The following is a 72,089-nucleotide window of genomic DNA, read 5'->3' on the forward strand; positions in this document are numbered from 1 at the left end:
TGTTCTCAAGGAGGCTTTCTTCCACACACACACATAGACAAGTGATGCTACAAAAGCACACTAAAAACACACTAAATGCAAATGCTAATTGACGATAAAAAACTTCGCAAGAAATCAATGCTAAATGTAATCTCCTCCTCTTCTAATCACCAAACGGTAGTGGAGTATGCTCGTGCCTTATTGTCCACCAATTCCTTTATGCCGGTTGATTCCCTATGCTAGGGTGAGAGGTGATGTGAGCAGCTTGAAGGAAGCTTTCTCAAAAGAAGGATATATGTAGGAAAAAGGAGCATTTATTGATTCAATTTGGACTTGCAAGAAAGAAAGACTGTTGTCACAGGTAACCAACAACTTTTAGTATTCTTCTTTTATCTCATGGATGTTGCATTAATATGTTTACAATCTGTTATATTTTCTTTACTATGCATGTGCAGAGGATGTTATTAGTTCATGGGACCCAATTTGGGTTTATATTTATAATGAGTTTGAGGTAGATCTTGCAAAGAGGCCTGCTCTTCAAATCCTCTCCAATAAAAGTTTTGTGTGGGAAGGTAATCACCGAGCAGTGGCTTGGTTGGCTACCATCAAAGAAATATTTTCCACTAATAGAGACAAGCATTGTAGTGTGCTTTGCACTATGATTGATCCTACATGAGTATCAAGGATAGCATTGCTTTAGTAGTCTATAAAGAATGAACTTGTGAGACTCTACTTTCTTTATATTTTTTAGGGATGGGAATGGAGAGAGATTTTGGAGGGAGCTTTTTCTAAGCCTTTCACTGGTATAGTGTTTGCAGGGAAAAAGCTGCCCCGGTCTAGATGGAGAGAGCTTTTTGGAGGAAGCTTTTTTTGTTATTTCACAATCCAACAGAACATTCAACGTAACATGTGCATTGGAAAAAATTATGCTTCAAACATAGGAGAAGGACAAGAAGACACAAGCCACCATCTCATATCATGACTTCAAAAAAAAAAGTCACAGTACTAAATCAGCTGTTGCATTTTATGCCATACAATTACATATGGGCACTAGGGGATGTGAGCGAACTAATTTAATTACATTGCTTTTTATGTTGTACGATGACAGTTTAACACACGAAGTAGATCCTCATTTATTAGCTTGCTTTGATGGATCAAGATATTGCCGTTTAGGTCCAAGCCAAAGTAGCGAAGGAAGAATAAGTAAATATGCTTGTAGGCCATGTACGGTTTGCTTTGTGCCACTCGTTCTGCAAAGTCACCACATGTACACATGGGGCCACTTGCAATATTTATTTCATACCTCTCGCTTCACACTTGTGAAGAAGATGTGTCCAACATGAATGTTTCATGCATTCATGCCCTCACGACAGTGTGCATCTTTCACCTGATTCTGAATGTCGCCATCCGTAGCGGAAATGATGGCAAGTATCTCAATGTTACTACAACCTCCATAATCTACAGGATTGACCATGGAAAATCTTACAGAGCAATCAAGTAACAAAGATTCACTGCTAATAGTACTCAAGACCAAACTCACCTTGCATGACGAAGAGGAAGCCATCGTTGGTAGAGCTTTCTAGAGCTTAGTGGCTATCCAAATATAAATGAATCCAAAACAAAGGTTATGCTTGTGAAAACCAACCATAAGGAGAAGCCATGCATTGTGTACAACAACGAGACACTTGAAGTTGTTGAGAGCTTTAAGTACCTTGGCCTTGAGGTTCCATCCAATCACAAGTGGCATGAATGTGCTATGCGTCGTTTGGAAGCGGGAAAGAGAGAATATTATGCATTTGAGAACATGTGTAATGCAGGAAACATCAAGTGTTGGGTTCTCAAGAAGTATCTTTTTGATGCATTGGTGACACCGGTTCTTCTTTATGGAGTTGAAGTGTGGGGCGGGAGCATCTCAAAGTCTACTTGGAAAGAGTTTGAGAATGTCCAAAAGCGTTTTCTTACAAACTTTCTCCAAGTTAAGACACAAACACCATATATGCTCCTACTTCTTGAGTCGGGATCTCTTCCAATTGAGGTTATGGGCATGGAAAGGGTTGTGGAGTACATGATAAAGATGCGTCAAAACCCCTTCAGGACTGAATTGATTGCATCAAAGAAATGAGTGCACTTAGATTAAAAGAAGGTTCTTTTGCGAATGATTTTGTACAGGTAAAGGCAAAAGAGCAACCTGCATGGAAGTGGTGGATGATGAATTGTGGAGAGCATTACTCAACTTTACATCCCCTTGCAATGAAAGTACTGGCACAGTGTCATGATAGAAAGCCTTCTATTGAGCACTTGTGTGTTTTTGGCTGTTTGGCATATGCCTTGGTGCCACAAACGCAGCACGAAAAATTGGATGATAAGGCAATCAAATGTATTTTTGTTGGTCATAGTGTTGAAAGCAAACATTACAGGTTGTATCATCCACAAATTAATTGTATCTTGGTCTGAAGGGATGTTGTGTTTGTGGAAGATTATGTTCAGCCTTTGCTATCATGTACTAGAGATAGTAATGTAAGCTCACTGGACATTTATGACACTTTGTTGCCTATTTTCAGTGATGGAAGTTCGAATATAAATTCCAATGAGGTAAATGTACAGCCTATTAGGGTTCTTGAAAATGTTATAGATCATCCTATTATTGATGCAGATGTACGTGATGTACTTGATGAGGAAAGGGCTGAGAATGAGTAGGCTAGAGGTATGCCAAAATGGATGGTGCATACTTTGCGTGACAGTAAATTGGATGCACCTTTGTCTAGTCGTGCTCGTATAGATTCTTGCTATGCATCTTATGCATCATATTGTTATGCTTTGGTTGTGTCTAGCTTACATGATGTTGAGGAACCTCTATCTTTTGATGAAGCACAGAAGTCGAAAAATTGGATGGCTGCCATGCAATCAGAATATGATGCACTTCTAGAAAATGACACATGGACTTTATGTGATTTTCCTCCTGGCAAAAATTTCACTGGTACGAAGTGGGTTTACAAGTTGAAATGCAAGCCGAATGGTGAGATTGAACGCTATAAGGCTCGACTTGTTGCAAAGGGTTATGCACAACAAAAAGGCATAGATTATGAAGAGACTTTTGCTCCCACTTGTCGTATGACCACTATGCATTTTCTATGTGCATTGGCAGCTCATTTTGGTTGGAATATACATCAGTCAGACATTGTTACTGCTTTCTTGAATGGTGACATATTTGAGGAAGTCTATGTAACGTAGCCTCGCGGTTTTTCATTAAAGGGCAGGAAGATGGAGTGTGAAAATGTAAGAAAGCTTTGTATGGGTTGAAGCAATATCCTTGTGCTTGGTATTTAAAGGCTAACACTCATTTGGTCAAATGGAACTTTCGTAACAGTCCAACAAAAAGCACATTGTATGTAAAGCGTGAGGGTGATGTACTTCTCATTGTGATTCTCTATGTGGATGATTTGTTGATCATTAACCAAATGAGAGACATATTGTTGAATTTAAGACTGATTTGAATGCTACTTTCAAGATGAAAGATTTGGGGCTATTGCATCATTACTTGGGTATACAATTTAAGCAGTGTGATGGTTTTATTTCCTTGTGTCCACAAAGTTACATAGAGGCATTGCTATCTACATTTGCACTTGAGGATTGAAAACCTATAGCCACTCCCATGGAAATAGGTTTGAAATTGAGTCTTCATGATGTTGGTGATCCTTTTGATGTCACTAAATGGCTGCCTCATTTATGTATGCAACACGAGGTCGGATATTCACTTTGCAGTCTCACAGATCAACAGATTCATGCATAGCCCAGGGTCTAAGCATTGGCATGCTATCAAGAGGATTTTTGGCTACATTAGTGGCACTTTACATCTTGGCTTGTTTTATCCCAAGGGGGGATCATTGTCGCCAGATTTACATGCTTTTTCGGACTCAGATTGGGTTGGTTGTTTTGACACACAAGTGTCCACAAGTAGTTTTTGTTTCATGATTGGCATCTCATGCATATCATGGTTGAGCAAGAAGCAACCTATTGTGGCCACTTCCAATTGTGTGGCTAGTACAAGGTAGTCTTCACAGCTACGGTTGAGTGTGTATGGCTTAGACACCTTATGGCTGATTTGGGTGTTGGACAAGACACTGCCACCACTATCTACACTGACAGTTAGAGTGCATTGGCAGTTGCGAGGAACCCAGTTTTTCATGCTCCTACAAAGCACATTGAGATGCATTACCACTATGTCAGGGAGAGGCTCTCAGTAGAGAGATCAACTTGGCTTATGTGCCAACACAAGACAACCTTGCAAATCTTTTCACAAAGGCATTCTCATGAGAAGTTTGAAGCTTTCTGCAAAGCTTTGGGCTTACTCCCTTTTGTGGACTGATCATGTCCGGAGGGCATGGCACTTTCCTATACTCGATGTGCCAGTTCTCCTTCACCACATCACTCCTAGGGGGGATTTGTTACCATATACATGTGGTAGTGATGTGTGTGAACACACTTAGGACCTCTGAGGCATTTTTTCCCTCACTAGGAGGTTTTTTCCCTGTGTATTGTATATACACCCATCACTCTAGGGCTTACTTATATTTCCATTGCACATTAAATAAAACACTCTCTATTGTGTGCCTTGAGCTTCCTTCGTCTTCTCCAACATTGTACATATTGCATTCAACCCCTACATCCACAAAACATGAAAAAATCATTTTCACTTAGTTCTCCACATCAAAAAATGCACTTATACTTGCAATTTTTAAAGTTTAGCTTAAGGGGACACTTTAAAATCCATTTTTTTTCAAAAGCACATTCAAGGCCTTGATGCATCATGGTATTAGATAATAAGTGTGGTTATTATCTCTGATGCCAAATTAAGCCCATTTTTGTCACCATCAACTTTAACATGTCATCACAAGCCTACACCTCAATTTTGAAAAAAAAAATGGACATATGAAAATTTTGTATCAATAGTTAGTTGTTTTGAATCCTTCCGGGGAAAAAATGATCCTAATCTAGCATTTATCTATCCAAATTTCCCAAAAAGCCAAATCTTGCTTATTTTCAATGCATATAACCCCTGTGCACTGCCAAATTTTAACTTATCTATTGTTCAACCCATTGTTTATGGCTAGTATATTTGACAATCAAGATATGCTGTATAAAATAATCACCTCATTACTGAAAGAGATTAAGAGGTATATTTAGGAGACGCTTATACATAAATGTATATAACAGCGGTTATATTTCCAATTTGTCACACATATTAACTGAACATAATTATAAATTGTCTTGCCTCTATAACATCAACGACCATTTATCTTCACGACGTAGGCGGGGAAAAAAATGGTCCTAATCTATCATTTATCTATCCAAATTTCCCAAAAAGCCAAATCTTGCTTATTTTCAATGCCTATAACCCTTGTGAACTGCCAAATTTTAACTTATCTATTGTTTCAACCCATTGTTTATGGCTAGTATTTGACAATCAAGATATGTTGTATAAAATAATCACGTCATTGCTGAAATTGATCAAAGGGAGATTAAGAGGTATATTTAGGAGACGCTTATACATAAATGTATATAATATCAGTTATATTCCAATTTGTCACACATATTAACTGAACAAAATTATAAATTGTCTTGCCTCTATAACATCGATGACCTTTTATTTTTCATGACGTCCAAGATCGATCAGGATTCAAAAGATTAAAATTTTTTTATGGCCAAGAGTTCACATTTCATGCCAAAATCATGCCATAGATATAAACATGCTTATTATTCCATATGTTAATTTTTTGTCAGAATTGATTTTTGGTCCTTTTTTAATCGCTTTTAGTAGTAACTTTTTGGCTTCAAACTTGAATTTGGCTTATCCCAACTCAAATGGGGCATCACAAGGATTTTTCACTCTAAGATGTACCTAATGTTCCAAATCATATGTGTTGGTTCCAAAATCAGTGCAAATTTTGCTAGCTATGACAAAGAAAATGACTATGAAGCAGAAACCACAAGAGTGTTCCCCTACCAATTGGAGGAAGAGTGTAATGGAATTGGCCTATTTAACTTGAGAGTAGCGGAAATTAATGAGAGTACTTTTGAGAAATAACTTTGCGAGCATAATGGGTGAACATAATTGAAGATAGCATCATAATAATAGCAATTAGTTAACTTGGCATGAACAATACTTTTGCAAGAGAGAGAATCTAGAGAACATGACAACATTTGAGGACCGGATTTATGTGGAGCCAGTCCCCCCTCCAATAGGCATTTGTATTATGATTTCTCCCATGAAGAGAGACTTGTTACAATACATTCTTTGGGTTCCTTGTGACCTAAGTGATGCAATGAAGATGGAAAGCTTCATGCATCACAATCATAACATAACATAAACGTGAAGAAAGCTTTAACTATACCAAGCCTCAGTCCCAAGACCTCAAACACCTTCGAAGGTGGAGAGAGCTAGCAGGGAATGAGGGTAGGGAAGAGGAAGAAGAAACATTTCGTAGGAGAAAGAATTAGTTCCTCACTTATCATACTCTTGTTGCTAGCATACATAATAGCATAGTAATGAAGAAGAAGGAGATGGCAAGCTTAAGCATTGAAGCATGGCTCTTGGTTGGATTTGCACTCCATAGCCAAGAGTGTTGGTGTAGGCTCTCAACCTCTACTTGCTTGGAGAAGGAGAGGGAGCTCTTGCACTTTGCATAGTACACAATGAGAGTGCTTGTGAGTGTGTGTGGGTGAGTATACCCCTCAAGCAAGCCCCCTCCTTGCTAGGTCGACCCCCCCTTCTAGCTCATAATTGAAGCTCATTGGCTCTTGCCAAGCCTAGCCAATCATAAGCTTGGGCCATTTCTAGCATTAGGTGTAGGCTTGGGACAAGTGTCCCCCTTTCCCCTTTGAGAGAGAGAGAGGACTTGATAAATGCAAAAACAATTAGATAATTCAAGTAATTTATCATTGGACCCCTTTGAAGCCTAGCCAATAGGCTTCAAGCAACACATGAAGGTACATGGGTAGGGACCTGACATGTGTCCTTGCTGCCTCTTCAAGCTGGGGCTTCCCTTGTGAGTGTGAGTGTGTGTTCTCTCTCTAATCCCTAGGAAAAGGGCTCGCCCCCCCTCTTGTAGGGATGCTTTTGACTTTAGGAGCTCAAGCACCTTAGTCATCAAGCATGACAAAGCACTTGGACTAGGGGGTATTCCCATAAGCATCTCAGGCAAGCATGTCAAGGCACCTCAAGCACCTTAATCAAGCGGCAAGTCAAGCACCTCAAGCGTGGAGCAAGTCAAGCACCTCAAGAACCTTAATCAAGCACCTTAATCAAGCACCTCAAGCATGACAAGCACCTCAAGCACGACAAGCACCTCGAGCTTGGGCCGGGTTCCCACCTCAAGCTCAGACCTAGCTTACCTAAGGTCAAAGGACTTTTACACACATTATTGGAGGTCTTCAATGAAGCTAACCCTAAGGTCTTATGCTCCATTGGTTAGCATTGCTCTTTGATAGACCATCTCTCATTTGGACCCCTTTATCATTGGCCCTGTGTTGAGATAGATCTATAAGCACATATCTATATCTTAACACTTGTTCCCGTTTATTATCCCACATTAAGTGATCAATATAATATGAGAAAATCATTTGGGTTGGTTAGATATTAGATTTTATGACAAAGAGTCCATAAGAGTGGTAAATAAGACATATGCAAGAGAAGCTCAATTGGAGAAGCACAATGTGGCCATTTTTCATCGCAGGTTTAGAAGTGCACACAACCAAGTAGTAGAGCTGCAACTACTTCCCAAGGAAATATATGGCGTAGCTCAAGCTCCGAAGGTCATAGATTCACAGAAAAGACTGGGCTTTCTATCATTCCACCAAACAAAACCATGTAGAGTGAACTTACAAAGGGCATTTGATCTCCTCATCTCAATCCAAGATGGCACAACAAGGATTATATACTCCATTGGCCAAGCTACCAAGGTCAATATAACAAAGAACATAGTAGCAGAAGCTTTAAAGCTACCAACAGAGGGGGGATCAATGCAGTCCAAGGGAAAGAAAACAACATGCATTTTCAACAGGAATACGGCCACAACAACTTTCACTGACATGATTCATAAGCTGGAACTTCCACCAGCACTTCCACTTTTCAGCAAAAAGACCACCAAGATATACAGGCCCCAATTATGTAGTGGCATCAGCTTTCACCACACCACCTTCTAGACCAAGTTATTGATGCACATAGACCATGCTTCATATGTGCTCAACACATCAAAGAGAACCAAAAAGAGTAGCGGCATTACATATTTGGGAGCTCCAAAAGTACTCACTAGGATTGCCTACGATGCAGTGGGAATAGCCGATAACCTATTACCTGCACCTGACCAAAATTCTTGGTTGATAGCAGGTGTGAAGAATGAAGAACAAGAGGAAGAAGACTAGGAAGTTGCAACTCAGCCTCCTAGAAGATGCACCAATCTCAATATGAGGATGATGAGAGTAATGAAGGTCTATGGAAAACAAGATGTCAAAGGTTAGCCGCCATCAGTGGAAAGTGCTCCAGAACCATCAGACATTGAAGAAGAAAGAAGAATGGTTTCTAAAGGTAAATAGGAGATGGGGGAAAGAAGCTCCAAACTACTTAAAGTATGATTCCTTGTGATCACAGAAGAACTTGCACAAAGAGTTGCAAGGCTAGAAAGAGAGAAAGAAAATTTTCAAAAGGGAAATAGGCTTGTAAGGTGATTTCAAAGAGTTCTGGTAGCCAAACCCAAGGAAGCTTCAAACAAATAATCCCATGTACCATCAAGGCAAGGATCCTCTCACGGATCTAGAGGTCATCTAGGATCAAGAGGAAAGAGAGAGACCAAAAGGTGAAGTGGAAATAGAAGAAACCATAGACAAAATTAAAGCTGAGGGCACTTCTAAAGCTGTGCCAATTCAATAATCTATAGTAAAGTCATTATCTCCTATCCAATAAGAGTCCCAAGAGAATATGCAAGAAGAAGCTACTCAAGAGGTTCCCATCATGGAGATGGAAATTGAGAAGAGTGCATGCACGGATGCGTGCATGCTCGACGTGTTGTGCAAAGAAGGAGAACATAGAGAGTGGAGCTCTCCGTGAATATGGGAATGACTCACTACTCCTTATTGATCTATATTACCAATGAATAGAGATAAGGTTAGTATGGTTAATAAGATGGGTGTCCAGCTAGCTGGCATGAACCCTAACAATCTCCACTTGAAGGTCAATGTTGCCCAAGTGGCTATATGTGTAAATATGTACATTTGTACAGCCATGAATCATTCAAGTGCCTTCACCCTACACCCATCATCTCCACGTAATGTGCAAACCGCTATGATACTAGGCTCTTCATGAGAGCATCTACAGGGTCATCATCCGTATGGACCTTGACTAGCTCAATGCACTTGCTAGCCAATATGTCACGAATCACATGATAACAGACTTCTATGTGTTTTGACTTGGAGTGAAACACGAAGTTCTTTGGTAATGGGATCTCACTCTGACTACCAAAATGCAACAATAGATTCTGAGTGATGCCAAGATCTCCCACTAGATGATCGAACCACGTAGATTTCTTACTAGCATCAAAAACTACCATATATTATGCCTTTGTGTAGGAAGATGTCATATTGTTTTGGAGACATTATCTCCATGACATGGTTATGAAGGAGTACGAGCGGAAGTGCGACGCGAGAGAGAGAATGCGAGAAGAAGAGCACGACGATATGGTGAACTCTCTCTACTGTAATGTGTAGAGCATAGTGAGTTCTTATTAGGTTTTTACAAAAGAATATGTGTACATACCTGGCGGCCCGCCCACTTACCTGGGCAACCACATTGGGCTTTATACCCCAACAACCTCCCACTTAAAGTCCAATGTGGTACTTTAAGTGTGAGAGAAGCTACTATACAAGCTAATATACAAGAGATGTAGAGAAGTGATGTACTACCCTACACCTAACTGCTTGCGAAAATGCGCAAAGCTCTCTGAGGGAAGTCCTTTTGTAAGTAGATCAGCAGGATTTTCTGTGGTGTGAACTTTGACAAGCTGAAGTTGCTTATCCTCGAGCATTTCCCTGATGAAATGATACTTCACATCCACATGCTTTGTCTTTGAGTGATAAACTGGATTGCGAGCCAATTGTATAGCACTTTGACTATCACAATATAACACTGGAATCTCTTCTTTGATTCCCAAATCTGTTACTAGTCGATTAAGCCAAATTGATTCTTTGCATGCCTTTGATGCTGCAACATATTCAGCCTCTGTAGTAGACAGAGTAACACAATCTTGTAATCTAGAACGCCATGATACTGCTCCACCAGCCAATGTAAAGACATACCCTGACCTAGACCTTCGGTTGTCTAAGTCACCTACATAATCTGAGTCTGTAAAACCCTTTACACTTAGCTCCTTACTCCCATAGCATATACGCATACTCTTTGTAGCTTTCAGGTATCTCAATATTCCTTTCACTGCCTCCCAATGTTTCTTGCCTGGGTTTGACATGTATCGACTTACTACTCCCACTACAAATGCAATGTCTGGGCGAGTAGCAATCATTGCATACATCAAACTACCCACTGCAGACGCATATGGAAGCTTATCCATTTCAGCCTGTTCTTCCTCAGACATAGGACAATCTTGTTTGCTAAGTTTCACATATGGTGGCAATGGAACACTCAATGCCTTTCCCTTCTCCATATTGAAACGTTGCAAAACCTTGTCAATATAATCTGTTTGAGATAACCAAATCAACTTCCTTGATCTGTCTCTCTCAATGCGCATACCAAGTATATGACTTGCCTCACCCATGTCTTTCATGTCAAACGATTTTTCCATCTTTGACTTCAAAGCTGAAATCTCTTCCAAGTGCTTGCCAGCAATCAACATGTCATCCACATACAAAATAAGGATCAGCCAACTGCCATCCTTAGCCTTCTTTGTATATAGACAGTGATCGAACTCACTACGTTTGTAGCCTTGAGAAAGCATAAACTTGTGGAATTTATGGTACCATGCCCTCGGTGATTGTTTTAAGCCATAAAGACTCTTTAACAACTGGCATACCCAATCTTCCTTGCCTTTCTCAACAAACCCTTCTAGCTGCTGCATGTAAATTTCCACATCTAAATCACCATGAAAGAACGATGTCTTGACATCCATTTGGTGCAACACCAAATCTAATATGGCAACCAATGCAAGAAAGCATCTCAATGTAGTCATCTTGACCACCGGAGAGAAGACTTCATCAAAGTCAATGCCTTGTTCTTGCTTAAAGCCCTTGGCAACAAGCCTTGCTTTGTACTTTGGCTGACTATCATGAGCGGTGATCTTATACCTGTAAACCCATTTACAGGGTAGAGCCTTTTTGCCTTGTGGTAATTTAACTAGCTTCCATGTCTGGTTTTTATGCAGAGCTGTCATCTCTAACTGCATGGCCAATTGCCAATTCCCAGAGTCCTTCATTTGCACTGCTTCCTTGTAACATGAAGTCTCATTGCAATCAGTCAACATGACATAGTTCATAGATGGAACAAACCTATCAGGAGGTCGCGTGACACGTCCAGATCTACGCACAATAGGTGGCTCAGGCTCAGCCACAACCTGTGGTTCCACTCTATCCTGTCCTTGCTCCTCTTGAGCCCTGACATTTTGTCTTGCATGTGCAGGTCCATCTTCTTGGAAGACAACTCTTCTAATCTCCTCAACTCTCTCTGGTTTAGAATGATATTTGGATTCATTAAAGTGAACATCATTGTTGCGGACAACCTTTCTGGATTCGGGATCCCAAAGTCTGTACCCCATCTCACCAGAATTACCATAGCCTAGAAAGATGCACTTTCTACTCTTTGGCTCAAGTTTGTTCCTAAATTCCTTTGGAACATGAGTATATGCCTCACAGCCAAAGACTCTGAGATGCTTGTATGAGGGCATTTTGCCTGACCATACCATCTCTGGCACTGAATCCTTCTGCAAAACCTTGCTAGGAGATCTATTTACAAGATGAACAGCTGTTGATACAGCTTCAGCCCAAAACCCATTTGGCAGTTGTGCATTAGACAACATACTTCTGACCTTCTCTTGTATGGTCCTATTCATCCTCTCAGCAACACCATTTTGAGGAGGATTGTAAGGAGCAGTAAGTTCACGTTTTATACCTTTTGACTCACAAAAGTCCTGAAAGGCCTTTGAAACATACTCTCCACCATTGTCAGTGCGTAAGCATTTAAGCTTCTTGCCACTCTGATTCTCCACAAGTGTCACAAACGTTTTGAAAACACTAAACGCTTCATCCTTATGCTTGAGAAAGTAAACCCATACTTTCCTCGAGTAATCATCTATAAATGTCATAAAGTAAGAAGCTCCCCCTAGAGATAGGTTAGGCATAGGTCCACACAAATCACTATGAACAAGTGCCAACTGTGTATCTCTTCTACTGCTTCTATGCTTATGTGGCTGCTGTGTTTGCTTACCATACAGACAATGTTCACAGAATTCAAAATCATTAAATGAAAAGCCAGGCAAATAACCAGAATGAGACAAGATTTCCATTCCCTTCTTGGACATATGTCCTAACCAGTTATGCCACAAAGAAACGTTCGGCTGCTCGGTTACATTGATTACATTTTTAGAGACATTTGATACATAAATCATGTAAAGTCCTCCAGACTTTACTCCATGTGCTACTGTCATAGAACCCTTGGATATCTTCCACATGTTCTGTCCAAAAATGGTGACGTAGCCAGCATCATCAAGTAAACCTGTGCTGATCAAGCTCTTTGTAATTGCGGGAACATGTCTCACATTCTTCAGCGTGAAAGAAGAGCCATTCTGAAACTTCAATTGAACATCTCCAACACCTAAGATCTCACATGCCTTCCCATTGCCTAGCCGAACATGATCTTTAGTGGTCACATAAGAGGTAAACCACTCCTTGTTTGGAGACACATGAAGTGATGCCCCTGAGTCTATAATCCAGTCACTCAGTGCATTTCCATCAGATGCTGTAAGAAGAGCTGAGTCCATTGTATTCTTCAAGAAGTAGATGTCTCCTGACACTAGACTGTCATCCTCTGCAACAGTGTTTGTCACATTTATTTCTTGAATCTTCACTGAGGACTTGTTCTTCTCACCATGGTCTTCAGCTTTCTCTTTGCCTTTTTCTGCTTTCCATTCTCTACAGTCTCTTTTCATGTGACCCTTCTTGGCACAATGGTAGCATTCTATGTCACTCTTGCCTTTAGCACTGCGGGACTTGCTACGAGACTGATTCCTCTTTCCACCTTTGTACTTTTCTTTGGTCCTTCCCCTGACAACTAAGGCTGTTCCTTTGCCTTTGTCCATTGTCTTTCTATTGGTTTCTTCAGTAAGCAGACTTCCTTCTACACCTGCTATGTTCAAACCATCTGGAGGTGCAGAATTACTCAAAGCTGTGCGAAAAGTGTCCCAACTTTCCGGCAATGTGATCAACAGGAACATAGCTCTAGCAGGTTCATCAAACTTGAAACCTTGAGCTGACAACTGACTATAGATTGTGTTGAATTCATTCAGATGATTGGACATAGGTGTCCCTTCTTTCATCTTCAAGTCAACAAGCTTCTTAAGCCAGTATACCTGTAAAGCTGCACTCTGCTTCTCATAAAGATCACTCAGCTTTAACCATGCTTGATAAGCCGACATCTCGTCTGCTACATTGAAGTAAACGCTTTCTGCCAAAGTCAGCATAATGGTAGAAAGTGCCAATTCATCCATTTCGCTCCATTCATCTTCGTCCATATCTTCTGGTTTTATCCCCTTGAGCTTTATAGGTTTTATCTGCTTCTTTTGTACCAACACGTGCCAAATCTGCTTCTTCCACAATGGGAAATTGGTTCCATCCAGCTTCTTGATATTGTAAAGAGCAGTGTCCTGTGATCCAGCCATAGCTACGCTTCACAGTAGTTTACTTTCTTGGGAAAAGTTCGGCAGAGTTTCCCCTGTAAACTGACCTCTGAACCAATATCAACCTGTCAAATGAACCAAGAAAGCTTCAGATTCTGCATAAATTTTGGCAGAGTCTCCTTTGTAAAATGGCTCTGGTGTACTCAAAAACAGACCAAAAAACAGCTTAAAAAACCAGTGTCTCTCTGACACTGTAAGCTGTGGGTAAACCTGTCCTGCACCTGTATTGTCTCTGACTGTCCTGTCACTGTCCTGTAAGCATAGACTGCGACAATGCCTCAACGGCAGTAAAGCAAAGATGCAATCCCAACTGTCTAACTCACAGTCAATACATCCTAGCTGCCTATCTAAGGGTGCTCGAGGGATCGCTCCAAGACCTGTATCACCGAAAGGATCTCAACATTCGAGAATCCCCCAGCTCAATAAAACCTCACTCGACCCTCAACAAAGGCTGCAGTAAATCTGACAGTACATAGACTTCCCACAAAGTCATACATCCACAAATTTCCCACTATATGTTGTAACCGCTACGGCGGTTGTTTGCTGCGTGACTCGCAGCCAGCAAACCCTCAACAGACATACATCATCTCTGACAATACATCCCATGTGGAAGTACCTGCAATGTCAGGATGAAATCTGGAATATCAAGCAGCAAACACAAGCTACCTGATGAACTAGTGGATGTCGCCTACAGTCTGTGTGTAGATGCGCCCGTGTCGTATGTGACACGCCTCCAAGAATTGTGAGCCGTCCTTCGATGTGTAGACAGCCACAAATCAACACTCTGGGAGTGTCGATATCCTCAGCACCTCCAGTCGTAGGCCGAAAACCCCAAATTTGCAGAGTCGGATCTGCACCCGCTGAGACCACGTAGTCGAAAATGGCCTGCGCAAACCTTTGTCGAAGCCGAACGGTGGCCGAGATGACCTCAGAATGAAATTCTAAGCACATCGATCCCTTCGGCATTGCCCACAGGATTTGGGGCCGTGTCTTCGCCTGTCGAATTTCACTCCAATCTGAGCTTGTGACTCTAGCCTCCTACAGTGCTGCCTCGAGCCTCGATCTGAGCTCTGATACCAGTTGAAGGAGTACGAGCGGAAGTGCGACGCGAGAGAGAGTGCGAGAAGAAGAGCACGACGATATGGTGAACTCGCTCTCCTGTAATGTGTAGAGCATAGTGAGTTCATATTAGGTTTTTACAAAAGAATATGGGTACATACCTGGTAGCCCGCCCACTTACCTGGGCGACCACATTGGGCTTTATACCCCAACAGGTTACTCTAGCAAAAAGAAAAATATAGCTAGACATGGATCTTTGACTATCCACACAACTTGCATATTTGCATTCATATAACCCACATGGATGCATCATTATTCTCAAATTGCAAGCACTTGTCTGCCATACCCTTTCAAATATCTCAATATGTGTTTCACTGCTTTTTGTCATGATTTTCCACATATTTGCTAACCACTCCCATTGCAATTTGCAAAAGCAATGTTGAGTCTCTAGCTACCATGGCGTTCATAAGACTACCAACTACTGAAGAATATGGCACCTTGGCCATTTTTGCTTTCTCAGCATCAAACTTGGGTAATTCTTGTTAAGTTTTGCATATGCCCTCTCGATACTTGATGTAGCCTTCCCCTCTACATATTAAAATGCTATGATGCCTTGTGGAAATATGTGAGACAACTCCAGTATTCCATATTGAGAAACTTACAATGTCGCATATAGCTTTCACCTGCAAATACGATGGAATAGATAACCCTCCAAACAGACAATCTACGAAGGAGTTATGAGCAAGAGAAGATTACAGGAGAGTACACAAAGCTCAGAGACAGTACATATGCTTATTATCCAAAAACTTCGTCCAAGTTTTTTACAAAAAATTGGTTTTATACCTTAGCCAAGGTTTTAAATGTCAAATAGACTCAATTATGGGTAATAACGGACTGGAGATAACATACTGGTAATTACAAGTTGGAAGCTCACAGCCCTGACTACAAACTTACATTTCCATAAAAATAATTGAAATTAGAGCTTTGGACATGACATGATTTTATATAAAAAATAAGTGAAGTTACAATATTGGGCTCAAAAATAGACCGCTTTGTTATCCTGCTGCTAACTTCCCCCCCTCCTACTTTGGGTCATCCACGACACATATTGCAAGGTAGTGCTTTGATTGCAAGCTTTATATTGTTTCTTGAGGGCTTCAAGAGCTTCATAATATTTGATTTTGAGCTTTTTGTCTTGTTTTGTGAGGAACTTAAGGTCTATTAGTGTCTTGAGCTTCATGGCCAAGTAGCCAACAAATCTTGCTCAAAGATTTTCAATGACCCTGCATAAATCCTATATAGGACTTCATATGGTGGTTGACTTGAAAGGTCATGGCAGAGCCCTTGGTTGCCTTAGGAAAGACATCCATGGTGCATCTATTTGCTCTATTTGATGAAAAGTATGCATGTAGGTGAGAATCATCTTGGCTATCTTGATGAACATTATGCACATGCCACGTTCCATATTTTCTTGAAGACTTCAATGACATTTGTTAATGTTTTCAACATGTAGTCTTCAATGGCCTTTCCTTTTGGTAGAGAGAGTCTATGGTAGTTCAACTAGGTAGGATGTTTCTTCAAAATGAGTTGATGGCTACCCCAACTCCTCACTCTTGGTACTAAGCAGATGGTGGAAACGTTTCTGATCTCTTGTGGAGCTTGTGTGCATCTGGTCTTTGAGCAATCTTTCTTTAACTTTGAGAACTTCACACTTTACCAGAGGGTAAGGAAGAGATTGTTGATGTCATGTGTCAATGATTTGATGGAGGTAAGTTGTGCAACATTGATCGAGTGCAAAATATGCTCCTCCCAAATCTTTTTCGGCCTTTGTAGTAAAGTTGTCTATTGCCCCTATTTCTTCCCTGAGGCAGTCGCTTCTCAAAATGTGTAATGTATCACGTGAGTTAATAGGAGAGGATTATTAATATTCACACATGTATACATTGTTGTTGGGGTAAGCCCAACTTGTGGCACCGTATGAGAAATCCCTCTAGCCAACTAAGAAGAGATAAATGATGGGATCGTCCAATAGCAAAAGGGTGCACCCTCTCTAGCCAATGATTGTAAAGCACTAAGCCTATATTAAAGGCTATTCTCTGATCAATCTATTGCACTTTGAGCATTATCATTGTATCTATACTCTCTCTCTTAATGATCGTGCTCTTGGCATAGCCTAACCCTAATCTCCATCTCTCTAACCCTAACCCTAACACATGGTCAAGCTAAGGCTTCATCCACCATCATAGACTAACGCTCACCCATTGCTGATTAGGGAGCACGCTTCTGCAACTAACCCAATAAGTGGTATCAAAGCTGACGATTTAGATATAGGCTTAATTTATTCTCTCTCCCTAATCGCCAATATCATTAATTAAGTTCTGGGACGCTCTTGGAAATACCAATGAGCCACTACCCTTCTTCATTAATTGATTTTGTGATCGATGGCGTTCTAATAAATGTTTGTGTGTGCATAATTTTGGGGATGAATTTGAAGCTGGGTGAGTTGTGTTGAGGCGAAGCTACTGAATCTACCTATATAGAGTCGCGCTTGATGGATGGGTTGTGAGGTGTGCACTCAGGGGCTAGATATTGGCGACAGAGGGCTACCAGTGAGGGGTCATGGTAGGGGCTGAAGCTAACCTCCTCAATAGGCACTGCCCTGCATCTACCGAGGAGTAGTAAGGAGGGTCGTGAAGCCTAACAGAGGTCTAAGCCAGAGAGAGAGAGAGAGAGAGAGAGAGAGAGAGAGAGAGAGAGAGAGAGAGAGAGAGAGAAGAGAAGAGAAGAGTGACAATGATTAGACACAGGAGCTACACAAAGAGGCATGCTAAAGTTTATACTAACCTTTTAAGAAAGGGAAAGAGAGCATGGCATGAAAGGAAAGGGTAGATGTGATGATCGCCCAAAATGCACCTTAAAGTGGGACTTAGAGAAAAGAGGATGGAGAGTTGCTCTTGATGGATGGACTGTGAGGTGTGCACTTGGGGGCTGGATATAGCCGATAGAGGGCTACTAGTGAGGGGTGATGGTAGAGGCTGAAGCTACCCTCCTCAACAGACGTTGCCCTGCATCTAGCGAGGAAGTAGTAGGAAGGAGGGGTCGCGAACCCTAACATAGGTCTAAGGCCTTGTCAGAGGAGGGGGGGGGGGGGGGGGGGGGGGGGGGGGGGGGCGAGAGAGAGAGAGAAGAGAGAGAAGAGAAGAGTGATAATGATTAGACATAGGAGCTACACAAAGAGGCATGATAACATTCATATTAACCTTTTAAGAAAATGAAAGAGAGAATGGCATGAAAGGAAAGGGTAAGTGTGATGCTTGCCCAAAATGCACCTTAAAGTGGAAGGATTTAGAGAAAAGAGGATGGAGACTTAATGATGAAAAATTAGATTAGGATCCCTTGAACCTTGAAAAAATTAGTAACCCATTCTCTTAAATGCATGAGGAAAAGGAGACTAATAAAGTCTACCTTGGAATATATAATAAAAACAAATTTACATTATGTAAAAAACGGTATTTCCAAAGAAATAGGTGGTGCCAACGTTTGAGTTAGACGGAATCTAAAGAGATCCCTTGGCTTTGGGCTCAAAAGGAAAAGGGAAGGCAAAAAGAAAAATCCTCTTTCCACGTACAGCAGTGCGAGAGTGCTAATAGATATTTCTCTCTCTTACTAAAAGTTAGGGAGGATCGGTGGAATTCCCAAAATACGCGGTAATTTGTCACAAATTGTCTCACAGAAAGGGCATTTTGGAAATTTTCCCATTTCCCTCGAAGTTAGCAATCGGCGCAAATTTCTCTGCCTCTCCTTATGTTGCATCATCTACTGCAGCAGGGCATTCGTGATCTCTTGTGCCACTTCATGCCCTGCCCGGTTTCCCTCATGTAGAGTACACAACACAATTGCGGGGAGGAGATGCTATGCGGGGTCAGGTAAGAGAGGCGTGCACTGGACAAGGGGGCCCGTTGTGTGCAAGCAAACGGGAGGTGCCCTGTGAGGGGCCGATGCCAGAGAGAGAAGGATATTTTTTTTGGAGTGCGACAGAGCTGGTTGTACAGCGCTATCAGTGCATCACGATGAGAGAGAGAGAGAGAGAGAGAGAGAGAGAGAGAGAGAGAGAGAGAGAGAGAGAGAGAGAGAGAGAGAGAGAGAGAGAGCGCAATGGTGTGCAGGCAAGCCGATGCATGAAATGGGGTAGGCTCGAGGTGGCTCTCATTTGTGTGCAGGCAGGCCTCGGGCATAGAAGCTGTATGTGTGTGTGTGTGTGTGTGTGTGTGTGAGAGAGAGAGAGAGAGAGAGAGAGAGAGAGAGAGAGAGAGAGAGAGAGAGCGCAATTGTGTGCAGGCAAGCCGATGCATGAAATGGGGTAGGCTCGAGGTGGCTCTCATTTGTGTGCAGGCAGGCCTCGGGCATAGAAGCTGTATGTGTGTGTGTGTGTGTGTGTGTGTGTGAGAGAGAGAGAGAGAGAGAGAGAGAGAGAGAGAGAGAGAGAGAGAGTGGATGTGGGTGCGCACTGTAGGCCTCTGTCAAAGTTGCAGATGGTGAGAAGGGGCAAGCACAGGGCTGGGATAGAAGGCAGAGGATGCGAGCATGGAGAGGGAGGCCACGTAGACGTTGGGCATGATCAGAACGGGCACAACAATGTGAGAGAGAGGACAGAGCGCATGGGTGCGTCCGTGGGAACATGCACGAGCAGAGAGCTCATGTACCCTTTGAAATGAAGCATTCGTGGAGTATCTTCTCAAGATTCCATATAAAGAATTGAAGTAGAGCGAGTATATACGTGTTAGCTTGATTAGATAGAGATAAAAGAAACTCTTCATTATCAAGACAATGTCATTAATAATAACTTATTGTTACAAATGAATATTCATATGAAAGGTAGTTCTTGCCCAAAATCGAAAGCTACAAGGGAAAAGCTCACAAATTTACACCCTTATTATGCTCTTACATAAGAATTGCTCAAATATGTGTCCTCGTTTTCGAAAAAAGATGCAGTAGTGGAATCTTTTGAAGATGCTACGAAAGTAAAGCTGCACGACGACAGGAGCAACAAAAAGCAGCGAGCAAAGGTAGGGAGGGGCGGAGCTAGCCTGGGCGGTCTGAAGCTAATTTGGCATGCGATGCAGGCGTGGGCGCAAGTCAAGTTGGACAACTTCTTTTTTATAATGAAAATTGCTCGTCAGAATGTCATCACGCCCTCTTTGTGGTGGGTTGGCTTAGCTCAGCGACCAGTCATTTCTGTCCGCAGGTTTTGAGATCGATCTCTCGATGCGCAAGCTAACGGTTTTGAAGACGTTGCTTGGCCTGCATTCATACATCAAGTGGAATCTTCAAAGAATCCAACCAATAAAATAAGAAACGAACCAGTACAACATAGCGTTCTTGAGGTTTGCCTCAATTCCCTTAGGAAGCAACCAAATTAATCATCACAAATTACTCCGAGCTACGAAACTCCCAAGCAACACAACCAAATATATCAACAACGTTTTATTGATGGCAAACCATGCCCACCCAAAGCTCCATTTGATGGAAATCGAACATATAAATCTCTAACATGAGAGTGTTCAAGCAATCTGCTAATTAAGACAATTTTAATTCTCCCAAAATAGAGCCAAATGGAATATTGATGCACCCAACCCTTCCGAATCAAACTATCATTTCTTGCTCAGTATTTGCCCACAATATAAGCTCACATCATTGCAAGATGACAAACAATATAGAAGACGCGTTCAAAGCTTGTCCTCAGCATCCAAAGAATTGTTATGAGCTTTAAAACAAAGCTAAGAGACTCATTGAAATAATATAACAAATTTAAGCTTGATTCTTTATTCAATCCAGCCAATACAATAAAAACACTACCTAGACAAGATGAAATATCAAGACTTTGAATCATCAATTAACAAATTGAAGGGATGCATTGTGTTATAGCTTCGAGTGCAGATGTAGTTTAGGTCTCTCTATCTCTCTCTCTCTTACACACAGGTAAAGATGGTGCGCACATATACTTTTGCAGCAATGGTAGGGGTTGCATACTTCGCCGTCTCCCACCTCCACAATGTTTTCGAATGGATGGCTGAGCGCAAGGAGCGAAAGGTACCCTCTATTCTCTCTCTCTCTCTCTCTCTCTCTCTCTCTCTCTCACACACACACACACACACACACACACACACACACACAGTCGATCTTGCTAGTTTTGTGCGTGTGGAAGGATTAGAAGAATGATACGCTCAGAGGCAGTCTTTGTCCGGATGGGAAGGGGCAAAAAGTAAACTCTCACAGTACCAGAGGGAAGGGCTAGGCAAAGAGATGCACTATTGTAGTGCTGCATGGATTTCATCTATGAGGTAGATGCATGTCAATAAATGTTTTGCAAGGAGACACAGAAACAGAATCGATATTTTCTAGAATTTTTTTGGTTAAGGATCTTGTTGTGGGTAGTCGAGGGATTCCTTTGTATGGTAGATGTTCTGTGCAAGGTCAAAGTATGCACTGGAAGATGGGAGTATGGCAGAAAGAGGAGGGCGGGCAGTGTGTTATTTGCTTATCAGAGTTGGTATTTATGATGGGTTCGTGACGCAAGATTTGTTGCATGGCTATTGTGATTTCCGGGATCGCATACTCTGCATGAGTTTTCTCCTGTAGATCTGGTCTTCATGCTTACATCTTTGGGGCACAGATGGGGGTCTCTTAATATGCTGCCTTTCGCGAGATGCTGTCATTGCTACATTTCTCTGCATTACGCGATGAATTATGTGGAAGGCTCTGTGTGCTCATACATTGGGCTCACAACCTTCCCCTACATCTACTACCTTGATTGCTATCTAGTCAAAGTTGCTGCATTCTCTTTGCAGCAAGTGGGTTGCATCAGCAAGCTCCTCAAGGAAAGTTGGGCGGCGGAGATACTATTGGTGGAGTTCTCCACCCAGACGCAGTGGCCCCTAAGTCAGGCGCCCCCCACGGTTGATATAATTGTCGAGAGTTGCTATGCAATCTACAACCATGCAATGATCTGTAGAGGCTCCCAAGGCCTCATTGATAGAGGCATAAGGCAATTGCTTTGGAAAGCTCAATGCTTTCAAATACTGTGGTTGGAGAAGCAGCCTTGTTTGAGTACTGCCACGTTAGCACTTGTGTATGTACTGCCATGTCAGCACTCAGAAATCCAGCCACTTGTCCCGTTGCAAATCATGCAGTCGGCCTCGGATTGGGGTCCTGCAATATGTACTAGCTCTAGCTATCAAAGTCGGCGATGCGGAAGCGTAGAGACCAAGGGGAGCACGAGAGTGAGTCTTCCGAACCAATCAACCTTCGCAATGAATAACTGAATGTGTATACAATGGAGACAAGGGGTTGCTTATATAGCAGCCCAGTAAATTACCCTACCCAAGACTTTGACAAATAAGTAAAATAAATACCAAAAGCCAAACTAAATAATGGGATCACATTGGGCAGTTCACTTGAGATGCCTAAACTTTAACACCCTCTTTGCAGCTCATAGTGGACATCAATAGTGAGACCAATTCGATGAAGAAGCTACCATGGACACCCCAGAAAGTGGCTACCAACTGGATACACCTGGGTGTTGCTCTCCTCAACTTTGTACCTGAAAGTAATGCCATCTTGAGCATCGGTTGCCTTTGTAGAAACTTTGAACTGTAGACCATACTACTTCCAATAATCCCCATTCGTGAACTGTGAATACATTACGTCCAAGATATAAAACTCCAAGATAATGAACTGTTGGAACACATCCTGCCCATAATCTGACCAACAACAATGAATTGGTTAGCCCATCCGTAGTGTTTGACGTTTGATTGGTTCCCTGCGAGATGCATGTGCATTGAACTCCGACCTACCGGGTCCAAACACCAATATTGAACTCCAACACAAGGGTCCAAATTAATTACAGGGAGCATTGCTTGCCCCTCTCTGCCACTCACAAGCCTCTCTCTGGCTGAAGCTAGTGGTGACACCCGTCATTTGACTAGAAATCTAAAGTCAAGGCCACTGTGGCCACTGCCACGAGTGCCATGTCGATCTTCTCTGCCAAATCTTTATTACCGCAATCTCTGTCCAGCTTGCCTTTGTCCTTGTCTTCCTGTGAGTTCTTGCTTTTGCCTTTGGCTTCAAACTCCTGAGCAAAACAAAGCGTCGAATCACAATCATGACTGTGGTGGTACCTCTCGGGTACCGAGGCAGCTAACTGAGTACTGGTACTGCCATTTGTGTCCAACTGACCTTTGCCATTGTCCTCTAGCAAACTCCTCCATTTGCTTTTGACTTCACGAACTCGAGCCAAACAATTTGTCGGGTTCCTTGAGAAATGTGCCGATGTACATGCCGCTAAATGGATGGTTGACAATCCGTTATCCATAACTTTTGGTAGGTTTTGGTCGATGTCTTCGCGGGTGCCCAAGCAAGGGGATGCCTTGTTGAAGTTGCAAAACTTGGTATTTTGTACCTTCTCGCACTCCAATAGGCCGATCCACAAAATTTGCACGAAGTTGCTCCCTCTTATAATGCTTGTTGTACAATTCCGCTTCAAGATCCTCGTCTTCATAAGACCGCAAGATCGGCACCAAGACACTCCATGAGAAGGGTTCTCCACTGCTAGGCAATCCTTTAAAACCATAGCTACAAGCCCTCTCCTTCTCTTGCTGCAGATTTTCAAAGCCTGCTCGCACCAAATTATGCATATGCATTTCGAAACGTTGTTTAGACAAGAGGCCAAAGGCTGTCGCTAGTCAAGGTTGGCACAACGTTTTAAAACGCTATTGGCAAACACCTCCAATGGCCATCGCTGTCGGCTCAAGATGCTGCGGGAAGTTGGGATTTGGGTTGTCGACAGCGTCGCTGTTTACAGTGTTTCGAAACGCTCGCAGCGCGCTAGGTCTCAACAAGCACTGCGGGGGGGGAGAAGACAGGAGCGCCATAGCCACCTTTTGTGCAGCGTTTTAAAACGTAGGAGGGAAAGGGACTTGTGGGTTGCAGAGGGGAATTGCTGGCAAGCGAAGGGGAAGAAAAGTCCGACGCTGGTGAGGGAGCAAAACGCCCAGCGTTTTGACTCTGTGGGCTGCAAGGGAGGCTGACGACCAGCAATGGGGGGCTTCCCACTTCTTCTTCTTCTCCTCTACAAGACCGCTCCTCCACCAAAGCTCTTCACGCACTAAGCTCCACCAAGTTGCTCTGATACCATGTCAAAGTCGACGTATCTTCCCATAGTCGTCCTTTACAGAGAAAGAGAGGAGACCATGCTCTGATACCTCTGTCACAAACGGGAGCGCATAACAATATAAAATATACTTGGATAAATAGAATTTATCACTTAATACTGAAGCCCAAGGGTAGAGAGAGAGAGAGAGAGAGAGAGAGAGAGAGAGAGAGAGAGAGAGAGTACTGGGGACCAGAAGATGGGCTGGTCCCCCCCCTTAAATATTAGGGAGAATCTTTTTACAAGCACAAGAACCAGAGAAAACCCCTCCGTTCTAAATCTCTGACTCGATGGTCGTTCCTTCCTATAAGGGAAATCCGAGAGACAAGCTCTCAATCCTTTTTTCGTCTGTACTCGGAGTTGAGACTCCGCAGACAATTTCCGAATTCCGTTTCCGGAATTCCCAAACGTAGACCGAAGCCTTCTCGCTTCTCCTTCGCGATGAAGTACCTGCAAACACACACGCAAACACCCGACAACAATTCGTATGGCGAATCCACAATAGATACCTGTCGCTCTTGTGCGGGAAAAGCGACTTTCGTGCTTCGTAGTCTCGTGATCGCTCGCGTCTTCTGGCAGCAAAGTCTTCTCTTGTTGGCGCTGGCAACTCCTTTTCATTGAGGGCATGTGGTGCTTTTATAGCTCCTTGACCACGACACGAATAGTACCCGAAATAGGGAGAGAGAATTCGTTGGCTGGTTTGTTGCTTTATTTTCTAAGTGGCTGCCCACTTATTAAGTGGACGGCCGGCATAATGTAAAATTGGTCTGAACTTGCCCAAAAACTCAATAAAACCTTATAAGTGTAAAAACAATGCCTTTCACAACACTTCCAAGGCGTCCCTAGATGCAACCACATGCACAAATGCAATGCATACATAGATTCCTCACGGGAAAGCGTTCGCTCTTCCCGTAAAACTCGTTAAAATATTCCGCTTTTTAAGAAAAGCTTCTCAGAACCCATCTTTATTCTTGTGCTTGCGTCTCTACGCGTATTCCTCTTTCCAGTTCGGATTTCCTCTCGACTATGGATATCCCCTTTCTGATGCACCCGTCACCCACCTTGTGACGCATCAGGAATACCCATCACCTAGTCCTTTCCTACCGAACTTACGGTACAATCCCCTTCACGATGCTCTATGTCACCTATCCTATGACGCATCAGAGATGTCCGTTCCCGGATGGTCGGATACTTCTTCCCGATGCTCCCTGTCACCCATCTGATGTGACGCATCAAAAGTACCCGTTCTTGGTGGCCTTACAGATATTCCCGTTCACAGTGCTCCCGTCATTACTTTGAATGACGCACTAGGAATACTCTGTACTCGGATGTCTCCAGTGAGAAAAACCCTCTCACTTAAAATTCCAATAATTCATTTAGAATTAGTTTCTTGGTGTTCCAAGCGAGAAAACCATCACTTATAAATCCAATAATTCATTTAGAATTATTTTTCTGTCAGGTAAAGCCAATTTAGCAACATGTGTGCCTGCACTTGAGAAAAGAATCGGAACAAGGGGGCTTTTCTTTCGTTGTACTCATGCTCTATGGCTGCCATTCTTTCCTCGTGTTCACGCTCTATTTCTGCTTTACTTGCTTCGCGTTCTAACTTCCTGTCCATCATCATCTTGTCGAAAGCTGCCATAGGATCTGGTGCAATCTTTGGCGTAGATGGGGAAGGGTCGGAAAAACCTCCTGGTGGGAAAAATTCTTCTTCGTCACCTCCATGCTCATCACCTTCATGCAAAGTATCCATTCCGCTTCGGGTGATGACCATCCACTAAAGCGTGGGTTCTTGTGGTCTTGGGTTCTTAAGTTCACAAGGAACTTGGGTTCTTGGGGTTCTTGAGGTTCTTCTTTAGCTTGCAATCGTGTTAGAGAAGGATCTTCTCTTCACCCGAGCTCTTCTCTTTTCCGCAGGCGCACCCCTTGGCGGCCTTGCGCTCACACCAAGGTTGCTTTTTCCCACCTCACATCGATTGGCCGGCCGCTAAGTGCACGGTCCACTCTCAATGAGTGAAAAAAGGCACAAGGGGAGGCTGGACAAGCCCTTCTTTCTTGGGTTTCTTGTCACTCTTCAAAAACACGATTAGGAATCGGCACGCCCAAGAGGACTTGGGTTACGTGCGACCGCAACAAGCAAAAAAAAATAATTATGTGGTTCTTTCCTTGAGTGATACAGAACACTGCCAAAGCTTTGATACCAATGTAAGGTGCAGGAAGTGAATGTTGAACTTTGCTCAAGATGAGTGCTCCAAACTGTGCTCAAGGTTCCTTTTACTTAGGGAAGGGAGAGCCTTTCGTTCTTTAATGAGAGAGTGCAAGTGATCACAAACAAAGTGGATAAACACTGTGCGTGAAGGTGCTGAGACTGAGAGATAGAGAGAGAAGAGAATACGATAGTGGAAAGTTGTAAAACCCTCCTCCAAGGGCCCCACTCTTGATGGCGAGAGTGGTCTACTATTGATTTCACAATCTGGTACAATGCTTGGACTTGCTGATGATGTCGACGACGATGAGGACGAGGACGAGACAATCTGAAATTTGAAAATGCTAAGGGCCGATATCTGCAAATCTTTATCTGTTGAATTCTGACTCTATGTCGGTGACGATGTAGATGGTGACGATGCGACGACGACGCGCTGAAAACGTAGATGCTGAAATTTGCGTTTTCCAGGCTGAAACTGCAAACTTCGCGGAATTTGATCGTGCGGCGAGGATTTGCTGCGGGAAGGTGAGATCTGCGAGGTTTGGGACTTGTTCTGCTGTGTCTAGAGGGTGAAAACTGAAAACGCTGGTCCTAGGGCTGAATGTCGCGATGGAATTGCAAAAACGGTAAGGGCTGAACTGCAATCTAAAAACGCTATGCTGAATTCTACTTCGTGCGGTGGAAATCTGCTAACACTAGGAATCTACTGTAGTCTGTCTATTGTGGTCGTCAGGGCTGATCTGTTGTGCAAAACGCCAGGGCTGATCTTGAATCCAAAAACGCTAGGTTCTGCTGTCTCTTGCAAAAACGCTAGGTCTCTGTGATGGTTTTGCTGAAAAGTTGCCTGTTAAGCAAGGTGCTCCTGTTGCCTCTTCTTCAAGAAAGTGCTAGCGTTAAGTTTTCTTATGTTTTATCTTACCGAGTTTGCCCTACTCAGTTTCCCAACAAAAGTCACTTAATCAATAAGTGAAAAATGTCAAAAATAGAGAAAATAGGTTCTGTGCACTGTAAAAATGCTCCTGATGGGTTCTGATGGGAATCTGATGATCATGCTGTGTGCAACCAGAGGATATGCATCTATTCTAAGTGTCTGGACATGCACGGTATGCAAACAGACTCACAAAAGTGCCAGATCTCTTCCTATTTTAGACTGACTTTACTGAATTGAACCTTGGTCATGCTGTAGCTTGTCTACGGACACATAGGATTGGATGTGTGACGTGACAACCCTTGTTGGTTACCGGCCGACACTAACCTTTGCTGCCTTAACTTGGATGGTGTGAACCAAATTGCAAACCGGATGGATGCTCGTAGAGCGAATGGTTGGATATACAAACGCCGATGTCCACGAAGGTTACCGGCCAACCTATGCGTAACAAACTTGGACACCCCAAGTCGGGAATCTGGCACGACACACAAGAGAATCATCACAAAATACTTCACAAATTTTATCACAATTCACTTGAGTCGACACTGTTCGGCGTAGATCCGTGTCTAGAGGTATTGACCCCACAAAGTCTGGCGCCCTTTCGATATTTATTGTTATATTAGTGGTTGAACAAATCTACAGAGTCCGAGGTTCCTCTCTGCTCAGTTGCTCGTCAGCAAAACTGAGTCCAAGAGGCCCTCTCAATAGATATTTAAAGGCCCTTGGCCTCTCACAGAAGCAATACATGAAAATCTTCAAACTTAGAAGCTATTGGCCAAAAAGCTGTTGCCAGCAAAAAACGTGGAAATCCGTACGCTATGCCACGTCAACACCTGTCAGCGCATTTCGTTGAAATCCGTACGGCTTGCCACGTTAGCATGCCTGCGCATTTTCTGAGTCCGTACAGTTGTCCACGTCATCGGCGGATAGGACTGCCACGTTATTAGTTCCCCCTCTTGAAAGAATTGTAATCGCCCTTGATTACGCCTGCAAAAACAGACATAAGCCATAAACTAGTTCAGTAGACACTGACTCTTAAGTATCGACGCACTAGACGACACAAATCCAGCACTTGCACAAAGATGACAGCACTCACCACAATCACATGAGTGAGCACACAGAAATCAGATTCATTTTTCAGGAATTCCCATTTCAAAGTACTTTATTCATAAAGTCATAAAGCAGAATACTGTTAGCACATAAGTATCACCCTGAAATCCAAAGGAAAATCAGTGACTTTATTCCATGTGGGTAATCTGTGACAAAGAAGCGGAGTAACTCCCCTCTTGTGTAGTCCTGTTTGCACCAGATTCAACCCTGTTGATCTGCGGGATCTCTCGGAAGAGACGCAGCTAGACCGAAAGCGTCAAGATAAAGTTCCATTATATGAGGAGTATCTGCTAGGTCCTTCTCCTCCATCCACTTTGCATCCAAATCCGGATAGTTCTTAAATTTCACCAAGAACCGCCGTATCACTTTACCTTTCACTTTCCTTTCCTTGTGAACCAATATTTGTTCAGGAACGAGTATCTCCTCGCTCTCTTCTACTTCAGGTTGCTCGTCAGGCTCCCTGTCGACTGACACCTCATTCTTAAAAGGTTGCAAGAGACTCACATGAAAAACATTGTAAATCTTCCAATTATTTGGCAACTTTAGTCGGAAGGATACATCATTTATCTTCTCTTGAATCTGAAAGGGCCATAGTATCTCATACTTAGCTTCGGAAAAAGCCGCTCTTTTCCCTTTCTTTCCCTGCGTATTGATTGGCTCTATAAAAATGCTTCCTCTTTGAATAAAACATCTGGTCTTCAGAGTCTGAACTCTCTGAAGAGGATAATTCCTCCTCAGAATTGTCAGAAGATTTCCGAGATCTTTGGTGGGATTTGCTCTTCTTAGCCTTATTCTTGTTCTTTTGGTCTCTCTAAGTCTTTCTTTTTTTCGGGCTCTTTCGGTCCTCATCACTTGAATCAGAGGGGTTGTCTGAACTGCCAAAACAGGATGAGGATGGATTGGAAACACCCTCAAAAAGTACGCGCTTCTTTGTTTTTCGTGCATTGGCAAGAGACTGACGACCCAAATAACCAAGGTAGTCTGCTCGTCGGTTGCGTCTCTTTGAATGCTTCGTGGCTCACAAAAGTTGGGTGACTCGACTTTCGACAACGTCGTCAAGTTAATCTTCGGTGAACATCCGTGGAATAGGAGCTTTCTTCAGAGCTGACTTTAAGGGTGAAGTGATGGTCGTATGCCATCGAGAATGCATCTCATCAATTAGGTGCCAGAGCATAAATGTCGCATATTGGGGATCCTTCGAATACTGGAGCATCTTTTTCGCACAAGCATCAACTTGTTGTTGATGCTGCATCTCCAGTCGTTCATACTCCGTAGGCCATGGTGGCCCGTACTCTTTGTCTAGTCGTCCATTAGAATTTTCCGTGCTTTCACCCGATCCAGAATTGTCGAGGTGGGTTCGTTTGATTCTTGTAGGATTTGTTGCCTGAGTCCATGTGTGCCGGTGTAAAAGGGATCATATTTTCCTAGTGGAAGGAAAAATCGATTGTGCTCTGATACCACTGTAACAGACTTGGACACCCCAAGTTGGGAATGTGGCACGACACACGAGAGAATCACTTAAAAATACTTCACAAACTTCATCACAATTCACTTGAATCGACACGGCTCGGCGTAGTTCCGTGCCCAGAGGTATTGGTCCTGAGTTTGGCGTCCCTTTCGGTATTTATTTTTATATTAGTGCTTGAGGAAATCTACAAAGTCCGAGGGTCCTCTCTGCTCAGGTGCTCGTTCGCAAAACTGAGTGTTGAAGGCCCTCTCAAAGGCTCATGGCCTCTCACAAAAGCAGTACATGACAAGCTTCAAACTCAAAAGCTGCCAGCGAAAAACGCGGAAAGCCGTACACTGTGCCACGTCAGCACCTATCAACGCATTTCGTAGAAATTTGTATGACTTGCCACGTCACATGCCAACACGTTTTTCGGGTTCGTGCAATTGTCCATGTCATTGAGTAGGACTACCACGTCATTGGTTTGTGACTATGCTGCCTCTACGCGAGAAGATTGGCGAGAGCAACGTTGAATGGGAGATGTGATGGATATATCCTTTGGAATGCCCACGGACCATGGCAAGTCCTTTGTATGATGTCTCATGAAACCGCCAAGTAACTCCTCAAAGATAGAGGCTCCTCTTGGGGCTTGAATCCTCGTCTCTGCAACGGATGTGGTTGTGAATGTAGGCTCACGATGCCTGCGAACTCCCGCGGTGCTTGCCCCGGATTGGAATCCTTTGGCTTCGGTGCCAAAGATGTGTACAGATCGATTATGATGGAATGCCTCTTCTGGAATGATGGAATTCTCCAAGCAAATGGGAAAGATGGTTCTTGAAACAATGCCAAGGCTCCAAAGCTAATCGGCCGATCTCGATGGCACCTTCCTTTGTCAATATTGGCTGCTAACAAATCCTGATACTAGCAATCAACATTTGCATGTTTCCAATGGATGTTTTCAATGATGCGATCTGTTATGTCAAAGAAGTTATGACTACAAATATCCATGCTAGGATTTCTTTATGTTGAGGTGGTCGAGCGTGCACACCAAGTCAACTACCCTCTCGCAGGCGCACCACAACTGTAACCCTTGGTATGGAGTGTTTGCATTTCATACGCTCAAGGCGTACGGTCCTACGTGCGATGGTAGGTTCTTTAGTTCCCTGAGTGAGAGAAGCGTCCTTGGGAAAAACCCTACAACACACTCAAATGCTCAAGGGAAAAAAAAAATCAAAGATTAGCGGATTAGTGCAAAACCACAAAAAGCTTTGATACCAATGTCAGGTGTAGCGGAATTGAAATGGTAAAGATCTAGGTTTTACACTTCCACAAATCCTTTTCTTTCTTTCCTTGCGTTAGTGATTCCTTTTAACTTGAATGATGGTTCCTTTTACTTCGTGAAGAGAGGGAATGAGAGAGAGAGAGAGAGAGAGGTAGAGATGTGTAGAGGGAGAAAGAGAGAGAGAGGAGGAGAACGAGTCATGACTCTTTATGGGGTCCCAACCATCCCTCTCAAGGGCCCCACACCGTTGCCGATGTGATATTTCCTTTTGATTGCGTAAATGGAATGTACTCACATGTAATACCTCAAGTGACGCGAATGATGACTGTCGTCGTGGCAACTCCTCAAGACGAGGCACCTCCAGGGCTGATTTGATGCACCTTTAGATCCTTCTCAATGTGGGATTGCGGATGGCCACCCAGGGGTAGATCTGGGGCCAATTGCTCTCCCGATGTGAGAGGAATAAAGGGTTGAAAACGCAGATCTTGACGATGTCGATGTTGGACAGCAATGCAGTACTCGATGCCGGCGAGGGAATGGTTGAGGGGAGACTCGATGGGTTGCCGAAGTACCGGACTGCAACGGGGAGGTCGCGAAGACAGATCCGTGTCACCAAATTTCATTTTTGGTCTACTTAAATGAATTTTACTTGCTAGAATTGACCATTTAAGTTAGAGAATAAAAATAGTAGAAGAGTCAATTATGTACAATGGGCAGTGGAATGTGTTTGTGAACTACAAAGTTCCAAAATTTGAATGCATTCTTCACAAGTGCCAACGGAATGCGAAAAGGACTCAATTGGGATCTTATGGGGCGAAGACAAATTATTAGCGAGTCCAAAAGAGTCCAAAACGGATCCCAACACTTGCCAACTTAAAGCTATGTGGAGATAAGGGATGTGGTCCACAAGTCTCCCTGAGAGGAGTAGCTCTAAAAATAGAAAACTGTTTTTTCAGGATCTAGGGTGAGTATTTTTGGAATAACTCAAAAAAGCCCGGGCCAAAGTAGCTTGGCAGGTCATCACCTTTCCGTTCTTAGGGGGGGTTGGGGATCATCGATCCATCACAGTAGATGTCAGGTGCAGCAGAAGAGAATAAGGATTTGCTCGGATCTAGTACTCCGCACACAAGCACAAGGGATACTTTACTTCGCTTGAAAGACTGAATTGAACTGAAAGAAAGAGAGACACAAGAGAGAGAAGAGACGACACAGGGATGTCGGGTCCGACTCCCTTGCTCTGTTGCCGGAGCAAGTACTTTCTTTATTCTTGCCCAATGCTGATACAATGACTAAATGTTGAGAGGCTGATGCTAATGGATATTGATGCTACTGATGCTCGGTAGTATGTCGAAGACGATGATGTCGACGACGGGTACTGCGGGTTCTATGAAGACGATGAGGTCGACGGCGAGGTACTAAGGGTCTTTGTCGACGACAATGAAGCCGACGACGATAGTGTGTCGAAGACGGTGAAGTTGACGACGGTTCTGTGTGGAACGGTGATGTCGACGACGAGGTCTATGTCGAAGACGATGATGTCGACGACAGGTATTGTTGGTCTATGTCGACGACGATGATGGTGACTGTGACGATGACGATGACGATGATGGTGTCGTCGTCAAGCCTGGGATCTGCGACAATGGCGACGAAGGTGTCATCATCAAGATAGGCATCTGCGATGACGATGTCGACGTCGACGACGACGATGGTGTCGACGACGGCGTCAATGCCGAAAACTGAAAACGTTGGGGATCTGCTACTATGGCGGCACTGCGGCTTGGATTTGCAACCGCCGAGTCGCACTAATGATGAACGCTGGCTGATCCGGCTGAATTCTCAAAACGCTAGGTTGATCTGGGACTAGATGGGAAATCTGGCGAAATTTGCAACAGGAGTTGAAGGTTCTTGCGAGGCTAAGGGCTGAAACTGAAAATGCTATTGGTTGATGCTTGAAAACGTTGGGTTGAATTGCTGAGAAAACACTGGGGAGTCTGAGGGTGCCTGCCGGTCTGCTACGGTACTTACCCTTTCTGCGTCCCTGCTTCTTCTACTTCTATTGAGTGCCCAATGTGTTTCTTTTTATAGATCTTTAGCAATTTGCCCTACCTACTTTTCCAACAAACTTACAAAAAGAATTCCAAAAGTCACTTTCAATAAAATGACTTATAGGAAATGGTTAATGCGGTAAAATGCTTGCATGATGAAATGACTGTTCTTGTGCAAGAGAGGGTATGCAACTATGACCGACTTGGACATGCACGTCATGCTAGAGGTGCCAGGCTAGGTCCTACTCTGAGACTGACGCTAGACTATGGCAGAAGTGTGTCCACGTGGCGCAAGTAAAGTGCGCATGTGACAGCAGAGCAGAGCCCTTCTTGGGAAGTTTGTTGTCAGAGGACTCCTTCCAGGGGAGGAGCCCTGGAAGGAGTTGTTGCTTCAACGGTTTTGAACTCGAGTCCCTCAGGCAAGAGGCCCTTGGAGCCTTCCATTAGGTGGATATTTATAGAGATGCGCAGATTTGGTTTGAGCAAAGGCTGGAGGATCGATTTGCTGCGAGCCTGCTTCGTTCTTGGAAGCAGCACCAGCCCACTTGCACGGAGAAGTGCTTCAGACGGCCCCTAGTTTGGAACCCCATGGTTCACACTCAGAGAGGCCACTTGGTTGGTAGTAGGCCCCATGTTTCTTGAGGTCCCATGACAGAGGGCCAACTCGCGCACTCGGGGAGTGGCTTCAATTCTCAGGTTTGCCAGAGGAGGCACATAGCATTCGGCTACGAGGCATGAGAGGGGTGTAGATACTAGAATATGTGCTAGGACATTACAGAGGCTTTACCAACTGAGTGGCTCACCTCTCTAGAGACAGCAACTCCCATATGGATGGGGGGCTTTCACGCGATTGGAGGTAATCATCGCTTGCTTGGAGGTAATCATCGCTTGCTTGGAGTCTGCACCCCCCATGTTCTTTGAGATCCAGGGCGAGGGTCGCCTACACAGAGTCTCAGTAGAGGCTCCACATGTTGCAGATTTTCAGAGGATACGAGTAGAGGGCATGTGTGGGAGGACTTGTGCCATTGACCCAATAGATCTTGAGACAAGCCACTGGTGACTCTGGGCTTGGGACTAGGCCCTAAAATTGACTCTTGTTTTGCCTGTCAAAAAAGGTTCTAGAAAGAATCACCTGTCAAATGACAAGTGTGATTGGAGAATTTCTTTGTCGAGCGACAAGTTTGAATAAAATATGGCCGTCAAATGACAAGCCTTAATCCAGGATCCACATGTCATATTTTCCAGTACATCAAGGATACAAATATAGATATACATAATACAAATTACAATATTATGACTTGGAGACTGGGGTTACGGGTACCTTAGAAGTAAGGAATTGCCCAATGCCTATGTCCGCTTTCAGACTTCAAAGAGGGCAACCACTATTGCCCAATGCCCATGTCCTAAGGTCAAGGCCCAAATTTAAACCTGGCAAGTTAGTAAGCCTTAAGGTCGGACAAAACACCCTCAGCCCTCGTGTACTGCGTCTAAAACTTAAGTACAATTTATCCTCACAAGAGCGTGAATATTGATGCGTCGTTAGTAGAATAGGTTGCGTTGTGTGCAGGCGGCGGAACAAGGTTCGCGCAGGCTGCAACGAATAGGGTTTAGGGCGTAGGCTGCAGCGCATTGCTCCAGGCCACCAACTGGAGAAACTTTGCAGAGGTGTCGTAGGCAGTGCACTACGGCCCGTGTCTTCTGGTGGCTGCAAGCAACGCTAGCTGAAAGCAGGGATAGGGCAGTGAGCTGCTACACAGAGATTGGAGAGTGCTTGGAAATACCAGGCTTGAATATATTCGCAGGGAGTGCACTGCACACACGGTATGTTCTTCTCAGACTAAGTTTTGGTGGAGTCGAAAGAGAGAGCATTGCTGAATCCTGATTCCATTTTGTCTGCTGCTCGAAATGAGCTGCTACACAGAGATTGGAGAGTGCTTGGAAACACCAGGCTTGAATATATTCGCAGGGAGTGCACTGCACACACGGTATGTTCTTCTCAGACTAAGTTTTGGTGGAGTCGAAAGAGAGAGCATTGCTGAATCCTGATTCCATTTTGTCTGCTGCTCGAAATGTTACAGAGCTGAGCCTGCTGCTACAAGTTGAACCTAGCAGAGGGTGTTTGTAGACTCCAAAGCATAAAAGCATGTAAGTGCTCAATGCTCAAAGCTTTGTTCAATGTTCTTTAATCATGATTTGCAATGTATTCTTGAATGTTTTGCTTTCACTATGCTTTTGAATCAAGAAACAATGTTTGGTGTATATGGTCAATTTGCAGATTAGGTAAGTTGTCTGCATTTCTAGAGTTGTGCAATTAAAATGGAGCCTAGCAAGAGAGTAGGATCTTCTTCTCTTTCTTTTGCAAAGAAGAAGAGAAAGTCTCAGCCTAAGCTAGATGCATTTTTGATCAAACGTACAAGTAGTGTCGAAGCTAGCAATGCATTGAAAAATGTGAAAAATGCAATGTCAAATGTATCAAATGTAGATGCATCTGTGGACAATGTGAGTGGTAGCGCAAACCAAGGTCTTGGTATTAGCGCAATTGATGTCGATGCAGATATGCGTGAGGGTATCAAGAAAACAAAGAGAAGGTGGCGGCAACAATGGACTCTTCTCCATCCTTGGGCTTGCTTATGTAAGAACATGTTGAATGAGGAGATTATTAAATGCACTTATTATGAGGAAAATAAGAGAGTTATTATGTATGCTCACAAAGGTTCTACAACATTTATGATCTTGGCATTGCACGACCATTCTCTCACCAAAGATCATACAGATTCTATGCGTTTTTTAAATACAAAGAAACGTACGGTGGATACAGGTAGAGACCCTCTTGATTATGGTATGGACTCAATGGTTCATTTGGAGCAAATGCGTATCATGACATGTATGAAGTTGGTTTACTTTTGTGCATGTGAGGATATTCCATTGGATAAATATCCCAATCATTGCAAATTACTTCGTGAGATGCATATGCCAAACATGCCTGCTTCTGAAGAGTATGGCTCGTCTGTGAATCCAGTGTCTGGTAGAGAGATGATGCTTGCAATAAAGGATCATGTGAAGAGGCAAATGCTAGCAGAAATGTGTGCAAGTCTGTTTTACTCCGTGCTCATTGATGAGAGTACGGATCGTACTATGGAAAAGCACTTGATTGTCTATGTTACGTATGTGGGTAACAAAGGGAAGGGACGTGCTATATATTGCTTGGTTGAATTGCTACCCATGGAGAATGCAAATGCAAAGGGTGTCTATGATGCAATGATTCAATTTCTAAAAGACAATGGGTTGGATGTAAACAAGCTCATTGTTATTGCAAACGACGGTGCATCGGTGATGACTGGTCGTAAGACAGGTCTTATTGCACGTTTTTCATAGGTTTACATTGCATTACACAGACAAACTTTGGCAGCAAAGGATGGATTTGTGTCTCATCTTCGTGTATATTCGTTTGTTAACAAAAAGTGTATTCATGGTTGGGAAAGTCTTGGAAGAGACATGAAGAATTATGGAAGATCATGAGTAAGTATAATATTCTAGATGCAAAAGCATTACAGATTCACTCAGTGCGATGGCTTTCAAGAGGCAAAGTCATGGAAAGACTTGTCAAACTTATGCCTGCCGTTCTTGCACAATGGAAACTTCGTTAGAAGAAGTGATATGGATATGCTACTATCTTTCAAGTACAATTTATGATTCATCTTTCTGCTAATGTGCTTGTAAAGCTTAACAAGCTTAACTTAGAGTTCCAAAGCCAAGAGATGGATGTGACCACTGTTGGTGCTTTGATTGATTTGACGTTTGAAAAGCTCACTAAAAACAGGTAGTTGAAACCGGTACCCGTCAATTTTAGGCCTAGTCGAAATGAGTACCAAAGTTATTAGCGTCACTAGTAAGATATTTTCTAGTGAACTTTTCAAACATTAAATCAATCAAAGCACCAACAGTGGTCACATCCATCTCTTGCCTTTGGAACTCTACATTAAGCTTGTTAAGCTCTACAAGCACATCAACAAAAAGATGAATTATAAATTGTACTTGAAAGATAGTAGCATATCCATACCACTTCTTCTCACGAAGTTTCCATTGTGCAAGAACGGCAGGCATAAGTTTGACAAGTCTTTCCATGACTTTGCCTCTTGAAAGCCATCGCACTGAGTGAATCTTCAATGCTTTCGCATCTAGAATATGATACTCACTCATGATCTTCCACAATTCTTCATGTCTCTTCAAAGACTTTCCCAACCATGAATACACTTTTTGTCAACAAAGGCATATACATGTGGATAAGACACAAACCCATCCTTTGCTGCCAAAGTTTGTTTATGTGCAATGCAATGTAAACCCATGATACGAGGCATATCTTTTTGAAAACGTGCAATAAGACGTGTCTTATAACCAATCATCACCGATGCACCGTCGTTTGCAATAGCAATGAGCTTGTTTACATCTAACTTATTGTCTTTTAGAAATTGAATCATTGCATCATAGACACCCTTTGCATTTGCATTCTCCATGGGTAGCAATTCAACAAAGCAATACATAGCACGTCCCTTCTCTTTGTTACCCACATACGTAACATAGACAATCAAGTGCTTTTTCATAATACGATCCGTACTCTCATCAATGAGCAAGGAGTAAAACGGACTTGCACACATCTCTGCTAGCATTTGCTTCTTCACATGATCCTTCATGGCAAGCATCATCTCTCTATCAGACATTGGACTCACAGACGAGCCATACTCTTCAGAAGCAGGCATGTTTGGCGTATGCATCTAGCGAAGTAATTTGCAATGATTGTGATATTTATCTAATGGAATATCCTCACATGCACAAAAGTAAACCAACTTCATATATGTCATGATACGCATTTGCTCCAAATGAACCATTGAGTCCATACCATAATCAAGAGGGTCTCCACTTGTATCCACCGTACGTTTCTTTGCATTTACAAAACGCACAGAATCTGTATGATCTTTGGTTAGAGAATGGTCATGCAATGCCAAGATCATAAATGTTGTAGAACCTTTGTGAGCATACATAATAACTCTCTTATTTTCCTCATAATAAGTGCATTTAATAATCTCCTCTTTCAACATGCTCTTTCATAAGTAAGCCCAAGGATGGAGAAGAGTCCATTGTTGCCGCCACCTTCTCTTTGTTTTCTTGATACCCTCACGCATATCTACATCGGCATCAATTGCGCTAATACCAAGACCTTGGTTTGCGCTACCACTCACATTGTCCACCAATGCATCTACATTTGATACATTTGACATTGCATTTTCCACATTTTTCAATGCATTGCCAGCTTCGATACTACTCGTACGTTTGATCACAAATGCATCTAGCTTAGGCTGAGACTTTCTCTTCTTCTTTGCAGAAGAAAGAGCAGACGATCCTAGTACATACTCCCTTGCTAGGCTCCATTTCAATTGCACAGCTCTAGAAATGGAGACGACTTACCTAATCTGCAAATTGATCATACACACCAAACTACAAGTCACATTGTTTCTTGATTCAAAAGAAAAACATTCAACATTACATTGTAAATCATGATTAAAGAACATTGAACAAAGCTTTGAGCATTGAGCACTTACATGCTTTTATGCTTTGGAGTCTACAAACACCCTCTGCTGGGTTCAACTTGTAGCAGCAGGCTCAACTCTGTAACATTTCGAGTAGCAGACAAAATGGTGTCGGGATTCAACAATGCTCTCTCTTTGGACTCCACCAAAACCAAGGCTCTTGGCTCTTCGATAGACAAAGGCTATTTAGTTTATTAAGCATCATTTTATTAGTCTGAGAAGAACATACTGTGTGTGCAATGCACTTCCTACGAATATATTCAAGCCTTGTGTTTCGAAGCACTCTCGAACCTCTGTGTGTAGCAGCTCACTTTCCTATCCATGCTTTCAGCCAGTGCAGCCAGCGCTGCTTGCAGCCACCAAAAAACACTGTCCGTAGCCCGTTGCCGTGTCGTAGTGCAGCTGCCTACGACACCTCTGCAAAGTTTCTCTAGTTGGTGCCCTGGTGCAATGCACTGCAGCGTGCGCCCTAAACCCTATTCGTTGCAGCCTGCGCGAACCTTGTTCGGCCGCCTGCACACAATGCAACCTGTTCTACTCACGACGCATCAATGGTCACACTCTGGTTTAGGATAAATTTTTCTCGGGTTTTAGACAACGTACACAAGGGTCGAGGGTGTTTTGTTCGACCTTAAGGCTTACTAACTTGCCAGGTTTAAATTTGGGCCTTGGCCTTAGGGCCATGGGCATTGGGCCATAGTGGTTGCCCTCTTTGAAGTCTGAAAGCGGACACAGGCATTGGACAGTTCCTTACTTCTAAGGTACCCGTAACCCCAGACTCCAGAGTCATAATATTGCAATTTGTATCATGTATATCTATATTTGTATCCTTGATGTACTTGGAAATATGACATGTGGATTAAGGCTTGTCATTTGACGGCCATATTTTATTGAAACTTGTCGCTCGACAGAGAAATTCTCGAATCACATTTGTCATTTGACAAGTAATTCTTTCTAGAACCTTTTTTGATAGGCAAAATGGCCCTTGAGAGGGAAAACAGGAGTCAATTTTAGGCCCTGGTGACCATCTTTTGGAGAGTCAGCGTCACTGTCTATGGGAGTATCCCATCACACAACAGGTTTGGCTTCGGGGTCTTTGACCAATTGTAGCTCTTTCCACAGCGCGACAGTACACTTGGGGTGCTACTGCCTGGTCCACCCTCACGGGCCCTGCGCTCCAATTTGAGCTATCCTCCACCAACAGGATGATAGTGATCCAGGGGGATCGACCTACGCTTTAGCTTGCCATAGAGCTTACTCCCCAGGAGTGGTGCAGTGAGAGAGAGGTGTGTTGGGAGCTCGTCTATGGCTTGACACTCTGGTTCATTTAACGGACCCGTTGCTTCTGCATCTTTGAGGCTCGCCCTGCCCCACCGGCGGAGAGTGTTCGTGACTTTTGGTTGGAGTTGATTCATACTCTTAGGGGTCAATTCGAGAGACTTCAAGGCAGCTCCAACCATATGCTGGAGCGCGGAGAGGCTATCCTGCGACTTTGGCGCCTAGTGCCTTTCTTCACCATGGTCCAGGGTGCGCCTAGATGGCATTACCGGCTACCCGTCTGGCTTTTTCCTCCCATTTTGTGATTTAGCCTAATTGTACATATTTTGTTCACTTACTGGGAGTCAAACCTTGCTTTTGATGTAGCCCTCTCTAGTAGAGGTGGTTTTGTAGCCCTATGAGCAGTTTTTATCAACTAATGAAAGGATCTTTTTCTTGGAAAAAAGAAGTATGGCGTTTCTGTAAAAGGGCCTGTGTGGCTTATAGTATGATCTATGAACTGGGAACCTTCCTGGCCCCATATATAGGTGCCCAAGGTGGGCTCCCAACTCAAGTGGGCGGGCGGACAAGGTACAACCTATGCTATGGGTGGCCAGCCCGGAGAAACTAGCCGTACAAGGAAGTGTCCTAGACTTGTGTAAAGCAGCAAATTGGTGTAAATGTAACACCCTCTCTTAGCTTTTGATGCTGAACAAACCGCATGAAGCCGAAGATGTGAGGCAAATGATGAAGATGTCTGCTGCGATTTCCACTAAAGGACAATATTTCGGCGAACTCTACGAGTGTAGCAATAGTTTGGGGTGTCCTAGCCACCTAGAGATCTCCATGGTAAAGTGCCGTCACGAGCAGTGTAGCAAACTTCTGTTCTCCGTCGATATAGTGTGAAGGTACTACGTGAGGGTCCCGAGGTGAGTGCGAAAACAACTCCTTGTCGTGAAAGAAGTGCCAATAGACCTGCAAGTGTCCTACCCAGAGGATCTGTGGTATCTGTAGTCAAAACAATTGGAGAAAATGGGGAGGCCTAGAAATCTGCATGGGAATCATCGGAAGCCTGTCAATGCATGAACCTGCAACTGAAACCAGCCTGTTCAATCCAAAAAGGGTGGTAGACTTTACTTCAAACCTTGATTTAGCTTTCACCCATTATTAGTCGTCTATTCTACCTATACTTTCAAGACACAACACGGGGGAAAGGGATACAGGCTGCTAGATGGCACCTGTATGAGTAGACCAACACCAGATTGGCCCCTAACTTAGGCGCCCCTTTCGGTATTTCTTTATTCTTCAAAAGTGGGAATAAACACTGTGGATCCCTACAAGCTACCCCGCACAAACTTGGCTGAATTTCCACTGTTCCGGCCCGATTTCGGCAACATAACTGTACTAGGACCCTTCACAGTCAGTATTCCCACGCATTGAATGACTTTCACGACGCATAAGGGCACTTTGCAAAACCTGGCGAGAATCTGCAGCACGCTGAATTCTCTGTTTTCAGCCCCGAAAATGCGCCAGATCACCTGTACAGCAGTCCCCTCGCGTCCCCGAACCTCCTGGGGGTATTAGGGACCGTTTAGGGCCAAAACCCTAAACCTGCAAAAATACACAGCAGGTTGTAATTTACTGTTTCGGGCTCCGTTTCGCGTGCCGGTCGCATCCGTAGCAAGTCCTCGAGCTCTTGCACCTGTAGGGCTACTTGCCCTTTGAATCGGACGAGATTTCTGGCGTGAAACCTCTCCGAATTCACCTGTACCTGCGGGGGATTAGCCGCTAACTAATCCAGTACCTGTGCAAGAGGCTCTTGCCTCGGCAATCGCGCATGAACCCACACAACTGTACATTGGTCAATTGAAAAGCCCACTAGAGGGGCATAACATACTGCCATAGGGGAGAGAGAGGGCAGTGCGTAGCGTGCAGGGCATCACTCCTGGCACCGCACTGTACATAGGAGGGAAAGTAAGCACTCCATAGCTCTTAACCTGTGACAGGAACTTGAAAATGAGCTCACAGCTGAAAATCACGTTTTTGCCTTCTCTATAAGTAGTAAACTGGCCTCAGAGTGCCAAGTGTCACTCATTTGTGCATTTTCCCGCTTTAGACCCTCGGGTCTAAAAATATCTCACCTGCAGCCTCTGTTGACTTGGCCACAGAGTAACAAAATGATCCCCATGTCAAACTGCACGTAATGACGCGAAGACATTTTCAGGTCCCAAAATAGCAGTTCCCTAAATTTTAGGAGATGCTGCCATTGTATCTTTCTAGGTCATCCGACCCCTTTGTACACTGCAGCCACACCCAGAACTGAAATGTAGCCTCTGTAACAAAGGATTCCAGTTTGGCTAGTCAATGACCCCACTTGGCTAACCATAGTCCTTGTCCAACCTTAGTGCTCTCTTGCCCTCAGGCCTGGACTTTCTTTGGACAGTTCCACAGTAGCTATGCAATGCAAGGCAGTTAGATTTCCCGAGGGGTGTTTCCAAAAAGTGAAAGTAAATAGATAATAAGAAAGAAATCAACAAAAAGGATAGATAGTAGTCACAGGCTGGTGACAGCAACCCAGTGTGGCCAGGTGGCTAAGCTATGTAAATCTCCAAGAAGGCCAGATGTAGCAATCTGGGCCGTAAACTCCTCCGAATCAAGGAAAGCGAGACTAAACAGTCTGCATTGTAGAAGCTACCGTAAGTTGCAACAGTCACTGGGATACCACATGGACCACCACCGGATGGTGTCCTATCAGGAGGTAGGGTAATCCAAGATGAAGGGAAAGCGAGACTCAACAGTCTGCGCTGTGAAGGGCCTCTGAGAAGAGGTGTGGTCAGACCAAGCTCTCTGCACCGTAATCATCCTTTATGGAGAAGGGAAGCCAGACTGAGCAGTCTGGGGCGTGAAGATCCTCTGAGAAGAGGAAAGGCCAAACCAATCTGTCTGCGCTGTCTTGCCTGTATCTCCTGCCTCCAATCCTCCACTGTCAACCAAAACAGAATCCGTGCCAACAATGCTATTAAATCTCATCTGGGTGTGGCTCTCAATGTGAATGAGCTGGGAGTGTCCTACTGTCTAGGTCGGGGCATAAGTTTGCTCTAAGGTTACTGAGGGTGAGTGTAAGCAACTCTGAAGGTAGCAATCCAAATGATCAAGAGTGTAGAAGAGCAACTGCACTACCATCCAAGCCAAGCTCTGGGTGACTCCGAATGTAGGTGTGGGATGCCCGATTTTCCGCATCTTGCAGGTAAACTCTCCAAGAGAGCCCAAAGCACTGAAGTCCCACTCTAGTCTGTTGATCCAAGCAATGAACCTGCCCAAGAAGAGATCTAAGATCCTCTCCCTAAGTCCCATGTAGATGCTCCTGTGTAAGCAAGTTATCTGATGTGTCGAGGTACACGAGACGGTTGCGAAGGGACAACAATGTGGCAGATCAGGATGTTATTCTTGATTTTAATGAACCTCCCACTGAACCATGTTCTAGTCAAATGAACAGCTGGATCCATGAAGGATGCCATTGTGGAACACATTAGTGTATCACCACTCTTTGTATTCGAGGACGAAAACGCTTTTCCAATGTGAGAATGCGCGAGAGAGAGAGAGAGAGAGAGAGAGAGAGAGAGAGAGAGAGAGAGAGAGAGAGAGAGAGAGAGAGTAGACCACAAACGCAAGATATGGTGAAGAGGGGGCGATCAGCCCCCCATGACTATATATATATATATATATATATATATATAGATATAGAGAGAGAGAGAGAGAGAGAGAGAGAGAGAGAGAGAGAGAGAGAGAGAGAGAGAAATGAAATGAAATGTTATATTAACGTCTTCAAAAGGCCAAAGTGACCTATGAGACCAGAAAGTTACAATGTGGTGGATCTGCTACAAAGTCAGAGTAACAGGATGACAAAAATGAAATGACAGAATGACAAAATAAAATACTATAGAATCCCAAATTGCTAGGTGTGAACTAAGCAGCTAGCTGGGATAGCTAGATTACAAGAGATCCAACATCGGTCGTTGGCGGATCTCATCAATCTCCTCCATGGTCAGTAGTCTAATCGGGCATCGTGCATGTCAGGCCAAAGTGATCCAAATTCTCTGATGCAGCCTCCGTCGATGCTGTGTAGTCCTCCGCAGTCGTGGGCGTCTGGATCTCCCCAACTCAGTCGCTCCGTTTATCAGTGTGCCTCTGGTGTGAGGCGATGAGCTCTGTTGTGGTAGTAACTCCTTCGGGTGTCCAGTGGCAGCTCTAAAGAAGTCTGTGATCCGTCTCTGAGACTGGCTAGCCTCTCCTCTCATCAGGCTCTCTCTGTGTCTGCGCAGCTCGAGCAAAAACAAACCCAAGCATCTCTGATCCTCGTACCGCATGACTCTGGAGAATGGTCCAAAGCCCTCTCTGAACAAGCAATGGAAGCGGCCTCGTGTCTCGTAGTAGACGGGGCAGTGGCATGTGTAGTGCAACTCTGTCTCAGGCTCGATGTCACACAGGGGGCATGTCCTGGCGTCTGCTGGTACTCCGCTATATCTCCCATTCTCGATCCGCAGCTGGTGTGAAGATGTGCGTATCTGGCCAATAGCACATCGTATCTCATGAGACAAGTGGGTGTCCATGTATCTGGGCCTCGTCACAAAACCATCCACCGTAAGTTGGAGGAGATGCTCTCTGTAGAAAGCCATCTTCGTGCCCAGCTCCTGTGCTGGCTGTATCCATGTCCTCCTGGTGTCTAGCTGAGTCAAGTCCCGGCGGATGAGCATGGTGATCTCGGATTGTGTAAGAGTCAGAGAGGGTGCATCCAGTGAGTACTGGAAGGGAGGCAATCTGTCTATGCTGAACCCATGCGCCTGAAACCATCATGTCATTTCTCCATACCAACATGCTGTATCTCCCTGCATGGCTAACTGTCGAGAGGACTCAAGTGCAAGGCGGCCATATCTGTCTCTGGGAAGTTCCCACATGCGGTGTATGAAGGAGCAGATCTGGTGAGGCCTCAACCACTAGTGGGGGGGCAGCTAGCTCTGCTCGGACAATAGCACATGGTATTGAAGCCTTGGCTCTAATGAGCCGCGAGTCATAGAGACCAGAGGCTTCTCCATGTCCCCTTATCCATCACTGCGGCCTGTCCTCCCGTGATGATCCAAATTCCAATGAAGGTCCCCAAATCTCAGCTCCGTAAAGCAATGCAAAAGCCACCAGAGTGTCAAAGAGCCAGAGCTTCGTCCGAGGCTCTTGAAACTGAACTTGTGAACACATCCTTTCCAATCTACCCAATGCTGCATGGGCTCTGGTCAATCTAGTCTCTGCTGCCCTCCTCATGAAAATGCTGGCCCACTAAAAACCACTCCGAGGTAAGTGTAAGCATCTGTATACTCCACTGTCTCTTGGCCGTATGTGAATGCTGGCGCTGACCTCCTGATCCACTGTGGGGTGGTATTAAATACCATGACCTTGGTTTTACCAAGGTTGACGGAGAGAGAGAGAGAGAGAGAGAGAGAGAGAGAGAGAGAGAGAGAGAGAGAGAGAGAGAGAGAGAAGACCACAAACACAAGATATGGTGAAGAGGGGGCGATCTTCCCGTAGCAGCTTGGAGATTCTAGCATGTAAGTGACTGGAGGTGTGGGTTTCCTGCTCTTTCCTCGAGGGTGGAGCCTTGGAGAGTTGGGAAATGATCCAAATGCCATTAGTTAATGCCTTTACCTTTAGTTTTGATACTTTCTCTTGGAGCAGCCAGGAGCAACACCTTTTGCAGATGCTAGTTATGCGACTCGTGAGTCAGTTGAGTTGGGAGATTCTTGTTAGAACTGGGTTTACTTTCAGTAGTTGGATGGTATGCTGCAAGATACCTAACTTCTATGAAGATTTGTTACAGATCTCCTTGTCCGTGAAACCCTCACCTTATAGTTGTAGATGGCTCACTCCAGCTCCCTGGGCTGTCTTCCTTTCCAGGAGCTGAGAGGGGGTGTTAAGAGTGATGGCATCTCTCTAGATTCGTCCAATCGGTCCCGATCTCTTTCGAGGGACAGATGACAAGTAGTGAGGGCTGTTTTGTGGCTGTGCCCGGCCGGAGTGAGGTAGTTTTCGCATGTCGGGTTATGTTTAGCCATGTTAGGAGGTTTAGTTGCATGGCCATTACGCTCTTGCAGGCTGGGAGTATTTTTCCAGCCTTGCCAGTATTTTCCACGGCCCTACTAGTCATGAGGCCTTGCTCCCTGGTCGACTTCCCTGGCTATATAGGTGTGGGCAGGGGCACAAGGGGAGATATGAGTGCACAGCCCTTGTGGTGCAGGGCAGCCCTAGGGTGGTCCATGGGTAGAGGGAGGACAGTTGGTTAGCGTTTTTCAGTACCCTCTCTCTAGGGTTTTCAGCAGCCCAACGTTTTGGGTTCCACCAACAGCAAGGCAGCAACACCAGCAGTCGATTGGCCGCACGTGGATCTCCCTTGCATTTTTGCTTCTCAGGGCAGATGCATAGAGGCAATGTGATCATGCAGATGGAGGTCACCACACCTTTGGTGCAGGCATTGGAATGGAGGAGATCCACGATCTCTAGGGGGCAGCCAAACCATGGGCAACCTTGCTCCAGTTCCTCCTCCCTCCAAATTAGTCCTCTTGCCAGGAGATAGAGGCAATGTGATCATGCAGACGTAGGTGACCACACCTTTGGTGCACGCATTGGGATGGAGGAGATCCACGATCTCTAGGGGGCAGCCAAACCATGGGCAGCCTTGCTCCAGTTTCTTCTCCCTCCAAATCAGTCCTCTTGCCAGGAGAAGTTCCATGGGAGCCTTGCTTTCAGAGGAGGATAGGGTAGCCATAGAAACAGGGGGACGGGGAATGGACCCCTAGCGACGGGCATGGCTAGTCACAAGGTTGGCTGTTTGGAACAGCGTTCCGGAACGGCAGCCAGTTAGAAACCGGGTGGGTTGGGGGAATGGCCAACAGTCATTTAAAAAAAAATCCAATGGTAGAAAATGGTCAGTTTTTGGGGGCTTTAGGACCCTTTTACACCTTGTTTAGGGGCTCTTTTAGGAGGTTTTTCGGAGGCCTTCTCAATGCAATGCTCAAAGCCTCAAGCTCTTGAATCGTACTTATCATTATGCTTTAGCTCAAGTCTCACTTGCAAGCTCACTTGGGCCTTGGTGGCAAGCTCGCAAGCTCCCTCTACTTTCTCAAGAAGCAAGCTCTCAAGGCTCAAGGCTCAAGACCCCTCTACTCTCTCTCAAGCTCCCTTGAGATTCTAGAGTGTATCTACTCTAGTCTCTCCAGTCTCGACTCTCTATTAATAATCAAGTGGCGTATTTTGCTATTATGAGTCATGTTTCTTGTCTTTTTTGGTGCAATTCAATGCTCGAAGTGTTCTTAGCACTATGATACATACGTGTAGCTCAAAAAAATTGAGAAAAAATGATTTTTCTTTTGCCGTTCCAGGCCTTGATCTTGTTCCCTAACCTTTGCCGTCCTGAACCATACCCTGTTCCCGTTCCCCGTAACATGTTTCTATGAGGGTAGCATGTTGAGGCCGAGACAATGATCTCGTGTGCAGGAGAAGGTGGCAATAGCAGTAGCAGTTGTGTGCATACCTTGGGTCTATCTATTGAGGCATGTCAGGTCCATGCCAGACCACCCTTGGTCACTTGTTTGACCAGTTTGTTATCAGCATGGAGAGCCTTTTCCAGATCTCTCTCTCTCTCTCAGATGTCGTGTCTCTTTCTACCTCAGTGATCTCTCTTCTCTACAATTGCTTTGTATATTTATGTGTCATTGTAGGTGTTCTCTAGTGTGAGTATCTTATTGGAGTCGAGCTAGATCGGAGTTGAGGTGTCCACCAGTCCCCGGATCGGAGGCCAGTTCTTGTCTTCATTGCATCTTCCGCTGCCTATTTTGACACAGTTGTCTTAGGTTCACGAATCATGTGATTCCTAAAAACATTTCCAAAGTAAAGGAATCAAAGTCGCCAAAATAAGCCCCAAAAGCACATCATGCCCCTCAAATGACATGATATGGAAGTCCTCGGGCCCTATGTGATCAGAGCACTGTTCTTTATTGTTGTGTTTTTTAATGTTTTGTTTGTCTCCTTTTATCATCATTAAGAAATTGTACATGTCTTGATTGAGCTGATGAGGGACCTTTGTTTCAGCTGACTGAACTGGAGAGCCAACAGGCCATAGCAAAGATGAAAAGAGAACTCATAGCTGAAAATCGGAAAAAGGGGCTGACCGAGTCTTGGTAGCTCCATCAACAGACTATAATCCAGATTGTTGCGTGTTGTTATGTACTAGAATGGAGGATTTCAAAGGATTTCGAAATAAGTATAACACTTTGGCCTTCAGCAAATTTAAAGAAACCTCAGTTAGTCTTGCAATAGTTTTCATCATTTGGTGGGGTTACAACCTGTACTGTTACTTGTATCCTGTTCTATCGAAGTGTTTGATATATATCCATCTGAAGGAGGCTTTGTGCAAAAGCATCACCGCAGGAAAATACTAAATGTGTCGGACATTAGCTTTGTGCATGCAGAGCTTGCGTGCTGCAAGCTCAGGCACAGAGGTGTTTCCTTTGACGAGACCATATTTTTGTTTTGTTCCAGTAAGCACGCACGTGTGGAGTCAAATTAAAGGTTGCTCACAGCTGATTTTCAGAACAAGTGAATCCTTTTGGTGGGGGTACGTTCAAGATCGGTTGTGTGTTTCAGTCCGCCATATGGTATGTTTATTTCATTTAAGGGTCTTTATTAGATCCTGAAATCTCTCCCACACGAAGAAAGTAATTTATCCAACTTTTACCTCCTGTCAGATTTCAATTGATCCTAGTGCAATCTACTGTTTCATATGGAGATTTTGATGTTATATCTGGTGTTGCCCCCCACCCCCCATAGCTTGTATGTGGCTCCCTATGGTTATATGAGAAACTAGGCTTGCTCGGTTGGCCTTGTAGTGACAATTTATTTCCTCAATGTATAGTACAACACTATTGGAGAACTTTTTTTCCTCAATATATAGTACAACACTATCAGATGAACATTAAAGGTTTTTTTTCAACAAATTTTTAAATGTGAAAATCATTTTGTAATTGTTACGTTACAATCAAATACTCTTTTTTTAATGTAACGTACTAATGCAATGCATACATCAAGATAGAGCACTCACTCGCCTCATTTGTATTGGTTTTGCTTGAACAATTATGCACTTCAAAAAGCTTGCCTTTGATGAACTACGAGCAAAAGTAGAACAGAAACTTTCCATGCCATGGAAAATTTAAATTATAAAAAGAATTAGATAGTGCACGGTCTACGTGAGTGCCATGTAGTAGTATGGTGGAGAGTTGGCATTATGTGTCTCCAAAATTTATAAAGTCGTGCCCTGCCTCGTAGTTCACTTTCATTACATAGTCATGGTATTCAAGGACAGGATAACGAACTTGAATTTTCCTCTGATAATTTGATATTCATGCTTCAAGTCAGTGCCATGAACATGTGAGTTTGTATGCTTGATTTCGTATTCAAGTCCTTGTCGCAATAATGTTAGCCAACCACCTCTCAGGTGAGATGATTCTCTGTAGTGGTTGCCTAGGAGAGTCATGATGAAGGTTGATTCATACAAGTTGGATTAGATTACTCATTCATCCAATGAGCTTCTTTTCATCGATAAAAGATCTTGACCTATCTTTTGGTCTATTCCCTCGTGAAAAGGCCATATTTACTTCTATGACTAGCATGATCTACATCATTGTGTCGATCATGTTTATTGTGATCTCCATCATCTTTTCTACGACTTTTGACATTGTCTTGACTATAGCATTCACTCTTGCTATCATGTCTACCATCACCATTGCTTCTGTGTTGTGCAAGTTCCTTTCATAGATCTTTGATTATCCCTCTGTTGTTAAGGATAGAAAGCTAGGGAAGGTTGAATCTCGTTGCTTAATTGTGTTTACTTGTTTATCATTGTTCTCTTTGTCAATAGTCATGCTTTTAGGGGCAAGAACATCATGAATGCTTGTGAGAAAACTTTTGTTGAAGTTCTTCGGAAGCTCAGAGCCATTCCCTGTGAGGCTTTTGACTAGAAAGGTTGATGATGGAACTTTGCTAACTCTTTGTTGAATCATGCAATGTTGGATTCCAACTCTATGTAGACTTCAAAATGAGGAACGAGTCCATTGTCATCACGTCGAAAAGCTACGTCAATCAGGGCATGGTGGCTCTTGGAGAGAGGCAGTCGAAATAGGTTGTAGAGGGCAACTGGAACGCACGTTGTAGAGGGTAGTTGGGACGCAGGGTGCAGTTGAACACAGGGTTGATAAGAGGGTATGGCCATCTGTTGCTTGGTGTTGTTCCACTAGGAGTCAAAGGTGTTATGCTGCTGTTGTTGTCATAGGTCGTGACCCGCTTGATGAGAAGCAGCAAGACTCAACCTAGCGCATGATCACATGCAAGGGTCACATGCTTGATGACCTTCGAAATCAGTTAAATATATCGGCTTAACAACAATAAGAGAGGAATCGCCTCTTCGCCAATCATGCAAATAATCAGGTAACCAACCTCATCTTGTGTAGTGCCGCATGCCTTCAATATGCAAGTAAAGGTGATTGCATCTACAGAGGGACCATGAGATCGTATACACTGAAAACAACCCTGAGCTTCCTCGACTTGCCCCTTTTGGGCATGTTCCGCAATTAAATCAATGCACTCCAAGAGACGTCCTTGACAAGTAGCTGTTGTTGACATGCAATCTTTTTTCATGAGCTTCCTGGACTTGCCCCTGTTGGGCATGTTCCACAATCAATGCACTCCAAGGGACAACGTGGGCAGCAACCAGCATGCGCGAAGCAGAGACCTCTTCCTCTTCCTCGCCGCACACGAATACTATGTCGGAAAACCTCTCATTACTCAGCATTCTGTGCATATCCTCCACCCATGGCATAACCCGTCTTCGGTTATAGCCTATGATCAATTGACGTCGGCGTAGAAAAGCACATGGCTGGGCAGAAAAGAAAAGTAATCGTAAGTCAGGAAGGTGGTGAACATGGACGAGGCTATGACCAAAGTTGAAAAAAAAGACCTATGCCAACCAAGTAAATACAATGTGTGCTTATAGTGTCCTCAATAGGAGAATATGACATGCTAAGCTTGATGATGCTGATGGGTTTTCTGTCATGAGGATTATTAATGAAAACCTTTTCTCAATGGTCATTTTGACTCTTCTTATATAGATTTCACCCCTCCACTTTGGGCTTGGTAGTTGTATATACACTTGGTCATTAGACTTGGCTTTGACTGCTTTTTCTTGCTATATTCTTCTATTGACCTTACTATAATTACCCTTCTCTTGCCTCATTAGGAGAGGCTAGCCTATGCATGATGGACTCGAGGGTTACATTGTCGTATGGGTGTTGTCCACAAGTTTGGACCTGATACTTCCCTCTGTGGATATATCTGGCTTATGTTGAGCATAAGGAAGGGGATAGTTTTGTTGTCTTGTGTGCAATTACTATTTCTTCTCCATATTATGTCCTCAATATGTGATGGAGGGCCTTTTCTCTTCTCTATGCAATGATATGATTGACCTGATAATTTTGACTAGTGGGTTTTAACCATGTGGGACCCTCCCCCTTGGGTGAGTTGAGTGGATACTTGGACAATTATTGAAGAATTTATTATTTTCCCCCAATGCCAGGTCCTTCTCTGCTTCTACTTGAGATATTCTCTTGCCCCATTTATTTTCTGAATGACCCTCGAGACGTCTCCCCTCTCTCTTTCGGTTTGTCGACGAGTACCTGCCCCGTTGATATGCCGTCTGGCCTTCCCTATCGGTGCTACAAACCAAGGATGCCCTCACTTTTCACTCTCCTCTCCTCTCCTCTCTCTCTCTCTCTCTCTCTCTCTCTCTCTCTCCCCCCCCCCCCGTAACGACTTGATGCCTGGCCTACTGGGATGTCCTTTGAAGTCTGTAGACTCTTGACTCTTGCAGTCTAAGATTATGTGGAGATTCTATAGCTGGCTCGGATTAATCTCAATATAAAACTGGTGGGATGTTGATGGGGTGATATTTACCAGTGTGGATGGTGCTGCATATGGTGCGCCTAAAATGACTATATAAATAGTTTTGTTAAAATGATTTATTTGTTTGGAGATGATCAGACAATACTTATGAATGAAGGCTTGGCCTTGATGATATGAGAAGCTTAATACTTGGATCAGACAATACTTATGAATGAAGGCTTGGCCTCGATGATATGAGAAGCTTAATACTTGGACTTATTGTATAACTTATGGTAGGGTAAATGAAAAAATTGCTTAGTATTTTAGTGGATGGCGTCGTTACGAGAAATAATTCGAAGAGCATGGAAATATTTTTTGGATTTTTTGACTGGAAACAACTTAATCTCGAATAATAGAATAAACTGCGAATGGTGTATAAATGTTACTTCATTGTAGCGTACCTTTTGTTTCATGGAAATGTTCATGTGTTTATGGTCTTTGGTCCTCTTTTGGCTGAGAGATAAGCCACTTGCATCAGAAGGGGTAACGGCCTTTTGATGAATTATTACTGTTCTAGGGGAAGAGTCATATTGTTTAACTCGAATTGTGAAAATTTGGAAATGTAATTAAAAAATTTAATGTATAAAGCCACTTGCATCAGAAGGGGTTAAACAATGTTCTATATTGTTTAACGTTAATTATGAAAAAAATGAAATGTAATTAAAAATCTCAATGTATAAAGCCACTTGCATCAAAAGAGGTAATGGCCTTCTGATGATTACAAAATCATTGAAAGCATATATTTTTTTGAATAGTAGTTTAAGTTAAAATAATATAAGTAGTACAAAGATAACAACTGATAGGTTTGCTGACATGCGTAATACGTATTCAAGGCTGACAAATCTGTTGTCTTGTTTATATGGATGCATGTGAGAATGCTATCTTTATTTAAAAGTTTTTTGGCTTAGCTACTGTCCGACTTTGAAGATCCCTATGGATTCAAGCTGGATGACCTTCATAGCTCCATTTCTTTTGTATAGGATCATTAATGTGATGTCTCATACTTATTATATTGTACAAAAATGAATCTAATACCGAGTCATTTTTGTACAAATCCTTGAACAATTATCTAAAGCCAATTGTCTTTTGAACGTTATGTTATTTTGTGTATATGTACTAAGTTTAATTCAACAACACACACCCCTGGCATGAGAAAACAAACATTGGTTGAGCACAACCATAAAACAGTCCATTCCCTAACACCTATCAAATCATATCAATTTTCCTAGCACTTAGCTAGATGCTTACAACCTTTATTTTCTATAACCAATTTTCTAAGTCATTTCTTTCTTTCATAACATGATGATTATTTTGAATTTACCCCAAAATTGCATGAATCCTTTATCAAGTATAGTTCTCAACTGTTCTTATGTATAATTGGGTTTGTCCAAAGAATCAATTGATAGAAACTATGTTGATATCTTCTATATTTAAAGTCGTCCTTGTCACACATGCATCATCCATATGTGCATAGGATGATAAGAAATAGAAGTTGTGCTAGATTCCCTTCTATTTTTTTCTTGCTTGTCTATATCTTCTCTCCATCAACATTTTTGGACCTATGGGCGTATTTTGATTGTTACTCACATTAGGCCTCCTTATGCTACTAGCAAGATCACAAAAATCACAAGCTACACTCCTTTAGTTTTTCAATGATTAACCTTTTCATCTAGTATATTAATACACATTCCATGTATCAAAACAAATGTATATGTTGCAGGTAGACTGTTATTTTTGATATTTCAGTGAGTCTTGAATTAGTTGTCTATTTATTTGCATGTGGATATATATGTATGTATGTATATTTTATATATATATATATATATATATATATATATATATATATATATATATATATATATATATATATATATATATATATATAAATGTATGTATCTGTGTGTGTGTGTGTATATATGTGTGTGTGTGTGTGTGTGTGTGTGTATGTATATGTCTGTGTGTGTGTGTGTGTGTGTGTGTGTGTTTTAAACAACACACTTTATACCTTAGGGCTTATAGTTTTGGTAAGCTTGATTTGCCTACTTCATTATTTTGGACCTAGGACTTGTTTGCTCTCACTGTCCAAGTGCATTTATGTTGATAGATTTAAAGAGGCTGCATTAGGTCCTTGGTCGTAGTTACAATTGATAGCCATTGTGCACCAAATGCGGCCTAGTCTAGAGGAAGTCTTAACTACCAAGGTTACATAACCACTTCACTCTTATTGGATTGATTTGACATTAGGTCATGACATACTTGATTTTCTCGCTTCCGCTTATTTAACCACTTAACTATTTTCTCACTTTTGGCTTATTTAATCACTTAACTATGAAAGACATGAAAATATTCCATAACAGACATATGCACTTAGTTTGATTACCCAATAGACTTTATTGGTGGTTCCAACCGTGCATGTATATCAAAAATGTCTAACTAGGCATTTCAACTTAACTAAGTGTTTTTGATTTGCCATGTTAAAGTTTCAAGTCCAACACATCTTTTTCAATAAGATACAAACAAAGGGTGAAACATGGTAGTATGATGGCATGCTGCTTTAGCATGGTTCTTTAATATCATTTTGGATGTTCATGTATTTCTATATGATCTACGCACATTGGAGGACTCTACAACAACCATCTAAAAGTTTGTTAAAAAGTATAAAAAGTAGGCACAATATCAGGAGATTGACTAGGCAGACTTATTGAGGTGGTATTAGCCACTTACAACAGTAATCTCAAGGAGCAATACGAAGAGAAATTGCTCAACTCAATATGAATCGCAATCTGGTGAGAGGGTTCTAAAACCAATTTTCTAAGTTGTTTCTTTATTTCATAACATGATGATTATTTTGAATTGATACCCAAATTGCATGGCCTATTTATCAAGTATAGTTCTCAGCTAGCCCAATGTATAATTGGGTTTGTCCAAAGACTCAATTGATATAAACTCTGTTGATAATTTGTATATTTAAAGTAGTCCTTGTCACACATTTATCATCCACATATGCATAGGATGATAAGAGATAAAAGTTTTGTTGGACTCTGTTCTATTTTTTCTCTCTCCACAGTATCCTTATTGCCTACGGGTAAGAATAGGGCTTGGGAGGAAAAATTCTCTTTTCTTCACTTCTCTCACATCTACATTTTGCACATACTAGAAATATCCTAGATGAATAATCCACACGATGTGAATTTCTATCGCTTCCACTCTGTGCGATCTATTACAATTAATGTATGGATTAGCTAAAAAATACACTTCCAAAAATGTATAGTATTTCTCTTTGGCCCAGAAAGGCTCAATGAAATACTTCTTTCACCAGATCCCATGATACTACCCCTTATAGACTATAACTTTCCTTTTGATATAAATGTAGTTATCTTGCTATAAACCAATAGAATTTGTACACACATTTAATCCCAATCACTAGACAAAACATATAGATTATGGTAAGCACAAAATTACAATTCCAAAGAACAATTGTAGCGTGTTTAGTCGGCAAAAATTGAACGCGATTAACTCATCTAATAAATGTTTCATATTACCCATGATACGATACGACCATAGCCTTGATGTTTTCATCTTTGTGTTGTTTTGATATGCTCTTTTGTGTTCTTTATTTGTGTGTGTGAGTGCAAGAGAGAAAGAGTGGGGCTTCTTTGATTGCTCTTCCTTCCAAACCCTAGACTTCACGGCATCTATGGTATAACACCTTCATATAGTTTTTGGAGTTCTCTCACAAACTCTCACAACCAAAATCCCGGTGCTTTCCTGGCAAAACCACAAACTTCTCGACAACGAATGTTACAAACAATGCGACTAGTAGCACGTCTTCTTCAAAGAGTGAATCTACAAGAAAGCGAGATGTTCAAACTCCTACGGTGCCAAGAATTGATCAAGTGGTCGAGGAGGTGATTAAAAGGATAAACCAAGGCTACAAAAATAGAATCCAAATGTACGACAATCTCAAATGAGGAGATGTGAGACTTGTGGAGGGGATCATCCCACCCCATGGTGTTTTCAAAGTCAATGATACGGTGGAACTTCCTCATGGAAACTAGATCGCAAATAACTGACCAAGAAGGGTGACTGCTCACATCCTAGAATCCTGATCAAAACATTTTGACGAGCTTGAACCACATATCTTTGGTAGTCATTAAGGTCTAAATAGATGGAGAAAGGTCCTTTGTAAGAGATTTTGCAATGGTTGACATTGCCTTTGCATTTGCCGTTCACAATCGACACACGATTTGAGATATTCATCATTTTGAAGGTGGGTGTACCTGTTGCAGGAATCCCTCGTGGGACAAGGCTCCAAGCCATTGACAACATCCCATAAGCCTTTTTGTGAGAACTAGAGTCACATAATTAAATTCCAATGAGAGTAGTTATTACCGTTCAATTTGTCGTTGATGCTCGAGCAAGGGGGGGCCACGATGAAATTGCAAGATCTAGAATTTTAGGAAACCTTCTTGCACTCTAAGGGTGGCCACACAAACCAAGCGGCAAAATTTCCAAGCAGTTCCACTCCTCTGCTATTCCCAAGCCGCTCTGCAAAATCTTCTATCCCTCTATGGAGTCTGAAATTCCAAACTGGCCACCTCTCCCAAGACGCACGATTGGCATGAAGCTCCTTACTTGTACAATGCTTGCCACACAATTCCGCTCGAAAAAGCCACCTTGTCATTTTTGTGTGGGAGCCCTAAAACAAATCAAGGCTCCAAATTGGTTGTCTCTTCAAACTCTTCTCTCTCTTGACTGACCACTAATGGAGTGCCAAGTTGGCACTCAAGAGATGAAGCAAAGGGTGGGGGAAAGGGTACCAAATGGGCCGTCACCGGCAAAGGACTACCCGACTAGCATTCTAAAATGCTGTTGGCAGGGCACCATGGAGGGGGTGTACCTTCGGTTGCTGTCATCGCCAACCAAATGGGGGAGGGGAGGTTCTCCTTGCCAAGGCACATCAAACAAGTTCATTTTAAAACACAGGCATCAGGGAGGGGACAACACCATTGCAACGGGCATTGCAAAATGCTATCGGCTACAGGGGAGTACCAATAGGCAAGGGAAGATTGCCTAGCCACGTTGTTGGGCAGTATTTCAAAATGCAAGTAGGGATATGGGTGTTTGGTGCCGCTGCGTAGCAACGTTCTAAAATGAAAATGGCAGTGGTAGGGTTTGAACACCGAGCGTTTTGGAATGCACGTGGCAAGAGGGCGATGAAGAAAGCCACCAGCGATAAGATGGTTTTATCCTTCTCCGTTCTCCCTTCTCTACCAAGAATCTTCAAGCCTGATCTTGCTCTGGTACCATGTCAAAGTTGTTGACGTGGAAGCATACAAACCAAGGAGAGCGAATGCCTTGGCAATGAATAACTAAATGTGTAATACAATGGAGGAAGGGGTTTCTTATATAGCAGCCTCAGTAAATTTCCCTACCCAGACTTTGACAAATAAGTAAAATAAATGCCTAAAAACCAAAATAAATAATGGGATCACATTGGGCAGTTCACTTGAGATGCCAAACATGTGTAACATTTAGTTGAGACCACAACCTACGATAGGGCAACGATCTAAATGATGGTAAAGTAGTAGTCAACTATATTCAACTATCATATGTGCCACAACCCATGAGAAATTAGTATTCCATGGATGAGAACACGCTCATGTTCATAGCAAGACAAGATGAAAGCAAAAAGGATGAAAGAGAAAACCGCCTTAGAAACTGAGTTGCAACAAACAAAAGAGCAACTAAAACAAGAAAAGGAAAACAGGGAATGAACGAAAAAAGAGAAATCATCCAAAATTTCATTAGGAGGTTCGGTCTTGGAAGAAAAAGTTAATGAGCAATTAGATGCCATGTTGCAAGCATGTGAGGCTAGATTGAAACCCAATCATACATTACAACAAAGATTGTTGATCTATCCGCATCTTGAATTTGAAACAAAACGGATGGAAATGTATAAACATCTCATATAGGCACCTCAAGCTCGAATGCGACTAGAAGTATTGAACATCCCTAAGCAAGTAATGCATGGACCTGAAAAAGAGGACTATAGCATGCACAAAGAAAACAAAAATACTGAACCAACCAAAACACGGAATGAGAATCCATTTGATACGAGGGTAGTGATAAACACTACAAATGAGGCGAGGTCTTGTGACATACAACCATTTTTTGAAGTGGATAAGCTATGGCCACAATCCGTGTGGGAGACAATCAAAAACAAAAAAGACAATAGTGACACAATACAGGTAGCAGCTATCCTTGAGATCAACATGGAACACAAATTCTACCTTGGAGATATACAATCTCTTTACGAAGATGTTGGGTCTATAGCATTGGAAGAGAGAAAACCACACTCTCTAGAGACTTTGCCATCTTTCATAGGAGAGAACGAAAGAAAATCAAAGGTTAGAGTGGTACCTTCTCAGTGGAAAGCCACACCAAAATGATGCATACCAAAAGCTTGCATGAATTGATGTATTCTCCTATACAATGCAAGACTACTCTCTCAGAGTTATTGAAAATTAGACCGCATCTATGGAGCCAATGGCAAAAACTTGGAAAAAATGGGGTTGAAAATCCATCCATAGGATAAACCTATAGATGAAATCATGGAAAGAACACGACTAGAGAAACCAAAAGCAAAGTCTGTGCCAATGAATAAGGTGGGTGAACTCTGTGAAGAATAAGAAGGGAACACAACTTTACCGCTAGAATACAAGGGAGTAAAAACAAGAAAAATCCTACTCAGCAAGGTTGGAATAGCCATTTCTACAAAGGGAATCTGGGAGAAATGGGGTAGACCAGCTCTGAGAAAACGTGCATGAAGTTGTAACTATCATATGGATTTATGGAGAGACCCTTAGGGATGTCGTAACAAATTATTGTACCATCGTGCGGAATAGAGTACGAACACACTTTTGCTGTAGTTGGAGTTGAAAAAGGCAACAACTTCGAGGTTATTTTGGGACGCCATTCAAGATTGGGGCTATGATCACCTCTATTTGCGGCATAAGGGTGTCACAACAAGGGTTAGCACAAGGGACCATAGTTACAGAGACCTAAATCAAACCCCAATGAAAAAATTCAATGTAATTACGAAATCTGGAACACAATTACCTGCTTGGTTGATGAAGCCATCACATGTGTGGATGTGCGGTTAATCTACATGTGAAAGCCTAAAAAAGGAAGATTGTAGCTTAGAGCGCTCGGTAGAAGATAAGTACTATGTGAAGGAGCCATTTCTAGAAGATTTGTTTGAATCTTTTGGCCGGGAATAGATGCTGGCTAGTCTAGATGTGTATGTAAACAAAATAATGCCTACAAAGTTTTGTGACAAGAATGGCTATGATATAACTCCAAGTTTTATAATAAAGGTATTGAAGGAAGCTAGCAAAATTTTTGAGAATGAAAGCACAATAGGCGATATATAATTTAGCTCCATTATAAAGCATGATGCAAAAGTGCAAACAAAGGAGGAAGAGCAACCACAAGAATATGTCATCATTGACATACCCAAAGAATCAACAAAAGATATTTCAAAGAAGCCGACTCCAAAAAAAGCGCAAATAAAAGTAGATGAATAAAAGGAGTTTCCAAGTTCCATATCAAATATTCAACAAACTCAAGATCAAGAGAAGAACATGGGTAGAAGATTGATGGTCTCCTACAATGATCAAATTCTGTGTATATAGAGAAACACGACTCAAAATCACATGTTTAGCTGTATTAGATCCTTATGCAACAAGGAATCTAATGTCCTATGGAACATGGATAATGATAAAGAATCCACCAATCAAAGAGCTAAAAGAAATAGTATACACAAGTTCTAATTCACTGGTTCCTAGCTTTGGAGTGGTAGAAGTTGTACTCAAGTTGAGTATTGACCAGAACGTGGATGGACATCTTCTTTTGAGAACAAACAAAAGCTTCATCAACATCACCAAAAGCCCTAGAAGCACCTCAAGCCCATGCAAAAAAGGAGCAATGAACCATTGCGGAAAAAGGTAAAGCTAAGGTAAACACTAAAAGAAGATCAACTTTGCAAGATGATTTTACCTTCAACAAACTTACATCAAACTTCCTATGTAGCCTCTACATCAACAGCCATACCATCAACAATGTAATGGAAACCCGAGAAAAAACTTTATCAACCAAAGTTTTCATCACAACAAAACTGCCAAAAGCAGTAAAAAAGAACCAACCACATGTTAGTGTCCAAAGAGCACATCAAAGTGAAAAATCCACTTCGGATACAACAAGCACAAAGTCAACCTCAACAATCGAAGGTGACAAGGTAAGACCTTCAAAGAAGCAAACAATGCGACAGTTATAGGTAACAAAGTTTGACTTCAACAAAGCTACCCAACAAAGATAGGTGAAACAACAGATGATTCTAGTCAAGATACTCAAAGCACAAAAAATTTATGAAGGTAAGGCTCAAACTTGGTTACCAGAGAGAGTAGCTCAACTTGGAACAACCAAGGTCAATCATGTAGCACAAGGCTACACCCATAGTCAAGCATTCATAGCAGCAACAACCAAGAGACAACAGAAGCCAATCACAACCAAGGGTGATGCAACCTCTAGATGGATACCTTGTCTCCAACTACAGAAACAAGGATTCTATTACAAAAATAATCAGATATGGATACCGAATCCTAGTGTCCATCAAGTCACAGAGAAAAAGGGGCAAATACAAAAGACGGTCATATGGGGACCAAAGAAAAGATGGGTTCCAAAATTTCTAGTGGAAACTCAATCACAAAGAACCCACAAATATCTTTAACTACTTCTCATGAGATGTAAAGAAAAGGCTCCATTAGACCCTACAACAATCGTAGAACCTATTTCACAACACAACATTGACATTCAACAAACAAAGAAAGAGGAACCAGCATATGCCAATCTGCTGGACAAAATGGTGGCATCCATAGACCAACACAATGAAAGAGGCCTAAATCTCCAAGAACTTATGGAATTGGGTTTTTGGCGTTGAACAGATACATCCAAGCTACCATTTTATATTAAAGAAAAAGGCATAAGAGTTAGAGTTGGGAAGCTAAGCCACTAGATGAGCAAGGCGTTAGTCCTCCCAAATCTTCAAGTAATATTCTCTGGGGTCTAAGCGTCTTAGCTATTCTCGATACTGCTTAAGATGGGAGATTCATTGGGTTTTTTCCCTTTGGACATCCAGGTTTCAGACCCTAATCTAGAAACACTCACCACTATTTTCTTATATATAATCTTTCTACGTCAGCAATAAGGAAATGGCTACCCACATCAATTTTCAAACAATGAGAGAAAAAACTGCAAGTCTCCACCACTACTTGTCAAGTGCAAGTCTTACCTTTGAGGGAAACAACAATGCTTCATCAACCATGGTAAGGAAGAGAATGACATACAGAGACAAAAGACAAGTAGTTACAAATTTGGCAATAGAGCTATCGACAACCATCATAAGGAGCTCACACAATGCTTCAAACTTGATACATATTGCAAGGTCCATCATAAAGTCCATCATCCAAAGAAGCTCAGTTCCAACAAAGGCAGGCCACACCAAAAGATATCTTCATGGCCAAAAGTGGCAACAAAGAGGAGAATGTGCAACAAGATGCAAAGTTGCATTAACAATAGAAGTCCAACTCACGTATCAACAACAACATAGTAGATATGAATCACTTGATCAAGGAAGGGGGGAGCGTCATCAACGACAAGGCACTTTCAAGGCTAAAGAACGACTTTAAAGACAAAGCTAAAGACAATCCTAACAACAAGATTTCACATGGTCGTATCAAGGGACAACACAAGCTAGGAAGGGTTAATGTTGGCAGATAGGCTGAACGGGTGCCCATCTCGCCGAACACTTAAGCGAACACCACATTTGTACTCTATTATTTGTCTAAGCTAGTGTAGCTAAATCCTGATTCCAAAGTAGCAAGTTGATTCCCTGAGTTGTACTTCTGTCATGATATGTATAAACGCGCAGGTGAGTTGGCCATTGGCCATTTAGAAAGCCCTATATATAAAAGTCAATAACCTTAATGTGAAAAGGGGGCTTATCTTTGGCAAGAAGAAAGAGCTCTACTGTACGTGCGTCCAAGTGACTTCTCAGCTACATCTTCTAATTTATTTCTCTAATGATTGGGTAATTCATTTTCAATTCTAAAACTTGCATTGTGTACCTCTTTCCATGCTCTTTTAAATAAGTGTAAGCATTGTCAATTTTATGGTGCTCACAACTACATGTTAGTGAGCCTAATCTTCAAATTTGAGTGCTTAAATCGCTATTTTTTTACAGTTCGACCATAGGAGAGTGTTTCTAGACCATACAGAAACCTTTTTGGATAGTTCTATTATAGTCTTTAGGACCTTAATTATGATGGATCATGATTTTGGTACCTTGTCGGATTGCAAACAGACTGGTAGGATAGTACTGCTAGGTGTCTTAGACCTCCTCTTGAAGTTTGGTTGCATTTCGACTTCGTTTGAGTGACAAAATGGGGTGATAACCTAGAGCGGTGAGAAAGGACATATGCAGAGTTCCTGATCATTGAGTAGTGAACTGCTTGTTGGTTGATGCATTGCTTGTTAGGTTCATTTCTTAAGGACTGACAACCTCAAAGAGTCTCCATGCCCCATCCGAGTCACTTCCCAGAGTATTGATATCATGTTAGTGCCAGATAGCTACACTACATACGTCCGTCGCGATGACCCCCTAACACTCGCTATCACCTCAGTGTTCATGGGATGCATGTACAGAGGATAATGTATGATCAACTATCCATCTGAGCAGTAGTACCTTGGCTGACTCATGTGGCTACTTGTGATGGAGTCTCTTGCAGGTAAAATATTTTTCCTTGGTATTGCTATTGTCGTTAATATGCGCATTTTTTTAATTATTGATGATTTTTGTGATTGTAGAAGACACAATATTTTGGGTTGAGAGATTTTGGAGGACATTGGAGTTGGTCATTTTGATGTATGGTGGTTTTGCATCATGCATCTTATGGATATGTAGAGTCATCCACCAAGTGACATGAGGTGACCTCTCTATTTACATTTTCATGGTGTAAGCAAGTGTGAATGTGCATTTGTTGAATTTTAATTTGTGTTTCCTTGTAGTGTGACACTTCTATCATGTTTTTGGTCCATAGACACAAACTTCCCTTACTGATTTACCTTGCAAAGAGTGCTCTCTTATTTCATGCACTAGGGATGAGTGCCATGGATAGCACTATGCGCCACGATTTGCTATATTTAGGTTGAGCCTTTTTGGATTTTGGATTTCCATGGAGAGGGCATGCATAGAAGAGCCATTCTTTTATCACATGCTTAATTGAGCTGTTGTGTCATTGCAGGGGGTTGTGCCTTGAGTTTGGTTGTGAGACGACTCTGATTTTGATAGGATGTTTGGCCTCTAGTTGTGCATGTGCATCTCTAGATTTTGACAAGGCACTTGTTTCTACTTGCTTGCAAACCTTGCTTTGGCTTAGGAAGCAAGGGAGAGAGGATGCAACCACATCCATAAATGTGGTGAACGAGGGAGAGAGGATGCAACCACATCCATAAATGTGGTGAACGAGGGAGATAGACCCAATGGTGGGAGCCCTTTTGATGATTTATGAGATTCCCGCTCTCAACTTACCACATGGCATTCATACTACACTTCTATTGTTTGGGTCATATTGACGGACATTAGTGGTTGATAATCTTCTTGTTGTCTTCCTTAGCATTGTATGATTCATGCTCGGGGGATTCACTATTCAATACCCCCTATATAACGTGCATTTGCGGCGTATTTGAAAAATCTCTCTTTTAGCATGTCTAAATGATTAAAATGACCCCTTATTTTAGGATTTTTTTCCAAAATTGAATATAAAACCCTCTTATTTTAATGTATCTTTGGTAGATCGCCTAGCTTTTTTTCATTTTAAAACCACTCCTTTCGAACTCACATTATACATTAACATGATTACATATTGCACCCCCCGAGCATTCATGGACAAGCCTTGCTATTGTCACTTGCAGGTTTTGTTCATTTTGTGTTATGGACATGGTTGTCTTGTTGAGTTGAAATTTTTTGTGTATTTTTTTGTTGAAGTGCATTACCTAAATACAATGAGGTGGAGGAAATACGCATGACATTAAACCCATGATACAATGGTCACCCTAAAGATAGGCGTCCAAGATGGCATCTCTTCATAGACAATGAGTGTGCTTCAACTCAATATTTGTATGCCTAAACAATGGTGTAATGTGGCTTTAATTGTTGATCTAGACACGCTTTTTTCCATGTTTTTAGCAAATTTGTCTCTTATCAAATCTTGCATATATTATAGTGTACTTACTTTTCTCTCTCACATATGCAAGGACGTCTCCATTATAGATTGAATTTTTTTTGAGTCTAAAGTGTATGTTACATTGTCATGTTGTTTAGTTTTCAACAATGGATATCTCTAAGTAGTAAAAAATGTTTGAAGGGACTTGCTTGATTATTTTGTTACTTGGAAATACTCGCTCACCAATTTGTATGACCCTCTTATAGCAAACTTGGAGAAGAAGTCCGTTATAGAAATACATTATTTGAAAGGTTTTCTTACGAAGTTACAATATGAAGTTGGTACTACTATGATGGGACATATTGAGTCTTTCAAATCTACTATCAATCAACTTACTACTCCGAATGATCGTGCTCCCCAAAAGTACCTAATTACACTTTTTCCTGATATGGCAAAATATTCTTCTTATGAAAACATTGTTACAATTCTTTCTAACAAGGACATTTTGGATTTCGACCAAGCATGCATATCTTTAATTGAATACTCTCAATGTCAAGAATGACATAATATTGGTCACAAAACAATTATGATTTCACAAGAGGAGCCTATGCTACAATAGTTGAAGCGGGATCTTTATGTTTGAAGGCGTCCATATCAATGAGAAAGTTGTAGAGGAGTTTGTCGTGATAGTAGTTTCTCTCGTCTCAAATTTTTTAGCAAGCATTGTTCTTACTACAACAAAAAAGGTCATACTAAAGATGATTGTTGGGCACGTAAATATGATGAAAAGCACAACATTACCACAAAAAAGCCACGTTTATCTAGAGTTTATTGTTGGAATTAGGGTTGCAGAGAAACACACACAGCTTGGAGAAGACGAAGGAAGCTCAAGGCACACAGTAGAGAGTGTGTTACTTAGTGTGCAATGGAAAGATAGATAGCCCTAGACTGATGGGCGTATATACAATGCACGGGGGAAAAAACCTCCTAAAGAGGAAAAAAATGCCCCGGCGGTCCTAGTGTGTTCACACACATCACTACCACATGTATATGGTAATAAAAAATCCCCCCCGGAGTGATGCGGTGAACGAGAGCTGGCACATGAGTAAAGGGAAGTGCCATGCCCTAAGGACAGGATCAATCCACAAAGGGGAGTAAGCCCAAAGCTTTGCGGAAAGCTTCAAGCTTCTCACGAGACAATGCCTTTGTGAAAAGATCTGCAAGGTTGTCCTATGTTGGCACATAAGCCAAGCTGATCTCTCCTGCTGAGAGCCTCTCCCTCACATAGTGGTAATGCACCTCAATGTGCTTTGTGCGAGCATGAAAAACTGGGTTCCTCGCAACTGCCAATGCGCTCTGACTGTCAGTGTAGATAGTGTTGGCAGTGTGCTGTCCAACACCCAAATCAGCCATAAGGCGTCTGAGCCATACACACTCAATCGTAGCTGTGAAGACTGCCCTTTACTCAGCCTCACAACTCGAAGTGGCCACAGTAGGTCGCTTCTTGCTCAACCATGATATACATGAAGTGCCAAGCATGAAAAAAAAACCACTTGTGGACACTCGCGTGTCAAAACAATAAGCCCAATCTGAGTCCGAAAAAGCATGTAAGTCTGGCGGCAATGATCCCCCCTTGGGATAAAAAAATCCAAGATGTAAAGTGCCACTAAGGTAGCGGAAAATCCTCTTGATAGCCTGCCAATGCTTAGACCCTGGGCTATGCATAAATCTACTGACCTCTGAGACTGCAAACTGAATATCTGGCCTCGTGTTGCATACATAAATGAGGCAGCCAACAACAGTTTGGTAAAGGGTGACATCAGCAGGATCCCCAGCTCATGTAGACTCAACTTCAAACCTGTTTCCATGGGAGTGGCAATAGGTTTCGAATCCTCAAGTCCAAACTTACAAAGCAATGTCTCTATGTAACTTTTCTGACACAAGGCAATACCACCATCACACTGCTTAAACTGTATACCCAAGGAATGATGCAACAGCCCCAAGTCTTTCATCTCGAAAGTAGCATTCAAATCAGCCTTAAATTCAGCAATATGTCTCTCGTTTGGTCCAGTGATAAGCAAATCATCGACATAAAGAACCACAATGAGAAGTACATCACCCTCACGCTTTACGTACAATGTGCTTTCTGTTGGACTGTTACAAAAGCCTTGTTTGACCAAATGAGTGTCAGCTTTCTCATACCAAGCACGAGTAGATTGCTTCAACCCATACAAAGCCTTCTTACATTTGCACACTTTGTTATCTAGTTCTTTTATGACAAAACCGCGAGGCTGCGTTACATAAACTTCCTCAAATATGTCATCATTCAAGAAAGAAGTAACAATGTATGATTGATGTACATCCCAACCAAAATGAGCTGCCAATGCACATAGAAAACGCACAATAGTCATATGACAAGTGGGACCAAAGGTCTCTTCATAATCTATGCCTTTTTGTTGTGCATAACCCTTTGCAACAAGTCGAGCCTTATGGTGATCGATCTCACCATCCGGCTTGCGTTTCAACTTGTAAACCCACTTCGTACCAATGGCCTTTTTGCCAGGAGGCAAATCACATAAAGTCCATGTGTCATTTTCTATAAGTGCATCATATTCTGATTGCATGGCAGCCATCCAAATTTCTCAATTTTGTGCTTCATCAAAAGACAAAGGCTCCTCAACATCATGTAAGCTAGACACAGCCAAAGGATAACAATTTGATGCATAAGATGCATGGCGAGAGCCAGAACGAGTACGACTAGACAAAGGTGCATCCAATTTAATGTCACGCAAAGTGTGCACCAGCCATTTTGGCATACCTCTAGCATGCTCATTTTCAGCCCTTTCCTCATCAAGTACATCATGTACATCTGCATCAGTAATAGGCTAATCTAAAACATTTTCAGAAACCCCCATAGACTGTACATTTGCGTCATTGGAAATTACATTCGTATTTCCACCACTGAAAAGAGGCAACAAAGTGTCATAAATGTCATGTGAGCTTACATTACTGCCTCTAGTACATGACAGTAAGGGCTGAACAGAATCTTCCACAAACACTATGTATCCCGAGAAACCAGAATATGTTTTGTTTGCAGATGATACAACCTGTAACCTTTGCTTTCAGCACTATAACCAACAAAATAACATTTGACAGCCTTATCATCCAATTTTCTGTGATGCACTTGTGGCACCAAAGCATATGCCAAACAGCCAAAAACACGCATGTGCTCAATAGAAGGTTTTCTATCATGCCATGCTTCATATGGAGTAATAGACTGCAAAGCTTTCGTAGGACACCTGTTAAGTACATAAGTGGCACACATAATGGCCTCAAGCCAAAAAGAATGCGGCAAAGCTTGACTTTTGACCATACATTGTGCCATTTCCATCAATGACCTGTTTTTCCTCTTAGCAACACCATTTTGCTGAGGTTTATAAGGCACTGTACATTGGTTTTTTATCCCACGACTAGCCAGAAATGCATTAAATTCATGAGACATATACTCCCCCCCTCGATCGGAACGGAGGGTGCCCATAGTACATTTCGAGACATTTTCAGCCATAGCCAGAAATTGTTTGAAGCACATAAAAACTTCGGACTTCGCTTTAAGCGGAAATACCCATGCATGCCTGGAGTAATCATCAATGAAAGTCATGAAGTTCAGGTAATTGCACAAGGACGGAGTTTGCATGGGCCCACAAACATCACTATGCACAAGCTGCAACTTGCATGTGGCCCGAACTGAACCATCCCTTTGGAAATTTAGAACGCTGCATCTTACCCAAAATACAGCCTTCACAAACATGTTTGACAGGTGCTTCAAGAGGCGGCAAAGAAGAAACCATATCAGATTTCTGCAAGCGCAGCAAATTAGCAAAATTCAGATGACCAAAACGTGCATGCCAAAGTTTTGCATCTGAAATAGCCCTTGAATCTACAACAACATTTGGAAAATTTTGTCCACACTTGTCATACAAAGTGAGCTTATACAACCCACGACACAAAAGGCCAGATGCAACAATTTTATCACCAAAACTGAGATCATGAACTGTACATCTGTCATCCACAAATTTGACTACAAGTCCAAGTCTAGCAAGTGCCGATACAGACAAGAGATTCTTCTTGATCCCAGGTACATAAAGTGCATCAACAAGTGTGAAGGAACTGCCATTAGCAGGAGTGAGCACAATCTTTCCAACTCTTTGAACTGGATAAGAGGCGTTGTTGGCACAAGTGACTGAATTCCCATGAGGGACAGACTCGAGAGAGGTAAACAATTCACGATGTGAGGTAATGTGCTTTGTAGCACCACTGTCGAAATACCACACATGTGAATCTGCAGCAACTGACAAGCATGCATCATGGACAACAGGATTGTAAGTGCACTCTGCGCTAAAAGCCCATTCTGCATCAACATCAGCATCACAATCTCCTTTCACAGAAGACTCAACAATGGCTGCATTTGTAGTGGAACCAACATTTGCAGTGGAACCACCCTCTTTCTTCTTAGCCTCTTTGGCCTTCAACTTAGGACACGACTTGATCAAGTGATCATTGGCTTTACAATAATGGCAACGCATCTTCTTTTTGCCCTTATCACCAGAATTGCCAGACGAAGTACTGCCAGCAGAAGCATTAGGAACAGAATTTTTTCCACTCGCAGCAGAACCATAAGAAGTGGTTGCATTACTATTACCATCCTTTCTTTGAGAAGCAATAAAAGACTGTTCAACTGCACGCTGCCTAGTCCTATTTTTTCTAGAAAGTGACTCTTGCAACAGCAATGTGCATAATGCATCAAACTTGACAACTTCAGGATTTCCTTGGGTCATCAGTCTCCAAGTACTAGCAAAAGTCTGGTAGGAATCTGGTAAGGCATCAAGAACAGTCTGCACAAGGAAACTGTCAGAAATGACTTCACCTGCATAAATAAACTGCTCATTGATATCCTTGACACTAGCAAGGAAAGTGTCCATATCATCTTCCTCATGCATAATCTTTGACTCCAGCTCTTTACGCAGCAAAGCAATTTTAGCCTCATTGCGGCTCGCATAAGGACCTGCTAGAATATCCCAAGCCTGTTTTGCAGATTTTGCTGAACGGACGTGAGGAACAATGGTGCGCTTCACAGACAACGCAATCAATGCATGAGCCTGCGCATCCTTAACATCCCAACGAGCTTGTTCTACCGTAGGCAAAACATCTCTAACAGCTGCAATCCTTGCAGCAAGACTTGCAACATCCTCAACATCGCCTACATCCTCAGAACCAAGACGTACATCAATGCCTTGCACAATGTTCCAGACACCCTTTGAAAAAAGAACATGTTGCATCATATAAGCCCACATAGGGTAGTTGTCCCCATCCAACCTGTCCTCAGCAGCAAACATCTTGAACACATCTGTGTTGTTGTTGTCAGCCATGGTAAATGTTTCACCTGATGTGAAAACTGCTCGAAAATAGGAGAAATGGAGCGGGAACAACCTGTGCTATATAGCACAAATCATAGAAGACTATAAGGCACCTGTTATGCAGAAAACGGCACTGACAGAAATTCTGCACAAAATGACGAAATAGCCTATGCAGTACTGCTTGTAGTGGAAACGGAGGCCGAAATGAGCACAAATCAAAATTCTGAGCAGACCAAGCTTTTCAAGCTTACCCAAAATTTTTGTCGACCTGCGAACGCTCGCCAAAGCTCACTAAAATCGGAGAAAGTGAGCAGGCGTGTGCTGGAGCAGCTGGCGACTAAGCCTGGGAGGACGTGACCTGCTCTGATACCAACTGTTGGAATTAGGGTTGCAGAGAAACACACACAGCTTGGAGAAGACGAAGGAAGCTCAAGGCACACAATAGAGAGTGTGTTACTTAGTGTGCAATGGAAAGATAGATAGCCCTAGAGTGATGGGCGTATATACAATGCACGGGGGAAAAAACCTCCTAAAGAGGGAAAAAATGCCTCGGCGGTCCTAGTGTGTTCACACACATCACTACCACATGTATATGGTAATAACATTTATTTATTCTTGTGATTGTTGTGGACAATCTGATCATCTCTCTTATAGGTGCACCAATTTGATGCAGATTGGAATAGAGCATATGTTGTGGAACATCATGATAACATTGTATTAAAAAAAAGTTATGCTTTCTGGTTGATTCCTCTAGACAAAATACTTCATGCACGTAATGGTTTGCATTCCATGATCGATTCTTGTGCTACAAGGAATATGGAATATCAATCTAAGTGACTACACAACTATCAATCTCTACCTCTTAAGCATGTTTTTATCTTGCTAGTACACAACTTATCAAGTAAAGGGTATTAGAGATTTATATATTGGTACATTATCTTCTTCAATTGGGATTTAATATGTTTCAAATCTTCAACATAGTCTTGTTTTAGTTGCAAGACTCATTGAACTTGGCATGTTTGTGGGCTTTGATTAGACCACATGCTACATTGAGAGATGGACAGACTATTGTGATCACTTCTCATAACAGTAATTTGTTTGAGCTCTCTCTTAATGATGATGTGGAAAATTTTTTCACTACTCTAGGTTATCATGAGGCATGGACTCATCGCTTTGTTCATGCTGATTTTGAAAAACTTCTTGACCTTCATTGACGTGATCTTGTACATGGCATGGATCTTAAATTTGGCCCTCATATGGGAATGTGTGAGTTTTGTGTTGTTGGAAATACAATCATAAACCCGTTTCTCCCTCAAATTTAACTCATTATAATAATTTTTTGGACCTTGTTTATACTAATATTTATGGACCTTTTCCTTCATTGAGATCACAACATTGTTGTTTCATTACTTTTAGTGATGATTACTTATAGGATATAGTTTTTTTCACGCTTAGAAAGAAATTATCAGGCATTATCTCTTTTCAAAAGATTTCACAAGTCTACAAAACTTCAAGATGGTCATCACCTTAAGAAACTTTGTAGTGATAATGACTCGGAGAATATGTTTCTCATGAGTCTCAAAGTTATTGAACGAGATATTCATCATGAACAAATTATTCTATATTTTTCTCAATAGAATGGTGTTGCTGAAAAAAAGAATCGCACTTTTCTTAATGCAATGAGATGTATGCTGATCCATTCTATGCTATTTCGTGTTTCTTGGACTAAAGCTATCTTGATAGCAATATTTGTTAAGAATCACCTTCTAATTTTGCTCCTTCTAGTAAGATACACATCATAGCATGGATAGATGAAATCCCTTTTGTATCTCATTTTTGAACCTTTGGATGTATTAGTTTATTCATGTTTCTAAAAAAACCATGAATAAATCTTTTTTACTCCTAGTCTTAAATTTAATTTTATTGGACATTTTGATAGTTCCAAAGGCTACAAAATCCTCCAAGGAAGTAATCGTGAATCATGATTCTACTTTCAATGAATAGCTTATGGGAGGTACATGGATGATGTTGATGATACTAAATCTTTGCTTCAAGATTTTCCATTCTTTTATGATGATGAACCTCTTTCTAAAGAGCAGCTTCCCATTTCACAACCATTGATTCTAATTGTTACCAAAAAATGACGATGTTGATATTTTTGTTGATTTGTCTATTGAATTTGAGCATGGTTCCTATGATGTTTATTATTAAGATATTGTTGATAATGCTCTCTCTACTTTTGAAGATCCTATCACCTACAATGAAGCTATCTCTTCTTTGCAAAATGATCAATGACAAGAGGC

At 42.4% G+C, this 72,089-nt stretch overlaps 1 protein-coding gene and 2 pseudogenes across 1 annotated transcript; 2 read left to right on the plus strand and 1 right to left on the minus strand.

The window, feature by feature from the left end:
• The first annotated feature begins 20,888 nt into the window (after positions 1-20,888).
• On the plus strand, positions 20,889-48,515 carry LOC147456060 (uncharacterized). Its single transcript, XM_086514635.1, has 2 exons — positions 20,889-21,077; positions 48,189-48,515. The coding sequence occupies exons 1-2, from the start codon at positions 20,973-20,975 to the stop codon at positions 48,279-48,281; spliced, it is 198 nt and encodes a 65-aa protein (XP_086370761.1). The 5' UTR covers positions 20,889-20,972; the 3' UTR covers positions 48,282-48,515.
• Positions 35,530-37,037, plus strand: LOC147456061 (uncharacterized; annotated as a pseudogene).
• LOC147456062 (uncharacterized) lies at positions 37,066-38,252 on the minus strand (annotated as a pseudogene).
• Positions 48,516-72,089: the final 23,574 nt, after the last annotated feature.

This window comes from Adiantum capillus-veneris, chromosome 6, assembly GCF_014529385.1.
Source record: "Adiantum capillus-veneris isolate H3 chromosome 6, ASM1452938v2, whole genome shotgun sequence".
In the NCBI taxonomy this organism is placed as follows: Eukaryota; Viridiplantae; Streptophyta; class Polypodiopsida; order Polypodiales; family Pteridaceae; genus Adiantum; species Adiantum capillus-veneris.

What these genes read in the sequence shown, in the direction of transcription:
- LOC147456060 (XM_086514635.1), top strand. Translation starts at nt 20,973, where the DNA reads ATGGTGCGCACATATACTTTTGCAGCAATGGTAGGGGTTGCATACTTC. An exon ending in CTGAGCGCAAGGAGCGAAAG is followed by an intron (nt 21,078 to 48,188) that starts GTACCCTCTATT and finishes CCTTTGTTTCAG; the next exon opens with CTGACTGAACTGGAGAGCCA.